Source organism: Salvelinus fontinalis, chromosome 15 (genome assembly GCF_029448725.1).
Source record: "Salvelinus fontinalis isolate EN_2023a chromosome 15, ASM2944872v1, whole genome shotgun sequence".
Classification (NCBI taxonomy): domain Eukaryota; kingdom Metazoa; phylum Chordata; class Actinopteri; order Salmoniformes; family Salmonidae; genus Salvelinus; species Salvelinus fontinalis.
The window spans coordinates 744,162-816,250 of NC_074679.1; the positions used below are offsets into that span (position 1 = coordinate 744,162).

Here is a 72,089-nt window from a genome sequence, read left to right on the forward strand (position 1 = left end):
CATAGAGAGAGACACCACAACACTGCATAGAGACACCACAACACTGCATAGAGAGAGACACCACAACACTACATAGAGAGAGACACCACAACACTGCATAGAGACACCACAACACTGCATAGAGAGAGACACCACAACACTGCATAGAGACACCACAACACTGCATAGAGACACCACAACACTGCATAGAGAGAGACACCACAACACTGCATAGAGACACCACAACACTGCATAGAGAGAGACACCACAACACTGCATAGAGAGAGACACCACAACACTGCATAGAGAGAGACACCACAACACTGCATAGAGAGAGACACCACAACACTGCATAGAGAGAGACACCACAACACTGCATAGAGAGAGACACCACAACACTGCATAGAGAGAGACACCACAACACTGCATAGAGAGAGACACCACAACACTACATAGAGACACCACAACACTGCATAGAGACACCACAACACTGCATAGAGAGAGACACCACAACACTGCATAGAGAGAGACACCACAACACTACATAGAGAGAGACACCACAACACTACATAGAGACACCACAACACTGCATAGAGAGAGACACCACAACACTACATAGAGAGAGACACCACAACACTACATAGAGACACCACAACACTGCATAGAGACACCACAACACTGCATAGAGAGAGACACCACAACACTGCATAGAGAGAGACACCACAACACTGCATAGAGAGAGACACCACAACACTACATAAAGAGAGACACCACAACACTACATAGAGAGAGACACCACAACACTGCATAGAGAGAGACACCACAACACTACATAAAGAGAGACACCACAACACTGCATAAAGAGAGACACCACAACACTGCATAGAGAGAGACACCACAACACTGCATAGAGAGAGACACCACAACACTACATAGAGAGACACCACAACACTACATAAAGAGAGACACCACAACACTGCATAGAGAGAGACACCACAACACTACATAGAGAGACACCACAACACTACATAAAGAGAGACACCACAACACTACATAGAGAGACACCACAACACTACATAAAAGAGAGACACCACAACACTACATGAAGAGAGACAACACTACATAAAGAGAGAGACCACAACACTACATAAAGAGAGAGACACCACAACACTACATAGAGAGACACCACAACACTACATAGAGAGAGACCACAACACTACATAGAGAGAGACCACAACACTACATAAAGAGAGAGACACCACAACACTACATAAAGAGAGAGACACCACAACACTACATAGAGAGACACCACAACACTACATAGAGAGACACCACAACACTACATAGAGAGACACCACAACACTACATAGAGAGACACCACAACACTACATAGAGAGACACCACAACACTACATAAAGAGAGAGACCACAACACTACATAAAGAGAGAGACACCACAACACTACAAAAAGAGAGACACCACAACACTACATAGAGAGAGACCACAACACTACATAAAGAGACACCACAACACTACATAAAGAGAGAGACACCACAACATTACATAGAGAGAGACCACAACACTACATAAAGAGACACCACAACACTACATAGAGAGAGACCACAACACTACATAAAGAGAGACACCACAACACTACGTATAGAGACACCACAACACTACATAAAGAGAGAGACAACACAACACTACATAAAGAGAGAGAGACACCACAACACTACATAGAGAGAGATACACCACAACACTACATAAAGAGAGACACCACAACACTACATAGAGAGAGACCACAACACTACATAAAGAGACACCACAACACTACATAGAGAGAGACCACAACACTACATAAAGAGAGACACCACAACACTACATATAGAGACACCACAACACTACATAAAGAGAGACACCACAACACTACATATAGAGACACCACAACACTACATAAAGAGAGAGACAACACAACACTACATAAAGAGAGAGAGACACCACAACACTACATAAAGAGAGATACACCACAACACTACATGAAGAGAGAAAACACTACATAAAGAGAGACACCACAACACTACATAAAGAGAGACACCACAACACTACATAAAGAGAGACACCACATCACTACATAAAGAGAGACAACACAACACTACATAAAGAGAGACCACAACACTACATAAAGAGAGAGACCACAACACTACATAAAGAGAGACACTACAACACTACATAAAGAGAGACACCACAACACTACATAGAGAGACACCACAACACTACATAAAGAGAGAGACAACACAACACTACATAAAGAGACACCACAACAGTACATAAAGAGACACCACAACACTACATAAAGAGAGAGACAACACAATACTACATAAAGAGAGAGAGACACCACAACACTACATAAAGAGAGAGACACCACAACACTACATAAAGAGAGAGACCACAACACTACATAAAGAGAGACACCACAACACTACATAAAGAGAGATACACCACAACACTACATGAAGAGAGAAAACACTACATAAAGAGAGACACCACAACACTACATAAAGAGAGAGACCACAACACTACATAAAGAGAGACAACACAACACTACATAAAGAGAGACACCACAACACTACATAAAGAGAGACACCACAACACTACATAGAGAGAGAGACACCACAACACTACATAAAGAGAGAGACCACATCACTACATAAAGAGAGAGACACCACAACACTACATAAAGAGAGAGACAACACAACACTACATAAAGAGAGAGACCACAACACTACATAAAGAGAGACACCACAACACTACATAAAGAGAGATACACCACAACACTACATGAAGAGAGAAAACACTACATAAAGAGAGACACCACAACACTACATAAAGAGAGAGACCACAACACTACATAAAGAGAGACAACACAACACTACATAAAGAGAGACACCACAACACTACATAAAGAGAGACACCACAACACTACATAGAGACACCACAACACTACATAAAGAGAGAGAGACACTACAACACTACATAAAGAGAGATACACTACAACACTACATAAAGAGACACAACACAACACTACATAAAGAGAGAGAGACACTACAACACTACATAAAGAGAGACACCACAACACTACATAAAGAGAGATACACTACAACACTACATAAAGAGACACAACACAACACTACATAAAGAGATACACTACAACACTACATAAAGAGACACAACACAACACTACATAAAGAGAGACACCACAACACTACATAAAGAGAGACAACACAACACTACATAAAGAGAGACACCACAACACTACATAAAGAGAGACACCACAACACTACATAAAGAGAGAAAACACAACACTACATAAAGAGAGAAAACACAACACTACATAGAGAGAGACACCACAACACTACATAAAGAGAGAAAACAACACTACATAGAGAGAGACACCACACACTACATAAAGAGAGACACCACAACACTACATAAAGAGAGACAACACAACACTACATAGAGAGAGACACCACAACACTACATAAAGAGAGACACCACAACACTACATAAAGAGAGACAACACAACACTACATAAAGAGAGACACCACTACACTACATAAAGAGAGACACCACTACACTACATAAAGAGAGAGACACCACAACACTACATAAAGAGAGACACCACAACACTACATAAAGAGAGACACCACATCACTACATAAAGAGAGACACCACATCACTACATAAAGAGAGACACCACAACACTACATAGAGAGACACCACAACACTACATAGAGAGACACCACAACACTACATAAAGAGACACAACACAACACTACATAGAGAGAGACCACAACACTACATAAAGAGACACAACACAACACTACATAAAGAGAGACACCACAACACTACATAGAGAGAGACACCACAACACTACATAGAGAGAGACACCACAACACTACATAGAGAGAGAGACACCACAACACTACATAGAGAGAGAGACACCACAACACTACATAAAGAGAGACACCACAACACTACATAGAGAGACAACACAACACTACATAAAGAGAGAGACCACAACACTACATAAAGAGAGACACCACAACACTACATAGAGAGACAACACAACACTACATAAAGAGAGACACCACAACACTACATAAAGAGAGACACCACAACACTACATAAAGAGAGACACCACATCACTACATAAAGAGAGACACCACAACACTACATAAAGAGAGACACCACAACACTACATAAAGAGAGACAACACAACAACATAGCATGGCAGCAACACATGACAACACAGCATGGTAGCAACACATGACAACACAGCATGGTAGCAACATCATCGGGCAGGGACAACAACACAAAGGGAAAGAAGGTAGACAATACATCACGCAATACATCATGTAAATGAGATGTCGATTTAATTTTCAATAAATTAGCAAAAATATTCAACAAAAAAATTCACTTTGTCATTATATGTAGATGGGTGAGAGAAATAATATATTCGATCCATTTTAAATTCAGGCTGTAACACAAAATGTGGAACTAATTAAAGGGTATGAATACTTTCTCAAGGTACTGTATGAAACTTTGATAAACTTGAAACTATAGTTTGTAAACTTGATTCAAACAATCTACAATAGTGCAACTTAATATATACATTTAATTTGAATATTCAATTAAATTGAAATATATATATTTAAACTGAATATAATATTCACTCAATTCAGTGTCAAATCATGAAATACAAGTTCAATTTATGAATTAAATGATTACATTTCTACATTAGAAATTTAAAAAATATTAAATTCAAAGTCCTAGCTAAAACGAATTCAAAATGAAAGAAATCAAATACAATTTATGTTGGTACTGAAATCGCTCCATATTAATGTTGAGACCGAGCGTCGGGACTCAGAAGTCCCCCATACAGAAGAGGACTTCGTCCAGTGACTGATATATAATGGAAGTCGTAGGCAGCGATTCTCACCTGAACCTTCCTCCGCAGTGTTGGCATTGGTCCCCGACCCAACCGGGGCTGCACACACAGTTGCCCGTAGACGTGTTGCATTGCCCATTCATGCACGGTTTGTCGCATTCTTTCGCATCGGTGATAGCGGGCAGTCCAAGGAGAAGCCCGAAAGCGGAGAAAATGAGCAGTGTTTGGAGCATCGAGGCCCGGCCACCAACCTCCACCAGCCCGCTAGTCAGGCTCAGGATGCAGGCCGGCCGCCGTATCGCCCCGTCCATTCTCTAAAAGATGGCTACTGCTCGAAACAGGTCCGTACCACTAGTCCACTTCTGGTCGTATTTGAATGCGACCGGCCTGGTTTTCAAGCTCCGTGGAAATATGAGAGGGACACAGTTGTTGCTAGAACGACTCCTTCCTATCTCCTTGTTGTGCTTGATTATAATCTCATTCTTCCATTACATTTTTCCGGTGGCTATGATACCACCGCTGAACATAGCTGCATATTGACATCCGGAAGTGACGTCAGGAGGCGTTTACAGACACACACGGAAATGCGCAACGATTGCAGATGTCACGAGGACATCAATTTTATTATGGGTTTAAAATTCCAATTAAATTTGTTCCAGTAAATGTATGATCATTTTTTATCTAACACATGATTTAATGCATACTTAAACTTTATACATGTACCCTCAATTACAGATGATTCTGATTGAATTGCATTCAGAGTATTCTTTATAATAAAGGCCATGCAAGCCCATGGAAACACAGCGCTCTTTCATGGTGAGAGGTCAGCCTGCAGAAGACATAAACAGACAACCCTGACATTTAGCAATCAGATTAGAAATAGAGACAAACTGACTGTAAATGTCTCTAAATTGTCTCTGCTGTAATAATCACAGTCTAATGTCTCTATCTATACATTTTGAGAGGGTTTTATGCACACAACAATAAAACAGCATCACCGTGTTGACTGATTAGAATCACCGTGGTAATGAACCCGTTTTGTAGTTCAGAATGTAGGTGAATCACCATGGTAATGAACCCGTTTTGTAGTTCAGAATGTAGGTGAATCACCATGGTAATGGACCCGTTTTGTAGTTCAGAATGTAGGTGAATCACCATGGTAATGGACCCGTTTTGTAGTTCAGAATGTAGGTGAATCACCATGGTCATGGACCCGTTTTGTAGTTCAGAATGTAGGTGAATCACCATGGTAATGAACCCGTTTTGTAGTTCAGAATGTAGGTGAATCACCATGGTAATGAACCCGTTTTGTAGTTCAGAATGTAGGTGAATCACCATGGTAATGGACCCGTTTTGTAGTTCAGAATGTAGGTGAATCACCATGGTAATGAACCCGTTTTGTAGTTCAGAATGTAGGTGAATCACCATGGTAATGAACCCGTTTTGTAGTTCAGAATGTAGGTGAATCACCATTGTAATGAACCCGTTTTGTAGTTCAGAATGTAGGTGAATCACCATGGTAATGAACCCGTTTTGTAGTTCAGAATGTAGGTGAATCACCATGGTAATGAACCCGTTTTGTAGTTCAGAATGTAGGTGAATCACCATGGTAATGGACCCGTTTTGTAGTTCAGAATGTAGGTGAATCACCATGGTAATGAACCCGTTTTGTAGTTCAGAATGTAGGTGAATCACCATGGTAATGAACCCGTTTTGTAGTTCAGAATGTAGGTGAATCACCATGGTAATGGACCCATAACAACCTGCCTCCTCCTGACAGTGCTGTAGGAACAACCCTCACATCACAAATGGCATCCTATTCACTATAGAGTGCACTACTTTGGATTAAAATTGTATTCAGACAGATGACAAACGAGGGGGAGACCGATTAGGAAGAGACCAAGTGGCGTCTGCACAATAGTGCCCTACTGTGGACCAGGAAGCTGCTAGCCAAACCAAACACACTGGTCCAGTTCCTGTCCTACTGTGGACCAGGAAGCTGGAAGCTGGTCTACTAGATGTTGTCAGCCTGTACAGTCTGTGGCTCACAGCTCTTCTCCACGTTGTCAGTCTGGAACACAGCTCTTCCCTACGTTGTCAGTCTGTGGAACACAGCTCTTCTCTATGTTGTCAGTCTGTACAGTCTGGAACACAGCTCTTCTCTACGTTGTCAGTCTCTGGAACACAGCTCTTCTCTACGTTGTCAGTCTGTACAGTCTGGAACACAGCTCTTCTCCACGTTGTCAGTCTGGAACACAGCTCTTCACTACGTTGTCAGTCTGTGGAACACAGCTCTTCTCTACGTTGTCAGTCTGTACAGTCTGTGGCTCACAGCTCTTCTCTACGTTGTCAGTCTGTACAGTCTGGAACACAGCTCTTCTCTACGTTGTCAGTCTGTGGAACACAGCTCTTCTCTACGTTGTCAGCCTGTACAGTCTGTGGCTCACAGCTCTTCTCTACGTTGTCAGTCTGTACAGTCTGTGGCTCACAGCTCTTCTCCACGTTGTCAGTCTGGAACACAGCTCTTCACTACGTTGTCAGTCTGTGGAACACAGCTCTTCTCTACGTTGTCAGTCTGTACAGTCTGTGGCTCACAGCTCTTCTCTACGTTGTCAGTCTGTACAGTCTGTGGAACACAGCTCTTCTCTACGTTGTCAGTCTGTGGAACACAGCTCTTCACTACGTTGTCAGTCTGTGGCTCACAGCTCTTCTCTACGTTGTCAGTCTGTACAGTCTGTGGAACACAACTCTTCACTACGTTGTCAGTCTGTGGAACACAGCTCTTCTCTACGTTGTCAGTCTGTGGAACACAGCTCTTCTCCACGTTGTCAGTCTGTGGAACACAGCTCTTCACTACGTTGTCAGTCTGTGGAACACAGCTCTTCTCTACGTTGTCAGTCTGTACAGTCTGTGGAACACAGCTCTTCTCTACGTTGTCAGTCTCTGGAACACAGCTCTTCTCTACGTTGTCAGTCTGTGGAACACAGCTCTTCTCTACGTTGTCAGTCTGTGGAACACAGCTCTTCTCTACGTTGTCAGTCTGTGGAACACAGCTCTTCTCTACGTTGTCAGTCTGTGGAACACAGCTCTTCTCTACGTTGTCAGTCTGTGGAACACAGCTCTTCACCACGTTGTCAGTCTGTACAGTCTGTGGCTCTTTAGTCATATCCCAGTTTACCTATTTGCTTATGGTCTTGCCTACACCTAGCGACCAGTTTTTTAAATTATATGCACAAACAATATTCAATTGTATTTGGAACGGCAATCCAGACAAAATTAAACAGGCCTATTTATATAATGAGAATGAATTTGGAGCGCTGAAATGATTCAATATTAAAGCATTAGACCTCTCACTAAAGGCATCAGTCATACAAAAGTTATACTTAAATCTGAACTGGTTCTCTAGTAAATTAGTAAGAATGTCTCACCCCATGTTCAAGAATGGCCTTTTCCTCTTTATTCAGATTGCAGCCTCTCACTTTCAGTTATTTGATTACAAAAAAATATAATCCAAAATATAATTCTTTTTTAAAACAAGCCTTAGAAAGTTGGTTGCAATTTCAATTTAATCCACCTGTAAAGACAGAACAAATAATACAACAAATATTGTGGTTAAACTCCAGCTAGTCAAACGTTTGCAACATTTTGACTAGCTGGACCTTGCTACCAATGTGGAAGCTTACGATTTTCTTTCTTTGACAAAATGTTTGATCAAAAGTTGTAAAGATCTTTTAGTTTAGTTGGTTGGCTTACTCTCTCTGCATGAGTATGCTGCTAGGCTAGATAGCCACTTGACTGAAACATGGCTCAAGCATGATGAATTTACTGTGTTAAATGAGGCCTCTTCTCCTGGTTACACTAGTGACCAGAATGAGAATGGCACCGGAGGGGACGGCTGTTGTTTTACGGAGGGGACGGCCGCTGTTTTACGTGCTCCTAACCAATTGTGTGGTGTTTTTTCTCGTTGTTTGTAACTTGTTTTGTACATAATGTTTCTGCCATCGTCTCTTATTGCTGAAAAGAGCTTCTGGATATCAGAACAGCGATTATTCACCTCCAACTGGAAAAAGCTTTTTTTTCTTTTTTTTACGAATTGGAGGCGAAAGATTTACGTCTCCTCCCGGACCAGGGGGCGCAGATCCGGGTGTTTAGGGAGAATTTGTCAGCGAGTTGATAATCCGCCTTCACCATCTGTCCGTTCTATTGGCAAACGTGCAGTCACTGGAGAATAAACTGGATGAGCTCCGTCCGAGACTATGATATACATTTGGCATAAGACAAACGGTTGTGGTCTGTGTCTATTTGTCAACAGCTGGTTTGCGATGTCTAATATTAAAGAAGTCTTGAGGTATAGCTCACCTGAGGTAGAGTACCTCATTAAAAGCTGCAGACCACATCATCTACCAAGAAAGTTCTCATCTATATTCGTAGCTGTCTATTTTCCACCACAAACCGATGCTGGCACTAAGACCGCACTCAACAAGCTGTAAGCAAACAAGGCCATAAGCAAACAAGAAAATGCTCATCCAGAGGCGGCACTCCTAGTGGCCGGGGACTTTAATGCAGGAAAACTTATCAGTTTTACCTCATTTATATCAGCATGTTAAATGTGCAACCAGAGGGTAAAAAATAATAATACATTTAAAAAAAACTCTAGACCACCTTTACTCCACACACAGAGACGCAAACAAAGCTCTCCCTCACCCGTAATTTGGCAAATCTGACCATAATTCTATCCTCCTGATTCCTGCTTACAAGCTAAAATTAAAGCAGGAAGTACCAGTGACTCTGTCAATAAAAAAAGGTGGTCAGATGAAGCAGATGCTAAGCTACAGGACTGTTTTGCACAGACTGGAATATGTTCTGGGATTCTTCCTATGGCATTGAGGAGTATAACTCCTCAGTCACCTGTTTCATTAATAAGTGCATTTGTAGCAGTGTGATGTTGTTCCCCTAGATTACGCACCAAATTGCACACAAGGACCAATTCAAATAGGCCAGGTCAAGAGGGGATGTTAATAATCTGGTAATAATAATAATAATTCAGTGTATTTTTTTATTTAATTACAGCTGCATAGCTAATGTTTTTATTTGGTGTACAAACACTTTTTCATACCAATATTGTACATACAAGTGATTGTAAAAGTTTTGTATATTTTGGTTTGGCCCATCGCGGGTTATCTGTATCCCCATACCACTTTATCGTTCTCTTTTGCCTGACCCTCGGCTAGCAAGGTATGTTGTCCTTGGCTCCGAAACTGTTTAATATGGAACCGTCATAAGGTTATACAATGTACTGTTTTGCAACCATACGTTTGTTATAGTGTGGACAGTGTAGGAATTTATGTTAACAAGTTTCACAGAGCTCACTGACTGGGGTATCTGTTGTAACTTCTAAGTACTTGTGACAGTGGTTGAGTGAGTGTACATGTGCTCGCGCAGGTGCCGGAGAGCTGTGACTGCACCAAGGGTAACGTGTGTGTTGTCTCTTCGTGTGCAGGTATGTCTTTTATTTTGTCAGAATTATGTTCTGTATAGTTTTACTTGTATATGCTGTTGTGCAGCGAGTGTGCACGCAGCACCTGTTAATTCCTTTTGGCGCTCTTTTGCCTGACCCTCGGCTAGCAAGGTGCCGGAGAGCTGTGACTGCACCAAGGGTAACGTGTGTGTTGTCTCTTCGTGTGCAGGGCAAATAAAAAGATTTCAACGAGCAGACCATCAGTTGTGGCAGCGTCTTCATTAAGAATTACACAACGCAGAACGAACCACGCTACACATTGACAACGTACAGACTGACACACAACGTGCATACACATACAAATCAAGCTTTATTTATACAGCACATTTCAGACATGGAATGCAACACAATGCTAAATAAAGTTCAAATAGAAATAAACAAATGTGCTTTACAGGAAGAAAAAAAATGAAAAGGTGAAAAACAGTATATCTCTTAGCATTAAAGGCTTGTAGGGAAACTAACTCCTCTGTGCTTGGAATGGAATCCCTTACACCATTTTAGATGAGTAGCAAACGTTAGCTACTTGTCATCTAAAAAATAAATAAACGTTTGTTTTGTCCTTTCTCAATGTTCAGAATTTTTGTGAAATTGCCAATTCTTATTCCTGAATGTATATAGTTATTTGGCCCTCAAACTCGATATGCCGTTTCGAAAATTAGGTATTTCCCGCAAAACGGAATCCGCATCCTCACACTCCCTCATCTGATTGGTTGAGCCTTCTGACTTTGTGGCTGTGGTAACTAGTGACTACCACCACAAGGGAAAGCCACTGACGTCAGAAACTCTAGTGGTGGCGTGTCCTGTGGTTAAAACAGTCATCGCTGGACCAATACAAATTCTCTGTGAAGCCACAAAAAAAACTATTGGTTGATATGACCGCGAAAGATAGTGAGGTTCCCAGGTGGATATATCCCGTTGTAAATCCCAATCGGTGCTACACGGATTATGCCGCGTTCATATGCTTGTCGGAACTAGGAAATAGTGAAAATGTCCGACTAGCTGCTTCCTTGAACACGGCACATGTATAACTGCAACCAGTTAGCAAATCGGAAATGTCAGAGTTTCCTAGTTCCGACCAGTACGTGAATGCGGCATTAGAATGCAGTGAAGGGGCTGTGAAACAGGGACTAGATGGAAACATCAGTGGCCACTCTGTAGCAATACGTTTCCTTTTCCGTTTCTATCACCAGTTACTGTAGTAGAAGCAGTGGTGGTAAAGGTGGTAAACTGTATCCAGAAAGGACAAATGCTAACAGAATGGTCAAAACACCACAGAAGACAGGCCACTAAAATGTCCACCAATGAATCAAACTCCTCAAATTCAAACGTAATAAAACTGTCAAAAGGTTCTATAAAAGACAAGACATAATAAATCCCATGCACACAGTATATATATATATATATATATATATATATAAACTGGGTGGTTTGACCCCTCAATGTTGAAAGGTTTAATTTCAGCTTCCAGGAATTGTGTACAGATCCTTGTGACACGAGGCCATGCATTATCATGCTGAAACATGAGGTGATGGAGGATAAATGGCAGGACAATGGGCCTCAGGATCTCATCACGGTATCTCTGTGCATTCAAATTGCCATCGATAAAATGCAATTGTGTTTGTTGTCCATAGCTTATGCCTGCCCATACAATAACCCCACCACCAGAAGGCACTCTGTCCACAACATTCTGCAAACCACTCGCCCACACAACGCCATCCACACCATCTGCCCGGTACCAGTTGAAACCAGGATTCATCCGTGAACAGCACACGTCTCCAGGTCATCGAATGTGAGCATTTTCCCACTGAAGTCAGTTACAATGCCAAACTGCAGTCAGGACGCAGGTCAAGGCCCGGGTGAGGGCGATGGGCACACAGATGAACTTCCCTGAGACAGTTTCTGAAGAAATTCTTCGGTTGTGCACACCCAGTTTCATCAGCTGTCCAGGTGGCAAATTTTGTGCACAAATTAGTTTACATCCCTGTTAGTGAGCATTTCTCCTTTGCCTGGACAGCTGATGAAACTGGGTGTGCACAAACATCTGGCTTCTTCACCTGCGGGATCGTCCAGGTCTCAGACCATCCCGCAGGTGAAAAAGCCAGATGTGGTGGTCCTGGGCTGATGTGGTTACACGTGGTCTGCGGTTGTAAGGCCGGTTGGACGTACTGCCAAATTCACTAAAATGAGGTTGGAGGCAGTTTATGGCAGAAAAAAATTACATTAAATTCCCTGACAACAGCTTTGGTGGACATTCCTACAGCCATTATGCCAATTGCGCACTTACTCAAAACCTGAGATCTGCGGCATTGTCTGACAGAACTGCACATTTTTAGATTGGCCTATTATTGTCTGCAGCACAAGGTGCACCTGTGTAATGATCATGCTGCTTAATCAGCTTCTTGATATGCCACACCTGTCAGGTGGATGGATTATCTTGGCAAAGGAGAAATGCTCACTAACAGGGATGTAAACAAATTTGTGCACAAAATTTGAGAGAAATAAGATTTGTGGGTATGGAACATTTCTGGGAACTTTTATTTCAGCTCATGAAACATGGGACCAACACTTCACCTGTGGCGTTTATATTTTTGTTCAGTGTACATCGATTCATAGAAATGTAGTTATAGATCTGTCACTCATTGAATGCAAGTCTAAGAAGTGGTAGATCTATTCTGAGAGCTTTTCTATGCTTCCCGTTATTAAAAATGTTGTTTTCACCAGCTTCAAACATCTGAACGAACAAATGTTTCATTATGGAAAATATATTTCACATCGGTTTAGATGGTACATTATACGTTGTTTGTCGAACTGTTCGAATTTTAGCAACCTTTTAATTATTACATAATCTCGCCTCACAATTAAATTGGTCATACACACACACACTGTCTCTCTAATTATATATATATATATGGTCTGTCTGATAACCTGCAACGACAACGACAGGCAGACGGCAGAATCATCAAGGACCCCACAGCGGTTTCCTTCCTATCGGCCATCAGACTGTATCAGAGCGTGAGGTCTGATACAGTTTCTATCTACAAGCCATCAGACTGTATCAGAGCATGAGGTCTGATACCAACAGGCTCAGAGACAGTTTCTATGTACAGTCATCAGACTGTATCAGAGCATGAGGTCTGATAGAAACTGTCTCTGAACCTGTTGGTATCTACAAGCCATCAGACTGTATCAGAGCGTGAGGTCTGATACAGATATGTGCACGTAGGTAGAGCCAAAGTAACCATACATGGATAATAAACAGAGAAGTAGGAGTGTAAAAATGGGGATGGGGGGGGTGACAATGCAACTAGTCTGGGTAGCCATTTGAATAGCTGTTCAGGAGTCTTATGGCTTGGGGGTAGAAGCTGTTTAGAAGCCTCTTGGACCTAGACTTGGTGCTCCGGTACCGTTTGCCGTGCAGTAGCAGAGAGAACAGTCTATGACTTGTGTGGCTGGAATCTTTGACAATTTTCAGGGCCTTCCTCTGACACCGCCTGGTATAGAGTTCCTGGATGGCAGGAAGCTTGGCCCCAGTGATGTACTGGGCCGTACGCACTACCCTCTGTAGTGCCTTGCGGTCGGAGGTCGAGCAGTTGCCGTACCAGGCAGTGATGCAACCAGTCAGGATGCTCTCGATGGTGAAGCTGTAAAACCTTTTGAGGATCTGAGGACCCATGCCAAATCTTTTCAGTCTCCTGTGGAGGAATAGGTGTTGTCGTGCCATCTTCACGACTGTCTTGGTGTGCTTGGCCGATGTTAGTGTCCACATCACCAACAAACTAAGGAACTTGAAGCTCTCAACCTGCTCCACTGCGGCCCCGTCGCTCTCAACCTGCTCCACTGCAGCCCCGTCGCTCTCAACCTGCTCCACTGCGGCCCCGACGCTCTCAGCCCGCCCCACTGCGGCCCCGACGCTCTCAGCCCGCCCCACTGCGGCCCCGTCGCTCTCAGCCCGCCCCACTGCGGCCCCGTCGCTCTCAGCCCGCCCCACTGCGGCCCCGTCGCTCTCAGCCCGCTCCACTGCGGCCCCGTCGATGAGAATGGGGGCGTGCTCCGTCTTCCTTTTCCTGTAGTCCACAATCTCCTCTGTGTTGATCACGTTAAGGGACAGCTTGTTGCTGCCACCCAACTCATATTATACTGGTCAGTTTATAATAAAATGTTCAACCTGATTCCTGAGAATGGTCAAAATATTTTTCTCCCCAAAAAACTGGGGTAAACAAATAAAAGGAAACAGTAATGTTGATTTAATCTTTAATAAAAACCCGAGTACCTTACAGCTGGAAGACAGCTAACTCATCACAGTCATATAGTCATTGAAAGGTATAGCCAGGGTAGGTACTGACAGTCATATAGCCATGGTAGGTACTGACAGTCATATAGCCATGGTAGGTACTGACAGTCAGGACAGCCAATAGGCTACAGACAGGGGCAGTCATATAGTCATGGTAGGTACAGACAGTCATAGAGCCATGGTAGGTACTGACAGTCATATAGCCATGGTAGGTACTGACAGTCATATAGCCATGTAATACTGACAGTCATATAGCCATGGTAGGTACTGACAGTCATATAGCCATGGTAGGTACTGACAGTCATATAGCCATGGTAGGTACTGACAGTCATATAGCCATGGTAGGTACTGACAGTCATATAGCCATGGTAGGTACTGACAGTCATATAGCCATGTAATACTGACAGTCATATAGCCATGGTAGGTACTGACAGTCATATAGCCATGGTAGGTACTGACAGTCATATAGCCATGGTAGGTACTGACAGTCATAGCCATGGTAGGTACAGACAGTCAGGACAGCCAATAGGCTACAGACAGGGGCAGTCATATAGTCATGGTAGGTACAGACAGTCATATAGCCATGGTAGGTACTGACAGTCATATAGCCATGGTAGGTACTGACAGTCATATAGCCATGGTAGGTACTGACAGTCATATAGCCATGGTAGGTACTGACAGTCATATAGCCATGGTAGGTACTGACAGTCATATAGCCATGGTAGGTACTGACAGTCATATAGCCATGGTAGGTACTGACAGTCATATAGCCATGGTAGGTACTGACAGTCATATAGCCATGGTAGGTACTGACAGTCATAGCTGGTGCTAAACTGCAATATCCTGCTAATTGACCCATAAAGGATCTACTATAGAAGTGATGTTATTGGAGCCAGAAGCAGACAGTCAGGACAGCCAATAGGCTACAGACAGGGACAGTCATATAGTCATGGTAGGTACAGACAGTCAGGACAGCCAATAGGCTACAGACAGGGACAGTCATATAGTCATGGTAGGTACTGACAGTCAGGACAGCCAATAGGCTACAGACAGGGACAGTCATATAGCCATGGTAGGTACAGACAGTCAGGACAGCCAATAGGCTACAGACAGGGACAGTCATATAGCCATGGTAGGTACAGACAGTCAGGACAGCCAATAGGCTACAGACAGGGACAGTCATATAGCCATGGTAGGTACTGACAGTCAGAACAGCCAATAAGCTACAGACAGGGACAGTCATATAGCCATGGTAGGTACAGACAGTCAGGACAGCCAATAGGCTACAGACAGGGACAGTCATATAGCCATGGTAGGTACAGACAGTCAGGACAGCCAATAAGCTACAGACAGGGACAGTCATATAGCCATGGTAGGTACTGACAGTCAGAACAGCCAATAAGCTACAGACAGGGACAGTCATATAGCCATGGTAGGTACTGACAGTCAGAACAGCCAATAGGCTACAGACAGGGACAGTCATATAGCCATGGTAGGTACAGACAGTCAGGACAGCCAATAGGCTACAGACAGGGACAGTCATATAGCCATGGTAGGTACAGACAGTCAGGACAGCCAATAGGCTACAGACAGGGACAGTCATATAGCCATGGTAGGTACAGACAGTCAGGACAGCCAATAGGCTACAGACAGGGACAGTCATATAGCCATGGTAGGTACAGACAGTCAGGACAGCCAATAGGCTACAGACAGGGACAGTCATATAGCCATGGTAGGTACAGACAGTCAGGACAGCCATATAGCCATGGTAGGTACAGACAGTCAGGACAGCCAATAGGTTACAGACAGGGACAGTCATATAGCCATGGTAGGTACTGACAGTCAGAACAGCCAATAAGCTACAGACAGGGACAGTCATATAGTCATGGTAGGTACAGACAGTCAGGACAGCCAATAGGCTACAGACAGGGACAGTCATATAGCCATGGTAGGTACAGACAGTCAGGACAGCCAATAGGCTACAGACAGGGACAGTCATGGTAGGAACCCCCCCCCCCCCCCTTCTGACCCAGTGAGCCATGCATTGAGTACAACTGATTACATTTGGGCCTGGATTTTGAAAACCTTATGAAATGTTTTGTAAATCCAGGCCCTGCAACTTTGGTATTAGGTAAGAGAATGGCACAAGGCTGGCTTGTGCAACGAAACGATGTGCAGCAACTAGACAAACAGAGACATGGCCTGAGAAACAGTGTGTGGGCCATCCTGCCAACTCCGACACACATTGTTAGCTTGACAAACCCGGGACCAGGCCACCAGAAGGCAGACCCGGGACCAGGCCACCAGAAGGCAGACCCGGGACCAGGCCACCAGAAGGCAGACCCGGGACCAGGCCACCAGAAGGCAGACCCGGGACCAGGCCACCAGAAGGCAGACCCGGGACCAGGCCACCAGAAGGCAGTCCCGGGACCAGAGGCAGACCCGGGACCAGGCAACCAGCAGCAGACCCGGGACCAGGCCACCAGAGGCGGACCCGGGACCAGGCCACCAGAAGGCAGACCCGGGACCAGGCATATGATCAACAACATGTTGTAAGACAGTGGAAGGGCAAACAGTCAGATTAGACAGTTCAGTACAAACAGAGGCAGATGTTCAGGCTAGTGGTCAAAATGGCACCCTATTCCCTATTTGAGTGCACTACGTTTGACGAGGGCCCATTGGTTTCAGTGTACTCAAACACCACCAGGGTTCTCTGGTTATCTGAAGAGAATAGAAACAACACAGCGAGTCAATACAGGCGACAAGTTTATAACAGGACCCATAGGGCTCTTTGACCAGGACCCATAGGGCTCTAATAGGGCTCTGTGACCAGGACCCATAGGGCTCTAATAGGGCTCTGTGACCAGGACCCATAGGGCTCTAATAGGGCTCTGTGACCAGGACCCATAGGGCTCTTTGACCAGGACCCATAGGGCTCTAATAGGGCTCTGTGACCAGGACCCATAGGGCTCTAATAGGGCTCTGTGACCAGGACCCATGGGGCTCTAATAGGGCTCTGTGACCAGGACCCATAGGGCTCTAATAGGGCTCTGTGACCAGGACCCATAGGGCTCTAATAGGGCTCTGTGACCAGGACCCATAGGGCTCTAATAGGGCTCTGTGACCAGGACCCATAGGGCTCTAATAGGGCTCTGTGACCAGGACCCATAGGGCTCTAATAGGGCTCTGTGACCAGGACCCATAGGGCTCTTTGACCAGGACCCATAGGGCTCTAATAGGGCTCTGTGACCAGGACCCATAGGGCTCTAATAGGGCTCTGTGACCAGGACCCATAGGGCTCTAATAGGGCTCTGTGACCAGGACCCATAGGGCTCTAATAGGGCTCTGTGACCAGGACCCATAGGGCTCTAATAGGGCTCTGTGACCAGGACCCATAGGGCTCTAATAGGGCTCTGTGACCAGGACCCATAGGGCTCTAATAGGGCTCTGTGACCAGGACCCATAGGGCTCTAATAGGGCTCTGTGACCAGGACCCATAGGGCTCTAATAGGGCTCTGTGACCAGGACCCATAGGGCTCTAATAGGGCTCTGTGACCAGGACCCATAGGGCTCTAATAGGGCTCTGTGACCAGGACCCATAGGGCTCTAATAGGGCTCTGTGACCAGGACCCATAGGGCTCTAATAGGGCTCTGTGACCAGGACCCATAGGGCTCTAATAGGGCTCTGTGACCAGGACCCATAGGGCTCTAATAGGGCTCTGTGACCAGGACCCATAGGGCTCTAATAGGGCTCTGTGACCAGGACCCATAGGGCTCTAATAGGGCTCTGTGACCAGGACCCATAGGGCTCTAATAGGGCTCTGTGACCAGGACCCATAGGGCTCTAATAGGGCTCTGTGACCAGGACCCATAGGGCTCTAATAGGGCTCTTTGACCAGGACCCATAGGGCTCTAATAGGGCTCTGTGACCAGGACCCATAGGGCTCTAATAGGGCTCTGTGACCAGGACCCATAGGGCTCTAATAGGGCTCTTTGACCAGGACCCATAGGGCTCTAATAGGGCTCTGTGACCAGGACCCATAGGGCTCTAATAGGGCTCTGTGACCAGGACCCATAGGGCTCTAATAGGGCTCTGTGACCAGGACCCATAGGGCTCTAATAGGGCTCTGTGACCAGGACCCATAGGGCTCTAATAGGGCTCTAATAGGGCTCTGTGACCAGGACCCATAGGGCTCTAATAGGGCTCTGTGACCAGGACCCATAGGGCTCTAATAGGGCTCTAATAGGGCTCTGTGACCAGGACCCATAGGGCTCTAATAGGGCTCTGTGACCAGGACCCATAGGGCTCTAATAGGGCTCTAATAGGGCTCTTTGACCAGGACCCATAGGGCTCTAATAGGGCTCTGTGACCAGGACCCATAGGGCTCTAATAGGGCTCTAATAGGGCTCTGTGACCAGGACCTATAGGGCTCTAATAGGGCACGGTGACCAGGACCTATAGGGCTCTAATAGGGCTCTTTGACCAGGACCCATAGGGCTCTAATAGGGCTCTTTGACCAGGACCCATAGGGCTCTAATAGGGCTCTGTGACCAGGACCCATCGGGCTCTAATAGGGCTCTGTGACCAGGACCCATAGGGCTCTAATAGGGCTCTTTGACCAGGACCCATAGGGCTCTAATAGGGCTCTGTGACCAGGACCCATAGGGCTCTAATAGGGCTCTTTGACCAGGACCCATAGGGCTCTAATAGGGCACTGTGACCAGGACCCATAGGGCTCTAATAGGGCTCTGTGACCAGGACCCATAGGGCTCTAATAGGGCTCTGTGACCAGGACCCATAGGGCTCTAATAGGGCTCTGTGACCAGGACCCATAGGGCTCTAATAGGGCTCTGTGACCAGGACCCATAGGGCTCTAATAGGGCTCTTTGACCAGGACCCATAGGGCTCTTTGACCAGGACCCATAGGGCTCTAATAGGGCTCTGTGACCAGGACCCATAGGGCTCTAATAGGGCTCTGTGACCAGGACCCATAGGGCTCTAATAGGGCTCTGTGACCAGGACCCATAGGGCTCTAATAGGGCTCTGTGACCAGGACCCATAGGGCTCTAATAGGGCTCTTTGACCAGGACCCATAGGGCTCTAATAGGGATCTGTGACCAGGACCCATAGGGCTCTAATAGGGATCTGTGACCAGGACCCATAGGGCTCTAATAGGGATCTGTGACCAGGACCCATAGGGCTCTAATAGGGCTCTTTGACCAGGACCCATAGGGCTCTAATGGGGATCTTTGACCAGGACCCATAGGGCTCTAATAGGGATCTAATAGGGCTCTAATAGGGCTCTTTGACCAGGACCCATAGGGCTCTAATAGGGCTCTGTGACCAGGACCCATAGGGCTCTAATAGGGCTCTGTGACCAGGACCCATAGGGCTCTAATAGGGCTCTGTGACCAGGACCCATAGGGCTCTAATAGGGCTCTGTGACCAGGACCCATAGGGCTCTGTGACCAGGACCCATAGGGCTATAATAGGGCTCTGTGACCAGGACCCATAGGGCTCTAATAGGGCACTGTGACCAGGACCCATAGGGCTCTAATAGGGCTCTGTGACCAGGACCCATAGGGCTCTGTGACCAGAACCCATAGGGCTCTAATAGGGCTCTGTGACCAGGACCCATAGGGCTCTAATAGGGCTCTGTGACCATCACCCATAGGGCTATAATAGGGCTCTTTGACCAGGACCCACAGGGCTCTAATAGGGCTCTGTGACCAGGACCCACAGGGCTCTAATAGGGCTCTAATAGGGCTCTGTGACCAGGACCCATAGGGCTCTAATAGGGCTCTTTGACCAGGACCCATCGGGCTCTAATAGGGCTCTGTGACCAGGGCTCTAATAGGGCTCTTTGACCAGGACCCATCGGGCTCTAATAGGGCTCTGTGACCAGGACCCATAGGGCTCTTTGACCAGGACCCATAGGGCTCTGTGACCAGGACCCATAGGGCTCTAATAGGGCTCTGTGACCAGGACCCATAGGGCTCTGTGACCAGGACCCATAGGGCTCTGTGACCAGGACCCATAGGGCTCTGTGACCAGGACCCATAGGGCTCTGTGACCAGGACCCATAGGGCTCTGTGACCAGGACCCATAGGGCTCTGTGACCAGGACCCATAGGGCTCTGTGACCAGGACCCATAGGGCTCTGTGACCAGGACCCATAGGGCTCTGTGACCAGGACCCATAGGGCTCTGTGACCAGGACCCATAGGGCTCTGTGACCAGGACCCATAGGGCTCTTTGACCAGGACCCATAGGGCTCTAATAGGGCTCTTTGACCAGGACCCATAGGGCTCTAATAGGGCTCTGTGACCAGGACCCATAGGGCTCTGTGACCAGGACCCATAGGGCTCTGTGACCAGGACCCATAGGGCTCTGTGACCAGGACCCATAGGGCTCTGTGACCAGGACCCATAGGGCTCTGTGACCAGGACCCATAGGGCTCTGTGACCAGGACCCATAGGGCTCTGTGACCAGGACCCATAGGGCTCTGTGACCAGGACCCATAGGGCTCTGTGACCAGGACCCATAGGGCTCTGTGACCAGGACCCATAGGGCTCTGTGACCAGGACCCATAGGGCTCTGTGACCAGGACCCATAGGGCTCTGTGACCAGGACCCATAGGGCTCTGTGACCAGGACCCATAGGGCTCTGTGACCAGGACCCATAGGGCTCTTTGACCAGGACCCATAGGGCTCTAATAGGGCTCTTTGACCAGGACCCATAGGGCTCTAATAGGGCTCTTTGACCAGGACCCATAGGGCTCTAATAGGGCTCTTTGACCAGGACCCATAGGGCTCTAATAGGGCTCTTTGACCAGGACCCATAGGGCTCTAATAGGGCTCTAATAGGGCTCTTTGACCAGGACCCATAGGGCTCTGTGACCAGGACCCATAGGGCTCTAATAGGGCTCTGTGACCAGGACCCATAGGGCTCTAATAGGGCTCCGTGACCAGGACCCATAGGGCTCTAATAGGGCTCCGTGACCAGGACCCATAGGGCTCTAATAGGGCTCTTGTCTAAAGTAGTGCACTACATAGAGAATAGGGGGCCATTTGGAATGCATCCATAATAAAATAGGGCACTTGTGGTTGATGCTGGTTGGCTCCAGGTGGAGGGGGGGTGCTGGTTGGTTCCAGGTGGGGGGGGGGGGGGGGTGCTGGTTGGTTCCAGGTGGAGGGGGGTGCTGGAGAAGGGCTCAGGTCAGTTGACTGGAGGGTCTCTGACACCAACATTACCATCCTCCATCCCAAAGTACACCCTCTCTGCCATTCCCACAAACAGACCTGTCTCTACCACACCTAGAGGGGAGGGAGAGATATGAGGTAGGAGGTAGAGGCAAGGTGAGGTAGAGGGGAGGGAGAGAGGCGAGGTGAGGTGGGGGGGAGGGAGAGAGGCGAGGTAGGAGGTAGAGGCAAGGTGAGGTAGGGGGGAGAGGCAAGGTGAGGTAGGAGGTAGAGGCAAGGTGAGGTAGGGGGGAGAGGCAAGGTGAGGTAGGAGGTAGAGGCAAGGTGAGGTAGGGGGGAGGTAGAGGCGAGGTGAGGTAGGGGGGAGAGGCAAGGTGAGGTAGGGGGGAGGGAAACAGACTAACATTCATGTCCCAGAACAAGTCACTGTAGGAGGGGGAACAGCAGCAGCAATTCCAGTGTGTGTGTGTGTGTGTGTGTGTGTGTGTGTGTGTGTGTGTGTGTGTGTGTGTGTGTGTGTGTATATATATATACCTGGTATCATCTTGATAGCGATATTGACCTCCTTCCAGTTGTGAGTGTGTTCAAACTTCCAGTCCAGAATGAAGTTACTGTTGTCTGTTACCACCGGACCCTGAACAATCAAAATACTGGATCTCACTCACATATAAATGACCAACGAGAATGCTTTCCTCTCAGAAGAGGACCAATGAAAACTCTTCCTGTAGGACATGTCATGTGCTCTACACTGAAAGCTTTGACTTTCCGCTCCAATAATAATCGTCTCTTCTTGTGATTTATACAACTGTTAATTTACACTTTTATATTCACTATAATACACAACAAAATTACCTGAATGAACCACAATGCATTTGGAAAGTATTCAGACTCCTTGACTTTTTCCACATTGTTATATTACAGATATTACAGCCTTATTCTAAAAATGATTCAATTTTTTTTCACCCTCAATCTACACACAATAATGACAAAGCAAAAACAGGTTTAGATTTTTGTAAATTTATTACAAATAAAAAGCTGAAATATCACATTTATGTAAGTATTCAGACCCTTTACTCAGTACCTTGTTGAAGTACCTCTGGCAGCGAGTACAGCCTCCAGTCTTCTTGGGTATGACGCTACAAACTTGGCACACCTGTATTTGTGGAGTTTCTCTCATTCTTCTCTGCAGATCCTCTCAAGCTCTGTCAGGTTAGATGGGGATGGTCTCTGCTCAGCTATTTTCAGGTCTCCAGAGATGTTCGATCGGGTTCAAGTCCGGGCTCTGGCTGGGCCACTCAAGGACATTGAGGCTTGTCCCGAGATCGCTCCTGCTTTGTCTTGGCTGTGTGCTTAGGGTCGTTGTCCTGTTGGAAGGTGAACCTTCACCCCAGTCTGAGGTCCTGAGCACTCTGGAGCAGGTTTTCAGCAAGGATCTCTCTGTACTTTTCTCTGTTCATCTTTCCCTCGATCCTAACTAGTCTCCCAGTCCCTGCCGCTGAAAAACATCCCCACAGCATGATGCTGCCACCACCATGCTTCACCGTAGGGATGGTGCCATGTTTCCTCCAGACGTGACCCTTGGCATTCCGTACAAAGAGTACAATCTTGCTTTCATCAGACCAGAGAATCTTGTTTCTCATGGTCTGAGTGTCCTTTAGGTGCCTTTTACTGAGGAGAGGCTTCCGTCTGGCCACTCTACCACAAAATGCCTGATTGGTGGAGTGCTGCAGAGATGGTTGTCCTTCTGGAAGGTTCTCCCATCTCCACAGAGGAACTCTGGAGCTCTGTCAGAGTGACCATCGGGTTATTGGTCATCTCGCTGACCAAGGCCCTTCTCCCCCGATTGCTCAGTTTGGCCGGGCGGCCAGCTCTAGGAAGAGTCTTGGTGGTTCCAAACTTCTTCCATTTAAGAATGATGGAGGCCACTGTGTTCTTGGGGACCTTCAATGCTGCAGAAATGTGTTGGTACCCTTCCCCAGATCTGTGCCTCGACACAATCCTGTCTCGGAGCTCTAAGGACAATTCCTTCGACCTCATGGCTTGGTTTTTGCTCTGACATGCACTGTCAACTGTGGGACCTTATATAGACAGGTGTGTGTCTTTCCAAATCATGTCTAATCAATTGAATTTACCACAGGTGGACTCCAATCAAGTTGTAGAAACATCTCAATGATGATCAATGGAAACAGGATGCACCTGAGCTCAATTTAGAGTCTCACATCAAAGGGCCTTAATACTTACGTAAATAAGGAATCTGTTTTTGATTTTTCATTCATTTGTAAACGATTCTAAAAACCTGTTTTCGCTTTGTCATTATGAGGTATTATTGTGTGTAAATTGATGAGAAATGTTTTTTTCAATCCATTTTAGAATAAGGCTGTAAAGTAACAAAAATGTGGAAAAAGTCAAGGGGTCTGAATACTTCCTGAAGGCGATGTATCGTGTTAGTTCCCCCATTGACTCACAGCTTTACAACAGGAAGAGTTGTATATATGGCGACTCACAGCTTTACTGAAGGCCATACGGAGTACTGCCTCCCCTCCGAAGCGCTTGGCTATAGTCCTGGAGACGGGGACGTAGGCCATAGGGATCACCTCAATAGGAACACCCTTCTTCCACTGCTGGCCCAGGACCGAGGAGTCCTTCCTGAGGGGGGGGGGGGACACACCCAGTCATTCAGGGCTCAACATTCAGGCACATTTTCCAGTGGAACACAGAGGTCAAGATCTGACAGGAAAGTGGATGAACAGCAGATATAACTCTACTTCGTGGCCTGAGCAAGTAGCCTACACAGGGCTCATACAGACATCGTCAAGTCAAATTCTAGGGCTTTTTCAAGCACTTCACTGTAATTTTTTTTAGATTTTCTAGATTTGTTTTTATTTGTTGTAATAATCTATAAAAAAAGCTCCCTCCAAAATGTATCCATTACCACATTAAGAATTATTATTATTTTTTATCGGTCTACACAATGGCATTATGTAATAATGCCCAAAGAGTTCGAACTTCTAATTTTAAAAATTAATCTCTCCAGAAATAAGTCTCTCACTGTTGCCGCCTGCTACCGACCCCCCTCAGCTCCCAGCTGTGCCCTGGACACCATCTGTGAATTGATCGCTCCCCATCTAGCTTCAGAGTTTGTTCTGTTAGGTGACCTAAACTGGGATATGCTTAACACCCCGGGCCATCCTACAATCTAAGCTTGATGCCCTCAATCTCACACAGATCATCAAGGAACCCATCAGGTACAACCCTAAATCTGTAAACATGGGCACCCTAATAGACATTATCCTGACCAACTTGCCCTCCAAATACACCTCTGCTGTCTTCAACCAGGATCTCAGCGATCACTGCCTCATTGCCTGTATCCGCGGTCATACGACCACCCCTCACCACTGTCAAACGCTCCCTAAAACCCTTCTGCGAGCAGGCCTTTCTAATCGACCTGGCCCGGGTACCCTGGAAGGATATTGACCTCATCCCGTCAGTTGAGGATGCCTGGTCATTCTTTAAAAGTTACTTCCTCACCATATTAGACAAGCATGCTCCGTTCAAAAAATGCAGAACCAAGAACAGATATAGCCCTTGGTTCACTCCAGACCTGACTGCCCTCGACCAGCACAAAAACATCCTGTGGCGAACTGCAATAGCATCGAAGAGCCCCCGCGATATGCAACTGTTCAGGGATGTCAGGAACCAATACACGCAGTCAGTCAGGAAAGCAAAGGACAGCTTTTTCAAGCAGAAGTTTGCATCCTGTAGCTCTAACTCCAAAAAGTTCTGGGATACTGTAAAGTCCATTGAAAACAAGAGCACCTCCTCCCAGCTGCCCACTGCACTGAGGCTAGGTAACACGGTCACCACCGATAAATCTGTGATAATCGAAAACTTCAACAAGCATTTCTCAATGGCTGGCCATGCCTTCCTCCTGGCGACTCCAACCTTGGCCAACAGCCCCGCCCCCCCCCGCTGCTACTCGCCCAAGCCTCCCCAGCTTCTCCTTTACCCAAATCCAGATAGCAGATGTTCTGAAAGAGCTGGAAAACCTGGACCCATACAAATCAGCTGGGCTTGACAATCTGGACCCCCTATTTCTGAAACTGTCCGCCGCCATTGTCGCACCCCCTATTACCAGCCTGTTCAACTTCTCCTCCGTATCATCTGAGATCCCCAAGGATTGGAAAGCTGCCGCGGTCATCCCCCTCTTCAAAGGGGGAGACACCCTGGACCCAAACTGTTACAGACCTATATCCATCCTGCCCTGCCTATCTAAGGTCTTCGAAAGCCAAGTCAACAAACAGATCACTGACCATCTCGAATCCCACCGTACCTTCTCCGCTGTGCAATCCGGTTTCCGAGCCGGTCACGGGTGCACCTCAGCCACGCTCAAGGTCCTAAACGATATCATAACCTCCATCGATAAATGACAGTACTGTGCAGCCGTCTTCATCGACCTGGCCAAGGCTTTCTACTCTGTCAATCACCGTATTCTTATTGGCAGACTCAACAGCCTTGGTTTCTCTAATGACTGCCTCGCCTGGTTCACCAACTACTTTGCAGACAGAGTTCAGTGTGTCAAATCGGAGGGCATGTTGTCCGGTCCTCTGGCAGTCTCTATGGGGGTACCACAGGGTTCAATTCTCGGGCCGACTCTTTTCTCTGTATATCAATGATGTTGCTCTTGCTGCGGGCGATTCCCTGATCCACCTCTACGCAGACGACACCATTCTGTATACTTCTGGCCCTTCCTTGGACACTGTGTTAACTAACCTCCAGACGAGCTTCAATGCCATACAACTCTCCTCCCGTGGCCGGCAACTGCTCTTAAACGCTAGTAAAACCAAATGCATGCTTTTCAACCGTTCGCTGCCTGCACCCGCACGCCCGACTAGCATCACCACCCTGGACGGTTCCGACCTAGAATATGTGGACATCTATAAGTACCTAGGTGTCTGGCTAGACTGCAAACTCTCCTTCCAGACTCATATCAAACATCTCCAATCCAAAATTAAATCTAGAGTCGGCTTTCTATTTTGCAACAAAGCCTCCTTCACTCACGCCGCCAAACTTACCCTAGTAAAACTGACTATCCTACCGATCCTCGACTTCGGCGATGTCATCTACAAAATAGCTTCCAATACTCTACTCAGCAAACTGGATGCAGTTTATCACAGTGCCATCCGTTTTGTTACTAAAGCACCTTATACGACCCACCACTGCGACCTGTATGCCCTAGTCGGCTGGCCCTCGCTACATGTTCGTCGTCAGACCCACTGGCTTCAGGTCATCTACAAGGCTATGCTAGGTAAAGTGCCGCCTTATCTCAGTTCACTGGTCACGATGGCTACACCCACCCGTAGCACGCGCTCCAGCAGGTGTATCTCACTGATCATCCCTAAAGCCAAAACCTCATTTGGACGCCTTTCCTTCCAGTTCTCTGCTGCCTGCGACTGGAACGAATTGCAAAAATCTCTGAAGTTGGAGACTTTTATCTCCCTCAACAACTTTAAACATCTGCTATCTGAGCAGCTAACCGATCGCTGCAGCTGTACATAGTCTATCGGTATATAGCCCACCCAATCTACCTACCTCATCCCCATACTGTTTTCATTTATTTACTTTTCTGCTCTTTTGCACACCAGTATCTCTTCTTGCACATGATCATCTGATGATTTATCACTCCAGTGTTAATCTGCTAAATTGTAATTATTCGATTTATTGCCTACCTCATGCCTTTTGCACACATTGTATATAGATTCTCTTTTTCCTACCATGTTATTGACTTGTCTATTGTTTACTCCATGTGTAACTCTGTGTTGTTGTCTGTTCACACTGCTATGCTTTATCTTGGCCAGGTCGCAGTTGCAAATGAGAACTTGTTCTCAACTAGCCTACCTGGTTAAATAAAGGTGAAATAAAAAAATAAAAATAAAAAAATCTGTAGGCTGATCCACTCAGCAACCAGCTGTCTCAGCCCGACGGGTCATGGTGTAGGCTGATCCGCTCAACAACCAGCTGTCTCAGCCCGACGGGTCATGGTGTAGGCTGATCCGCTCAACAACCAGCTGTCTCAGCCCGACAGGTCATGGTGTAGGCTGATCCACTCAACCAGCTGTCTCAGTCCGACAGGTCATGGCGTAGGCCGATCCGCTCAACAACCAGCTGTCTCAGTCCGACAGATCGTCTGTAGGCTGATCCACTCAACAACCAGCTGTCTCAGCCCGACGGGTCATGGTGTAGACTGATCCACTCAACCAGCTGTCTCAGCCCGACGGGTCATGGTGTAGGCTGATCCGCCCAACAACCAGCTCTCAGCCCGACAGGTCATGGTGTAGGCCGATCCGCTCAACAACCAGCTGTCTCAGCCCGACGGGTCATGGTGTAGGCCGATCCGCTCAACAACCAGCTGTCTCAGCCCGACGGGTCATGGTGTAGGCTGATCCGCTCAACAACCAGCTGTCTCAGCCCGACGGGTCATGGTGTAGGCTGATCCGCTCAACAACCAGCTGTCTCAGCCCGACGGGTCATGGTGTAGGCTGATCCACTCAACCAGCTGTCTCAGCCCGACAGGTCATGGTGTAGGCTGATCCACTCAACAACCAGCTGTCTCAGTCCGACAGATCATCTGTAGGCTGATCCACTCAACCAGCTGTCTCAGCCCGACAGGTCATGGTGTAGGCTGATCCACTCAACCAGCTGTCTCAGCCCGACAGGTCATGGTGTAGGCTGATCCACTCAACCAGCTGTCTCAGCCCGACAGGTCATGGTGTAGGCTGATCCGCTCAACAACCAGCTGTCTCAGCCCGACAGGTCATGGTGTAGGCTGATCCGCTCAACAACCAGCTCTCAGCCCGACAGGTCATGGTGTAGGCTGATCCGCTCAACAACCAGCTGTCTCAGCCCGACGGGTCATGGTGTAGGCTGATCCGCTCAACAACCAGCTGTCTCAGCCCGACAGGTCATGGTGTAGGCTGATCCACTCAACCAGCTGTCTCAGCCCGACAGGTCATGGTGTAGGCTGATCCGCTCAACAACCAGCTGTCTCAGCCCGACAGGTCATGGTGTAGGCTGATCCGCTCAACAACCAGCTGTCTCAGCCCGACAGGTCATGGTGTAGGCTGATCCGCTCAACAACCAGCTCTCAGCCCGACAGGTCATGGTGTAGGCTGATCCGCTCAACAACCAGCTGTCTCAGCCCGACGGGTCATGGTGTAGGCTGATCCGCTCAACAACCAGCTGTCTCAGCCCGACAGGTCATGGTGTAGGCTGATCCACTCAACCAGCGGTCTCAGCCCGACGGGTCATGGTGTAGGCTGATCCACTCAACCAGCGGTCTCAGCCCGACAGGTCATGGTGTAGGCTGATCCACTCAACCAGCGGTCTCAGCCCGACAGGTCATGGTGTAGGCTGATCCACTCAACCAGCTGTCTCAGCCCGACAGGTCATGGTGTAGGCTGATCCACTCAACCAGCTGTCTCAGCCCGACGGGTCATGGTGTAGGCTGATCCACTCAACAACCAGCTGTCTCAGCCCGACAGATCATGGTGTAGGCTGATCCACTCAACCAGCGGTCTCAGCCCGACAGGTCATGGTGTAGGCTGATCCACTCAACCAGCGGTCTCAGCCCGACAGGTCATGGTGTAGGCTGATCCACTCAACCAGCGGTCTCAGCCCGACGGGTCATGGTGTAGGCTGATCCACTCAACAACCAGCGGTCTCAGCCCGACAGGTCATGGTGTAGGCTGATCCACTCAACAACCAGCGGTCTCAGCCCGACGGGTCATGGTGTAGGCTGATCCACTCAACCAGCTGTCTCAGCCCGACGGGTCATGGTGTAGGCTGATCCACTCAACCAGCTGTCTCAGCCCGACGGGTCATGGTGTAGGCTGATCCACTCAACCAGCTGTCTCAGCCCGACAGGTCATGGTGTAGGCTGATCCGCTCAACAACCAGCTGTCTCAGCCCGACGGGTCATGGTGTAGGCTGATCCACTCAACCAGCTGTCTCAGCCCGACAGGTCATGGTGTAGGCTGATCCACTCAACCAGCGGTCTCAGCCCGACGGGTCATGGTGTAGGCTGATCCACTCAACCAGCTGTCTCAGCCCGACGGGTCATGGTGTAGGCTGATCCACTCAACCAGCTGTCTCAGCCCGACGGGTCATGGTGTAGGCTGATCCACTCAACCAGCGGTCTCAGCCCGACGGGTCATGGTGTAGGCTGATCCACTCAACCAGCGGTCTCAGCCCGACGGGTCATGGTGTAGGCTGATCCACTCAACAACCAGCGGTCTCAGCCCGACGGGTCATGGTGTAGGCTGATCCACTCAACCAGCTGTCTCAGCCCGACGGGTCATGGTGTAGGCTGATCCACTCAACCAGCTGTCTCAGCCCGACGGGTCATGGTGTAGGCTGATCCACTCAACCAGCTGTCTCAGCCCGACAGGTCATGGTGTAGGCTGATCCGCTCAACAACCAGCTGTCTCAGCCCGACGGGTCATGGTGTAGGCTGATCCACTCAACCAGCTGTCTCAGCCCGACAGGTCATGGTGTAGGCTGATCCACTCAACCAGCGGTCTCAGCCCGACGGGTCATGGTGTAGGCTGATCCACTCAACCAGCTGTCTCAGCCCGACGGGTCATGGTGTAGGCTGATCCACTCAACCAGCTGTCTCAGCCCGACGGGTCATGGTGTAGGCTGATCCACTCAACCAGCGGTCTCAGCCCGACGGGTCATGGTGTAGGCTGATCCACTCAACCAGCGGTCTCAGCCCGACAGGTCATGGTGTAGGCTGATCCGCTCAACAACCAGCTGTCTCAGTCCGACAGGTCATGGTGTAGGCTGATCCACTCAACCAGCGGTCTCAGCCCGACGGGTCATGGTGTAGGCTGATCCACTCAACCAGCGGTCTCAGCCCGACGGGTCATGGTGTAGGCTGATCCACTCAACCAGCGGTCTCAGCCCGACGGGTCATGGTGTAGGCTGATCCACTCAACCAGCGGTCTCAGTCCGACGGGTCATGGTGTAGGCTGATCCACTCAACCAGCGGTCTCAGCCCGACGGGTCATGGTGTAGGCTGATCCACTCAACCAGCGGTCTCAGCCCGACGGGTCATGGTGTAGGCTGATCCACTCAACCAGCTGTCTCAGCCCGACGGGTCATGGTGTAGGCTGATCCACTCAACCAGCTGTCTCAGCCCGACGGGTCATGGTGTAGGCTGATCCACTCAACCAGCTGTCTCAGCCCGACGGGTCATGGTGTAGGCTGATCCACTCAACCAGCTGTCTCAGCCCGACGGGTCATGGTGTAGGCTGATCCACTCAACCAGCGGTCTCAGCCCGACGGGTCATGGTGTAGGCTGATCCACTCAACCAGCGGTCTCAGCCCGACGGGTCATGGTGTAGGCTGATCCACTCAACCAGCTGTCTCAGCCCGACGGGTCATGGTGTAGGCTGATCCACTCAACCAGCTGTCTCAGCCCGACGGGTCATGGTGTAGACTGATCCACTCAACCAGCTGTCTCAGCCCGACAGGTCATGGTGTAGGCTGATCCGCTCAACAACCAGCTGTCTCAGCCCGACGGGTCATGGTGTAGGCTGATCCACTCAACCAGCTGTCTCAGCCCGACGGGTCATGGTGTAGACTGATCCACTCAACCAGCTGTCTCAGCCCGACGGGTCATGGTGTAGGCTGATCCACTCAACCAGCTGTCTCAGCCCGACGGGTCATGGTGTAGGCTGATCCACTCAACCAGCTGTCTCAGCCCGACGGGTCATGGTGTAGACTGATCCACTCAACCAGCTGTCTCAGCCCGACGGGTCATGGTGTAGGCTGATCCACTCAACCAGCGGTCTCAGCCCGACAGGTCATGGTGTAGGCTGATCCACTCAACCAGCGGTCTCAGTCCGACGGGTCATGGTGTAGGCTGATCCACTCAACCAGCTGTCTCAGCCCGACGGGTCATGGTGTAGGCTGATCCACTCAACCAGCGGTCTCAGCCCGACGGGTCATGGTGTAGGCTGATCCACTCAACCAGCGGTCTCAGCCCGACAGGTCATGGTGTAGGCTGATCCACTCAACCAGCGGTCTCAGCCCGACAGGTCATGGTGTAGGCTGATCCACTCAACCAGCGGTCTCAGCCCGACAGGTCATGGTGTAGGCTGATCCACTCAACCAGCGGTCTCAGCCCGACAGGTCATGGTGTAGGCTGATCCACTCAACCAGCGGTCTCAGCCCGACAGGTCATGGTGTAGGCTGATCCACTCAACCAGCGGTCTCAGCCCGACAGGTCATGGTGTAGGCTGATCCACTCAACCAGCTGTCTCAGCCCGACAGGTCATGGTGTAGGCTGATCCACTCAACCAGCGGTCTCAGCCCGACAGGTCATGGTGTAGGCTGATCCACTCAACCAGCGGTCTCAGCCCGACAGGTCATGGTGTAGGCTGATCCACTCAACCAGCGGTCTCAGCCCGACAGGTCATGGTGTAGGCTGATCCACTCAACCAGCGGTCTCAGCCCGACAGGTCATGGTGTAGGCTGATCCACTCAACCAGCGGTCTCAGCCCGACAGGTCATGGTGTAGGCTGATCCACTCAACCAGCGGTCTCAGCCCGACAGGTCATGGTGTAGGCTGATCCACTCAACCAGCTGTCTCAGCCCGACGGGTCATGGTGTAGGCTGATCCACTCAACCAGCTGTCTCAGCCCGACGGGTCATGGTGTAGGCTGTGTGTGTGCAGCGTGTCATAAAACAGAACTGTGATGAGGCATATATCTGGGGAAGCATCTAACATGTCTCGTGTTGAAATAATAATAATGTCAATAATGGTTTTAGAAATAATGGAATTGTTTTTAGAAATGAATAAAGCTGAAATATCTTGAGTCATTAAGTAGTCAACCCTTTGTTATGACAAACTTAAATAACACGTAGTAAGTTGCATGGACTCACTCTGTGTGCAATAATAGTGTTGAACATTATTTTTTAAAGACTACCTCATCTCTGTACCTCACACATACAATTATCTCTAAGGTTCCTCTGTCGAGCAGTGAATTTAAACCACAGTTTCAACCAGAAAGACCAGGGAGGTTTTCCAATGCCTCGCAAAGGGCACCGATTGATAGATGGGTAAAATAAAGAAGCAGACAGACATTGAATATCCCTTTGAGTATGGTGAAGTTATTAATTACACTTTAGATGGTGTATCAATACACCCAGTCACTACAAAGATACAGGCGTCCTTCCTAACTCAGTTGCCGGAGAGGAAGGAAACCACTCAGGGATTTCACCATGAGGCCAATGGTGACTTTAAAACAGTTACAGAGTTGAATGGCTGTGATCGGAGGAAACTGAGGATGGATCAACAACATTGTAGTTACTCCACAATACTAACCTAATTGACAGAGTGAAAAGAAGGAAGCCTGTACAGAATACAAATATTCCAAAACATGCATCCTGTTTACAACAGGGCACTAAAGTAATACTGCAAAAAATGTGGCAAAGAAATTTACTTTTTGCCCTGAATACAAAGGGTTATGTTTGGGGCAAAACCAATACAACACATTACCGAGTACCACTCTCCATATTTTCAAGCATAGTGGTGACTGCATCATGTTATGGGTATGCTTGTCATTGTTAAGGACTAGGGAGTTTTTCATTAAAAAGAAATAGAGTTAAGCACAGGCAAAATCCTAGAAGAAAACCTGGGTCAGTATGCTTTCCACCAGACACTGGGAGATGAATTCACCTTTCAACAGGACAATAACCTAAAACACAAGGCCAAATCTACTCTGGAGTTGCTTACCAATAAGACAGTGAATCTACTTAAATCTATGGCAAGACCTGAAAATAGTTGTCTAGCAATGATCAATACCCAATTTGACAGCACTTAAAGAATTTCGACTCCCATCTGTAGTCGCTGCCAAAGACGCCTCTACGAAGCATTGCCTCGGGGGTGTGAATGCTTCTGCATTTCATGTTCAATACATTTGCTAAAATCCCCTTGTCATTAAGGGGTATTGTGTGTAGATCGGTGAGAAAACATATGAATCCATTTGAAATTCAGGCTGTAACAAAATGTGGAATAAGTCAAGGGGTATGAATACTTTAAGGCACTGGCCGAGATTAAAAATAGCATTACTACAATATTATTTTCACTGGCCACTGACGGGGATGATGGACCTGGCCTGGAGGGTTTCCAGGTCTGCAGTAGAGTCCTCCGGGACCTGGAGGGTGTCCAGGTCTGCAGTAGAGTCCTCCGGGGCCTGGAGGGTTTCCAGGCCTGCAGTAGAGTCCTCCGGGGCCTGGAGGGTTTCCAGGCCTGCAGTAGAGTCCTCCGGGGCCTGGAGGGTTTCCAGGCCTGCAGTAGAGTCCTCCGGGGCCTAGAGGGTTTCCAGGCCTGCAGTAGAGTCCTCCGGGGTTTCTTTCTATTTTTAACCTCTATAATACTTTAGCCAATCAAAGACCTTACCATGTCTAGGCACTATGCAAATACAGGAGAACACACCCACCTGAAGTCAGCGATGACGATGAAGTGTTTGGCACAGCCAGCTACGATCTTCTCCTGAGTCAGACAGCCTCTAGGAGAGTGAGTGAAAGGAAGTGAGGGAGAGGAAGGGGGTGAGAGAGAGGGGAAACAGAGAGACAAAGATAACTGGTGAGATGGTGATGTATGGAGCCTGGCATGGAGAGTAACAGGCCAGCCTAGAACGGGACTGGAGTCAGGGACGGCAACGGGACTGGAGTCAGGGACGGCAACGGGACTGGAGTCAGGGACGGCAACGGGACTGGAGTCAGGGACGGCAACGGGACTGGAGTCAGGGACGGCAACGGGACTGGAGTCAGGGACGGCAACGGGACTGGAGTCAGGGACGGCAACGGGACTGGAGTCGGGGACGGCAACGGGACTGGAGTCGGGGACGGCGACGGGACTGGAGTCGGGGACGGCGACGGGACTGGAGTCGGGGACGGCGACGGGACTGGAGTCGGGGACGGCGACGGGACTGGAGTCGGGGACGGCGACGGGACTGGAGTCGGGGACGGCGACGGGACTGGAGTCGGGGACGGCGACGGGACTGGAGTCGGGGACGGCGACGGGACTGGAGTCGGGGACGGCGACGGGACTGGAGTCGGGGACGGCGACGGGACTGGAGTCGGGGACGGCGACGGGACTGTAGTCGGGGACGGCGACAGGACTGTAGTCGGGGATGGCAACGGGACTGTAGTCAGGGATAGCAACGGGACTGTAGTCAGGGATGGCAACGGGACTGTAGTCAGGGATAGCAACGGGACTGTAGTCAGGGATGGCAACGGGACTGTAGTCAGGGATGGCAACGGGACTGTAGTCAGGGATGGCAACGGGACTGGAGTCGGGGATAGCAACGGGACTGGAGTCGGGGATAGCAACGGGACTGGAGTCGGGGATAGCAACGGGACTGGAGTCGGGGATAGCAACGGGACTGGAGTCGGGGATAGCAACGGGACTGGAGTCGGGGATAGCAACGGGACTGGAGTCGGGGATAGCAACGGGACTGGAGTCAGGGATAGTAACAGGCCAGCCTACAGCATGACTGTAGTCAGGGATGGCAACGGGACTGTAGTCAGGGATAGCAACGGGACTGTAGTCAGGGATAGCAACGGGACTGGAGTCAGGGATAGTAACAGGCCAGCCTAGAACTGTAATCCGGTAAATACAGTCTTACCCTCCTCAGGCCAGCCTAGAACTGTAATCCGGTAAATAGACAGTCTTACCCTCCTCAGGCCAGCCTAGAACTGTAATCCGGTAAATAGACAGTCTTACCCTCCTCAGGCCAGCCTAGAACTGTAATCCGGTAAATAGACAGTCTTACCCTCCTCAGGCCAGCCTAGAACTGTAATCCGGTAAATAGACAGTCTTACCCTCCTCAGGCCAGCCTAGAACTGTAATCCGGTAAATAGACAGTCTTACCCTCCTCAGGCCAGCCTAGAACTGTAATCCGGTAAATAGACAGTCTTACCCTCCTCAGGCCAGCCTAGAACTGTAATCCGGTAAATAGACAGTCTTACCCTCCTCAGGCCAGCCTAGAACTGTAATCCGGTAAATAGACAGTCTTACCCTCCTCAGGCCAGCCTAGAACTGTAATCCGGTAAATAGACAGTCTTACCCTCCTCAGGCCAGCCTAGAACTGTAATCCGGTAAATAGACAGTCTTACCCTCCTCAGGCCAGCCTAGAACTGTAATCCGGTAAATAGACAGTCTTACCCTCCTCAGGCCAGCCTAGAACTGTAATCCGGTAAATAGACAGTCTTACCCTCCTCAGGCCAGCCTAGAACTGTAATCCGGTAAATAGACAGTCTTACCCTCCTCAGGCCAGCCTAGAACTGTAATCCGGTAAATAGACAGTCTTACCCTCCTCAGGCCAGCCTAGAACTGTAATCCGGTAAATAGACAGTCTTACCCTCCTCAGGCCAGCCTAGAACTGTAATCCGGTAAATAGACAGTCTTACCCTCCTCAGGCCAGCCTAGAACTGTAATCCGGTAAATAGACAGTCTTACCCTCCTCAGGCCAGCCTAGAACTGTAATCCGGTAAATAGACAGTCTTACCCTCCTCAGGCCAGCCTAGAACTGTAATCCGGTAAATAGACAGTCTTACCCTCCTCAGGCCAGCCTAGAACTGTAATCCGGTAAATAGACAGTCTTACCCTCCTCAGGCCAGCCTAGAACTGTAATCCGGTAAATAGACAGTCTTACCCTCCTCAGGCCAGCCTAGAACTGTAATCCGGTAAATAGACAGTCTTACCCTCCTCCTTTGATGAGTGTGAGAGAAGCATCCACCTCGTCTGCCCCATCGATGGCCACGTCCAGCTGGGAGGAGGTTAGAGGTCAGAGAGGTAGACCACAATACTGCTGACAATAACACATTCTACAGGACAAACTTCTGATTGAACACATACTAACTCTACACGTTTCCTAAAGAATGTATCAAACTTGAGGACGTGTAAACGCATCGTTTTCAAAAGGGTTGCTAACCAACAGTACCTCTGGGTGTCTATCCAGATCAGACAGGGTTAGACCATGCTGCAGAATCAACTGACGAGCCTGGAGGACAAGATCAAATGTTTAGGGCCATCTGCCAGATTAGAGATCTCTGTAGAATACATGATACACAGCCATTGTACCTCTCAAATCTCTACGCTTCTGGATATCTCCCGAATTTTGGTCATTGTCTTAAAAAGGCATTTTTCTTATCGATGCTATAGTAAAGTTCACCACTTAACCCAACCTAAGGACCCACAGGGCCCTCCTTCCACCATATGATACTTCAGGCCAGCGTTGGTCCCTTTCGCTCAGGGCTCTTACTTCGCCTCCGGCCACAAATACATTTGCACATAAATCATTCAATCTAACCCATTAAATTGCACCACTTATATAGTTAAACATACTAAAAACTTGCTGAAGTCATTTTTTGTAACTAACTAATTATTTTTTTAAAAACACTCGCCTGGAAGGAGGTGGGGACACACACGATGTTGAGTTTCTCCTGACGAACTCTCTCCGCTGGAACACGTAAGAGCACGTCATCAGAGAGGCTCATCAATCAGCCCTTTGTGGATTAATAAAGTACTACATTCTCTTGTTCTACAATCAACCGGTAGGCTAGTATTATGGTCTCCTCACCTAGTCTGTCAACAGCGTACACAATGGTGGATCCACTGCCCACTCCGACCACCTGGTTGTCCTGTGATGGAATGAAAGACACGTAAAACAGCCCCTTCACATGATCATATAGCCAGAAGATACCGACCCACCGTTACGCTTGTTTACATTGAGCTGCACTGGGGTCAGAACGCAAATCATGGTTACATTAAGACACCGTGGAACCGGCGAGAGATATGGGTTGGTAAACGTACCTCAATGCAGGGATGGGATATGGAACTGTACTCCAAATGTTACCTTTATCCACACCGATACAGCGAAAAGATTGGAAAACCTGCGGTGTCTCACAAAAACTGCCCCCGAAAGATGTAGCAGAGGGAGAAGAGGCTCCAGCTTAACGGCCGACGAGGGACAAGGAGAGTTTGGAAGCATTGAGCGATTCTGTTGGCGGGAGTAAAGTTGGTGAGAATGAATGGACGACGGTGAAGAACAGTAGAATGAAAAGGGTTAAAGTAGGACATGAACAGCAGTTTATGGTTGGAGTGGGATTCACCAGCTACGATGTTTATTGGGTGACCCGTTCGCAGTCTCGACGACGGTGAAAGACGAATGGTTCGAGTGACAAAGAGTCATATTCTGATTTAGTGAGTTAACAAGATACAAGATATCAACGAAGGCTATGACTTTCAGAGTACGGCACCGGTTAAACGGGGTCATCTCTGGGTGTCTCGGACATAGAGGCCGTGTGGTTTTGGGATTACACGGCAGGAGTAGTGGACGCACATCGCTTGGCCCGAATGATAGACAGACAGGAAGTATGCCTATTGGTTTTAGTGTGGCTTGATGAAGTGGTTCTCCTGAATCATGGAGAAAACTTGGGTATGTGAGATACGAGGGTAATACTGTATGTACAGAAGCCGCTGCAGTGTTACAAATTGTAAAAGGTGACACGTGGCAAGTGTTTAACAAAAGGAATAAATATGTATTAGCTGACAAAGTCAGATGAAGCATGTTGCTGTAATTGTGATGGGAATCACATTCCCGAGTTCTCGGAGTGCCCTGTACCGATGAAGGAGGTCGCAGTGGCTCGGATCAGGGATATCCAGCAGGTCTCCTATGTGGAGGCAGTGGAAATAGCAGGAGAGTAGATGGTAGTGGACGTCCCACAGTCTGCAGTGCAGCCAAGCAGGAGAAGGATCCCAACACACTAGCAGTGACGAAGGTGGACTTTGTTGCGTTCATACAGCAACTGATAAATTGCACAGAAAAAAAATCTGAAGAAACTACACATCAATGTGATGGAGGCAAAAAGGTTTCTGGAGCTCTTTAGAGCCCGAAATGTTTCAAAGAACACTGAATGAAGAGGTTTATCCCCTCCCAGGTTCCTGTGCAATGGTCTGAATAGACATTTAAATCTGACTGAAGGAGTATACTTTTTTGTTTACTTTGTAATAGTATATTTGTTCACATTTCCCTAATCCATATTGTTTTGCGTTAAAGCTGATCAGTTTTCCCCCCATCCAATAGGTGGCAGCATGCACCTCTAACGCTGTTTGCGGACTACCATAGAAGACAGAAAACTACCCTTTTCGTCCTCATGCTAGCTAGCAGTAGCCACCTCAGCCATTTTGGAATGCCAGTGTCAGCCAATCAGCTCCTTTGTTGTTCAAGGCGACGTGCCATTCCAAAATGGCTGCTGTGGCTACTGCTAGCTAGCATGAGGATGAAAATGGCAGTTTCACAGGAAAACTAGCATTATTTCTGTCTTCGATGGAGCAGTGTGGATAGGAGGTCAAACCCGGTGTACAGTGGCATATCCCATCCCTGCATCGAGCTACGTTCTTCAACCCATGCCGTGCGCCAAACCCGGGGCAGCTCAGTGTAAGCGAGCATAACGGTCAGTATCTTCTGGCAATATGATAATACCACCATTTCCCATGATCACGGCACTATGAAATAACTAGAATCCAAGCAGTACATCTCTCCATAATAATGTCAAATCTTTAGAAATGTGTTCAATTCTAAATCTACTGATGTCTTGCCACAAATTCCTTACATGAATACAATGCCAAAACAGATGCAACACTGTTTCTGGGTGGTCATTACAAAAGATACAATTAGAATTTATGTTTTTATTTAAACTTCTTCATATAGGTGGTTGGCAGGATAACATTTAGGAATAATATAAAGAAGAAACTTCCTTAATTTTTGTTAATAAGTAGTTATGCGTGTGGCAACATCCAAACTTTTCCCCAACAGATATGATCAATAAAACCATTCCAATAGGGCATGACATAAGGTATAGACACAAGTGATCAGAATTCCTTTTAAGTAAAAGACCCTCTGTATTTACAAAATTGGCTCACCAGTAGGATATTATTTCTAAAAACAAATATTTTTTATACAATATGTCCCGATTATTCCATATATAATATCTGTGTGGAGAAACATGATGATTATAAATGAAGGACCATGACAAGAAAACTCTGCTGTTCACTGGAACTTTGTCAATATTATAATTGCAAACCAACATGAAGTTAATGAATTAAAGCCAACAAAAGTAGAAAAGACATGAGGAATAAAGTTCCACATAGAAGTGAGTCATCTTAGGAATCATTTTATACAATTGATCTTTAAAATATTATTTAGAAGCCCAGAAAAAACTCAGCCCACCAAGTGTTCAGTTTTCCTAATGTAATTGGTACGGTTTCTCCACAGAAAGTTTAAAATCATCTGGTTACTCTTCACTTATTTTACAGGCAAGATATAAAGATATGCTGCCCTATGTTAGTGTAGATTAGAGATGCCCTCAGGTTATTAGACCTCTTCCTTTTAAAGATACGCCCCTCTGTGGCTATAGATTTAGCTTCTTATGGGTTTTTTATTTTTAATACGAGGGTTCAAATGTAGACTGCTGATCCTTAGTGATGGTTCGGCCTAAATATGTCAGTTCTTTCACTGGACTACCGTAACATGAAGGTCTCACACAATCTGAGACACGAGTTCACATTTATTAATGTTTAGACAGAGAATACTTTTCCAAAGCAGTCTATCTCATAGATCGATATGAGAATCTGACTAGTGTCTTTCAGGAAAAGTGTCGTAAATCAGTCAGCTGGCTTATATATTTTTTCCAGCCATGGAAATACCTTGTACAGGACTATTCTTTAAAGAATTTGTAAGAAGTTGGGTGATTAATAAAAATAGATACAGCAAGATAGGACAACCTTGCCTAATTCCTCTCTTTAAATCACAAATCTAGGTGAGGTGCCATGTTTCAGTTTGATAGTGCTGTTACCATTCGTAGCGTCTAAATAACCTTACAGAAACAAAATCCCAGAAAAGACAAAATTTCTCAAGGGAGTGGAAGAGGAACCGACAGTCTGTGTCGAATGCTTTATAAAAAAGTCCCCCATAATCATATGAAGCCATCCTCTGTTATCAGGTCTGAGTAGTCAAGTATGTACTAGTCTGACATTGTTAGAAATGTCTGTTCCTCATGAAGCCAGACTGTGTTTCATCAATAATTGCATCCAGGACTTCTTTAATTATTTTTGAAAGTAGTAAGACTAATATCTTATAGTCATTATTAAGAAGACAAAATGGTCGCCAATTATGGGTGAGCAGCACTTCTTTTTTAGGCTTAGGTATTATTAACCCGAGTCATTGTAGAGGGAGAACATTGTTTTAATACTCTGACTTAATTCCATCAAATACCTGGGGATTTATTGTTCTTTAGATGTTTTGATAGACTCAATAATCTCTTCAACTCTGATCAGTGAAGAGAATCTAAACAGTGTGATGAACTTATTGAAAAGAGTGAGTGCACAACTATATTAGTGTCTAGTTTGAGAAACAGACACCTCACAAGTCCTCAACTGGCAGCTTCATTAAATAGTACCCGCAAAACACCAGTCTCAACGTCAACAGTAAAGAGGCGACTCCTGGATGCTGGCCTTCTTGGCAGAGTTCCTCTGTCCAGTCTCAACGTCAACAGTAAAGAGGCGACTCCTGGATGCTGGCCTTCTTGGCAGAGTTCCTCTGTCCAGTCTCAACGTCAACAGTGAAGAGGCGACTCCGGGATGCTGGCCTTCTAGTCAGAGTTCCTCTGTCCAGTCTCAACGTCAACAGTGAAGAGGCGACTCCGGGATGCTGGCCTTCTAGTCAGAGTTCCTCTGTCCAGTCTCAACGTCAACAGTGACAAGACGACTCCGGGATGCTGGCCTTCTTGGCAGAGTTCCTCTGTCCAGTCTCAACGTCAACAGTGAAGAGGCGACTCCGGGATGCTGGCCTTCTAGGCAGAGTTCCTCTGTCCAGTCTCAACGTCAACAGTGAAGAGGCGACTCCGGGATGCTGGCCTTCTAGGCAGAGTTCCTCTGTCCAGTCTCAACGTCAACAGTAAAGAGGCGACTTCGGGATGCTGGCCTTCTAGGCAGAGTTGCAAACACAAAGCCATATCTCAGACTGGCCAATGAAAAATAAAAAGATTAAGACGGACAAAAGAACAGCGACACTGGACAGAGGAACTCTAACTCAATCAGTTCCATCTTCTCCTCCCCAGAGAGGCCGGCTAGGGACCTCTGAGAAGTTCTCTCTGCTCTTAGCCAGTTTACTACCACATAACGTATTTGACCACCTCCAATTTAAGAGCTCACAGTTATTGCAATATGATTTTTCTTCACAAGCCATTTCCAAAAGTGTGAGAGAAGATCTTTAACCCCAAATGTCAGCTATTTAGCTTCCTGTAAGATGATCTACCAAGGTTAGTATCAGGGGTAAATATTTTGATATCAATGTAAAATGGCCCTATGGTCTGTGAGGTAAGTAGTACACATGTTTTTAGTAACACACTCACTATCAATACATTTGGATACAAGCCAAAAATCTATTCTGAACTGTCTGGAACCTGTTTTGTTACTCCAAGTGAATGATCTGTCGGTCGGAAACCTCTCTCTCTCCATATATCAGTAAGATCAAACTTTTCCATAAAAAGTATTAAACCCAAATTCTGATCAGTTGACCTACCTGGGGGCCATCTATCAGTTGAATTATTTATTGTCATGTTAAAGTCCCCTCCTATCAATAATAACGAATTGGGAAATTTAAATAATGATGTATACGTTTCTCTACTGATTCAAGCAACTCATCATTCTCATGTTCGGTGTTTACAGTAATGAGCGTAATGTCATTGTAACTAATCACAAGACAAATAAACTGACCAAAGGGGTCACAGTCCAACTGGACTGGGATGTTGCAATCACCCACGTGGGTATATGTTCCTAAAAACCAATGAGGAGATGGGAGAGGCGGGACTTGCAGCAAGTCAAGTGGCACAAAAATCCACATGCGGACACACGCTCACCAGCGGTCTGGTCAGCAGGTTACAGATGCTCCTGAGCAGTGTGGGTGCAATGATTGAATAATTGTACACGTACGCGTTATTCAATCATTGCGTCAACGAGCATCTGCGTAGCCAGGTGCTAAAATAGAACTTGGTTCCATTTGTGACGCTTGACGCGCTGCAAGTCCCGCCTCTCCCATCTCCTCATTGGTTCTTTAGGAACATATACGCACGTGGGTGATTGAAACAGGAACTGAGGTCCACACTCCAGTCGGTGGTGGTAATGCACCTTAAAGCTTGTTGCCAACCGCCATATAAAAGTCCAAAGAAGAAGAAGCCTGAAGGAGGAGAGATTACTAGAAATGAACTCAATTCACCCTTTTATGTGTGGATTAATTGTCGGAGTAGAGGACCTTGTGCATTTCAGGTAAAATAACAACCCAATGTCTATATCCCAGGACAAATTACCTAGCAACAGCAAGCTAGCTAAATAGGACAAATTACCTAGCAACAGCAAGGTGGTAGCGAGCTAAATGGCCATAAATGTTTAATGATTTTAGACCTGTCCCCAAATTAATATAGTTAGTTCAGAGTTCGTCTTGATAATTAAATTGTGCGCCGATCACGGCCTGGTGTGATACAGCCCGGGATCGAACCAGGGTCTGTTGTGACGCAGTACATTAGACCGCTGCGCCACTCGGCAGCGCATTCACTAGATCGTAAGTTAGTTGTGCAGCTTTGTTTTGGTCATGTTCACTTTCTGTTCTCAACGCTGCTGTTTGTAATGAAGTTTTATAACCAGAGATTCTTATAGATATTTCCATATTTGTATTAATTGTAGCATTAGCGACCGTAGCTATAAGTCACCCACATGGCTTACTACACACGTACAGTAAGCAAGATCTTCACAACTAAACGTTACCATAGTTGTGTAAAGTTTGTTAAGAATAGAACTAAAGTTGAACATGGGGTCAACATAGCAACAGTAGACATGTACCTGTGTAGCCTACAGTCTACCTGGCTGGCACACATCATATCTGCGCCAACTAGCTAGCTAACTGGACTGGTACACGGTATGGCTACTGCCTAGCTACTTCCTAACCTTTTAGTAGCACATTACGTGTTGTTGTACCAGCCAGTCAACTAGCTAGCTAACTGGACTGGTACACGGTATGGCTACTGCCTAGCTACTTCCTAACCTTTTAGTAGCACATTACATGTTGTTGTACTAGCCAGTCAACTAGCTAACTGGACTGGTACACGGTATGGCTACTGCCTAGCTACTTCCTAACCTTTTAGTAGCACATTACATGTTGTTGTACCAGCCAGTCAACTAGCTAGCTAACTGGACTGGTACACGGTATGGCTACTGCCTAGCTACTTCCTAACCTTTTAGTAGCACATTACATGTTGTTGTACCAGCCAGTCAACTAGCTAGCTAACTGGACTGGTACACGGTATGGCTACTGCCTAGCTACTTCCTAACCTTTTAGTATCACATTACATGTTGTTGTACTAGCCAGTCAACTAGCTAACTGGACTGGTACACGGTATGGCTACTGCCTAACTACTTCCTAACCTTTTAGTAGCCAGTCAACTAGCTAGCTAACTGGACTGGTACACGGTATGGCTACTGCCTAGCTACTTCCTAACCTTTTACTAGCCAGTCAACTAGCTAACTGGACTGGTACACGGTATGGCTACTGCCTAGCTACTTCCTAACCTTTTAGTATCACATTACATGTTGTTGTACTAGCCAGTCAACTAGCTAACTGGACTGGTACACGGTATGGCTACTGCCTAGCTACTTCCTAACCTTTTAGTAGCCAGTCAACTAGCTAGCTAACTGGACTGGTACACGGTATGGCTACTGCCTAGCTACTTCCTAACCTTTTAGTAGCCAGTCAACTAGCTAGCTAACTGGACTGGTACACGGTATGGCTACTGCCTAGCTACTTCCTAACCTTTTAGTAGCCAGTCAACTAGCTAACTGGACTGGTACACGGTATAGCTACTGCCTAACTACTTCCTAACCTTTTAGTAGCCAGTCAACTAGCTAGCTAACTGGACTGGTACACGGTATGGCTACTGCCTAGCTACTTCCTAACCTTTTAGTAACACATTACATGTTGTTGTACCAGCCAGTCAACTAGCTAACTGGACTGGTACACGGTATGGCTACTGCCTAACTACTTCCTAACCTTTTAGTAGCCAGTCAACTAGCTAGCTAACTGGACTGGTACACGGTATGGCTACTGCCTAGCTACTTCCTAACCTTTTAGTAGCCAGTCAACTAGCTAGCTAACTGGACTGGTACACGGTATGGCTACTGCCTAGCTACTTCCTAACCTTTTAGTAGCCAGTCAACTAGCTAGCTAACTGGACTGGTACACGGTATGGCTACTGCCTAGCTACTTCCTAACCTTTTAGTATCACATTACATGTTGTTGTACTAGCCAGTCAACTAGCTAACTGGACTGGTACACGGTATGGCTACTGCCTAGCTACTTCCTAACCTTTTAGTAGCCAGTCAACTAGCTAGCTAACTGGACTGGTACACGGTATGGCTACTGCCTAGCTACTTCCTAACCTTTTAGTATCACATTACATGTTGTTGTACTAGCCAGTCAACTAGCTAACTGGACTGGTACACGGTATGGCTACTGCCTAGCTACTTCCTAACCTTTTAGTAGCCAGTCAACTAGCTAACTGGACTGGTACACGGTATGGCTACTGCCTAGCTACTGCCTAACCTTTTAGTAGCCAGTCAACTAGCTAACTGGACTGGTACACGGTATGGCTACTGCCTAGCTACTGCCTAACCTTTTAGTAGCCAGTCAACTAGCTAACTGGACTGGTACACGGTATGGCTACTGCCTAGCTACTTCCTAACCTTTTAGTAGCCAGTCAACTAGCTGACTGGACTGGTACACGGTATGGCTACTGCCTAGCTACTTCCTAACCTTTTAGTAGCACATTACATGTTGTTGTACCAGCCAGTCAACTAGCTAACTAACTGGACTGGTACACGGTATGGCTACTGCCTAGCTACTTCCTAACCTTTTAGTAGCCAGTCAACTAGCTAACTGGACTGGTACACGGTATGGCTACTGCCTAGCTACTTCCTAACCTTTTAGTAGCCAGTCAACTAGCTAACTGGACTGGTACACGGTATGGCTACTGCCTAGCTACTTCCTAACCTTTTAGTAGCACATTACATGTTGTACCAGCCAGTCAACTAGCTAACTGGACTGGTACACGGTATGGCTACTGCCTAGCTACTTCCTAACCTTTTAGTAGCCAGTCAACTAGCTAACTGGACTGGTACACGGTATGGCTACTGCCTAGCTACTTCCTAACCTTTTAGTAGCCAGTCAACTAGCTAACTGGACTGGTACACGGTATGGCTACTGCCTAGCTACTTCCTAACCTTTTAGTAGCACATTACATGTTGTTGTACTAGCCAGTCAACTAGCTAACTAACTGGACTGGTACACGGTATGGCTACTGCCTAGCTACTTCCTAACCTTTTAGTAGCCAGTCAACTAGCTAGCTAACTGGACTGGTACACGGTATGGCTACTGCCTAGCTACTTCCTAACCTTTTAGTAGCCAGTCAACTAGCTGACTGGACTGGTACACGGTATGGCTACTGCCTAGCTACTTCCTAACCTTTTAGTAGCACATTACATGTTGTTGTACTAGCCAGTCAACTAGCTAACTGGACTGGTACACGGTATGGCTACTGCCTAGCTACTTCCTAACCTTTTAGTAGCCAGTCAACTAGCTGACTGGACTGGTACACGGTATGGCTACTGCCTAGCTACTTCCTAACCTTTTAGTAGCCAGTCAACTAGCTAACTGGACTGGTACACGGTATGGCTACTGCCTAGCTACTTCCTAACCTTTTAGTAGCCAGTCAACTAGCTAGCTAACTGGACTGGTACACGGTATGGCTACTGCCTAGCTACTTCCTAACCTTTTAGTAGCACATTACATGTTGTTGTACTAGCCAGTCAACTAGCTAACTGGACTGGTACACGGTATGGCTACTGCCTAGCTACTTCCTAACCTTTTAGTAGCCAGTCAACTAGCTAGCTAACTGGACTGGTACACGGTATGGCTACTGCCTAGCTACTTCCTAACCTTTTAGTAGCCAGTCAACTAGCTGACTGGACTGGTACACGGTATGGCTACTGCCTAACTACTGCCTAACCTTTTAGTAGCACATTACATGTTGTTGTACCAGCCAGTCAACTAGCTAACTAACTGGACTGGTACACGGTATGGCTACTGCCTAGCTACTTCCTAACCTTTTAGTAGCCAGTCAACTAGCTAACTGGACTGGTACACGGTATGGCTACTGCCTAGCTACTTCCTAACCTTTTAGTAGCCAGTCAACTAGCTAGCTAACTGGACTGGTACACGGTATGGCTACTGCCTAGCTACTGCCTAACCTTTTAGTAGCACATTACATGTTGTTGTACTAGCCAGTCAACTAGCTAACTGGACTGGTACACGGTATGGCTACTGCCTAGCTACTTCCTAACCTTTTAGTAGCCAGTCAACTAGCTAGCTAACTGGACTGGTACACGGTATGGCTACTGCCTAGCTACTTCCTAACCTTTTAGTAGCACATTACATGTTGTTGTACTAGCCAGTCAACTAGCTAACTGGACTGGTACACGGTATGGCTACTGCCTAGCTACTTCCTAACCTTTTAGTAGCCAGTCAACTAGCTGACTGGACTGGTACACGGTATGGCTACTGCCTAGCTACTTCCTAACCTTTTAGTAGCACATTACATGTTGTTGTACTAGCCAGTCAACTAGCTAACTGGACTGGTACACGGTATGGCTACTGCCTAACTACTTCCTAACCTTTTAGTAGCCAGTCAACTAGCTAGCTAACTGGACTGGTACACGGTATGGCTACTGCCTAGCTACTTCCTAACCTTTTAGTATCACATTACATGTTGTTGTACTAGCCAGTCAACTAGCTAACTGGACTGGTACACGGTATGGCTACTGCCTAGCTACTTCCTAACCTTTTAGTATCACATTACATGTTGTTGTACCAGCCAGTCAACTAGCTAGCTAACTGGACTGGTACACGGTATGGCTACTGCCTAGCTACTTCCTAACCTTTTAGTAGCACATTACGTGTTGTTGTACCAGCCAGTCAACTAGCTGTTTAGCATCAGCATGGCCCCCACATATAAAAAAGCATACCAAACTGAGCACGACAGCTAACTTCGCTATCTGCTAAACCAAAAAAACGAACTGTTAACTATATTCATTTGTCAACACAATGTCAGTTCTCTTACCTGAACGTGATTATCCACCGCAGCATAGCCTGCTAGTTTCTTCGCTTCTTCTGCCATGCCGTGTCTGTTGCTGGGACTCGTAAAGAGACGCATGTGGGTGAACGGAGTCTCTTTCTTCACTACTGCAGAACGGTGGCCAGCTGAGAGGAGGGTGGGACAGATCCACCTCTGGAGTAGCATAGCCCTGCCCATCAACAAGACACAACCTCCTCCAAGGACTGACAAATTCACGATCTGCTGCAAAATAAACCTAGTATGTTGTTGTTGCTGAGTCCGTTGTCCTTACGCCGCTCGACCAACGCGGTAAACCCACGGAACTGTTGACATGTATATCTGTGTACAGGTAGCTTCCTCGACTAGTGCTGCGTTCAACGTCCCAACATCCCTGAACGGTTTAAAACTGTTCATCAATTAAAGGGACAGTCTGTACGTTTTCCAGTCATTTCAATCAATGATAAATGCCCCTTGATTTTGGCGTTTTGTTGATATAGGTTAAAGGTGCACTATGCAGAAATCACTCCACCATTTCCTGGGTGCTAAAACTCGAATAGTTTGTCTAATTTCAGTTTATGGGACAAAATAAGCAAGTATAGTGTAGATAATTATTATATCATCTAAACCGCTGTGAAATATATTTTCCATAACTCAAAATATTGTTGTTTCACCTGTTTGAAGTTGGTGTACAAAACAGAAAGTAAAAGTTGATCAAACAAAAAACGTAAGAAGCATAGATATAGCACACATGTAACAGAACCACCGCTTCTTAGACTTGCTTTCGAGTAGAATGATAGATCTATAGCTTACATTTCTATGTGAATTTGGTGGCGTTGCCCAAAAAGTTACATACAGAGCCCCACAGTAGAGGTGTCATAATACCCATAAAACCTAACGGTTAATAAGGTTCCAATCGTTTTTCCACCATTCCTTTTTCCCATAGTGGATTTTAGAAATACTTCAAATAAGGGCTATGTTTAGTGACATCTATCCACAGGGGTGCAACTTTGGTTTTAGAAGTGGGGGGGACATAACCTGGCGGTGGATCTGGGGGTCCTTCCTCAGAATTTGTTGGGGCATCTAAAGCTAATTTCTACTAGGGCTGTCCCCGAGTAGTCTTTTCTACATTGATTGACATTTTTAATTGTGTATTTTTTCATATATATGTAACAGTAGTAACTTTACGTCGTCCCCTCGCCCCGACACGGGCGCGAACCAGGGACCCTCTGCACACATCAACAGTCACCCATGAAGCGTCGTTACCCATCGCTCCACAAAAGCCGCGGCCCTTGCAAAGCAAGGGGCAACACTACTTAAGTCTCAGAGCAAGTGACGTAACTGATTGAAATGCTACTAGCGCGCACCCGCTAACTAGCTAGCCATTTCACATCCGTTACATATAGACACACCCTATGTGTTTGAATAAAATCAACTAGGCTATATGTAATGAACTTGTCTGATGCTTTAAGCATGCTGTTTTGATTAAATAATCAAGACACACAAATGACTCAAGGGAGCCAGAGATCACGATAGCCTAACCAGAAGGAAAACCCCCCGCTCCCGACCTTCCTCTTGCGGCTGCTGGACTTTGCGGATTCTGCCCTTAAGCTCTGGAAGTTGCCGGTAATATGCTACACCAGCGGTCGGCAACCTTTTCCATTTGGAGTGCCAAGTTATCTTACCATTTCTACCAATCTGCTTTCCAGTTATGATTTTCATATATACATTTTCGTGGAACAGTTTCATTTAATTTATAATAGTAATTGTATCTCAAAATCATTGTCTGTGGTTAATCTACATTCTATCTAAATCTAAATGAAAATTATACAAATCTAAAAGTAACTTTTATTGCCATTGTCAACTATGTAAAAATAGCCTACATAAAGCCAACACATAAAAACATTGCAGCCTGCAGGTAGAAAATATCCTGAAATAAATATACTATAAATCATCACATTGGCTATGCATGGCCTGTCTCCAACCAACTGGAAACATTGTATCAACTGGGTCACCCTAAACTCTCACTAGCAAACTGGAAACATTGTATCAACTGGGTCACCCTAAACTCTCACTAGCAAACTGGAAACATTGTATCAACTGGGTCACCCTAAACTCTCACTAGCAAACTGGAAACATTGTATCAACTATCAACTGGGTCACCCTAAACTCTCACTAGCAAACTGGAAACATTGTATCAACTGGGTCACCCTAAACTCTCACTAGCAAACTGGAAACATTGTATCAACTATCAACTGGGTCACCCTAAACTCTCGCTAGCAAACTGGAAACATTGTATCAACTATCAACTGGGTCACCCTAAACTCTCACTAGCAAACTGGAAACATTGTATCAACTGGGTCACCCTAAACTCTCACTAGCAAACTGGAAACATTGTATCAACTGGGTCACCCTAAACTCTCACTAGCAAACTGGAAACATTGTATCAACTATCAACTGGGTCACCCTAAACTCTCACTAGCAAACTGGAAACATTGTATCAACTGGGTCACCCTAAACTCTCACTAGCAAACTGGAAACATTGTATCAACTGGGTCACCCTAAACTCTCACTAGCAAACTGGAAACATTGTATCAACTATCAACTGGGTCACCCTAAACTCTCACTAGCAAACTGGAAACATTGTATCAACTGGGTCACCCTAAACTCTCACTAGCAAACTGGAAACATTGTATCAACTGGGTCACCCTAAACTCTCACTAGCAAACTGTTAAGGCGTTCCTCCTCCTCTCCATTTTCGGAAAAGGAGGAGTATTGAGGGAACCAAGGCGCAGCGAAGTTTGAACACATAATGATTTATTAAATAAACAAAATAGACAAAGACGAAAACGAACTATACTGGATATAACTAACAAAATAACAAAACGATGTAGACAGACCTGAACAACCGAACTTACATATACACGAAGCACGCTGACCCAGGAACAGACTACATAAACCGAAAACGAAACGAACAACCGAAACAATCCCGTATGGTGTAAGACATAACACAGACACAGGAGACAATCACCCACAAACACACAGTGATAATGCCCTACCTAAATATGACTCTTGATTAGAGGAAAATGCAAACCACCTGCCTCTAATCAAGAGCCATACCAGGCAAACCGAAACCAACATAGAAACAGGTAACATAGACTGCCCACCCAAAACACATGCCCTGACCATAACCACATAAAAACTAACATAAAATAGGTCAGGACTGTTACAGTACCCCCCCCCCAAGGTGCGAACGCCGGGCGCACCAGCACAAAGTCCAGGGGGGGTCCGGGTGGGCAGTTGACCACGGTGGTGGTTCCGGTTCAGGACGCTGTCCCCGTACCACCATAGTCACTCCCCTCTTCTTTCTACCCCTTCTAATGCCCACCCTAACACTACCTTCCCCTAAATAAACAGCTAGCACCAGGACAAGGGGCAGCACCGGGACAAGGGGTAGCACCGGGACAAGGGGCAGCACCAGAACAAGGGGCAGCACCAGGATAAGGACCATCACTGGAATAAGGGGCAGCACCGGGACAAGGGGCAGCACCGGGACAAGGGGCAGCACCGGGACAAGGGGCAGCACCGGGACAAGGGGCAGCACCGGGACAAGGGGCAGCACCGGGACAAGGGGCAACACCGGGACAAGGGGCAGATCCCGGCTGAAGGACTCTGGCAGGTCCTGTTTGGACGGCTCTGGCAGGTCCATGCTGGCTGACGGCTCTCGACGCTCATGGCAGACTGACGGCTCTCTACGCTCATGGCAGGCTGACGGCTCTTGACGCTCATGGCAGGCTGACGGCTCTCGACGCTCATGGCAGGCTGACGGCTCTCGACGCTCATGGCAGGCTGACGGCTCTCGACGCTCATGGCAGGCTGACGGCTCTCGACGCTCATGGCAGGCTGACGGCTCTCGACGCTCATGGCGCTCTGACGGCTCTGGCTGCTCATGGCTCTCTGACGGCTCTGGCTGCTCATGGCTCACTGACGGCTCTGGCTGCTCATGGCTCTTTGACGGCTCTGGCTGCTCATGGCTCTCTGACGGCTCTGGCTGCTCATGGCTCTCTGACGGCTCTGGCTGCTCATGGCTCTCTGACGGCTCTGGCTGCTCATGGCTCTCTGGTACTGCCTCTTACCCTGGTACTGCCCCTTAGTCTGGAACTGCCCCTGAATGCAATGGGGTTAATGTGGAGGGGGGTCGTTTGGAGGAGGCCTAGGAGGTGGTTAGGTACTGTGGTGATGTGGGGACTACGACCAGAGCCGGAGCCGCCACCGTGGAGGGGAGCCCACCCAGACCCTCCCCTAGACTGTGTATGGTGCGCCCGGAGTTCGCGCCTCAAGGGGGGGGTTATGTCACGCCCTGGCCTTATTATTCTTTGTTTTCTTGATTATTTTAGTTAGGTCAGGGTGTGACATGGGTAATGTTTATGTTTTGTTGGTTTTGGATGTTTATTTGGTAAAGGGGTTATGGGGTGTAAAATATGGTTTTGTGTTTTAGTGTAGATGTCTAGCGTTGTCTATGTTGGTGAGTGATCTAGAAGAGTCTATGGTTACCTGAATGAGTTCCCAATTAGAGACAGCTGATGTCGGTTGTCTCTGATTGGGAGCCTTATTTAGGGTAGCCATAGGCTCTCATTAATTGTGGGTAATTGTCTATGTAAAACGTTTGTAGCCTGTGTGTGTATGTGCACAACGTTATTTAGCTTCACGATCGTTTTCTTGTTTTGTTTAGTGTTTAAGTGTTTTTGTGTCGTGTTCATCTTCGTGTTAAAATAAAAAGGAGATGGCTTATTTTCCAAGTGCTGCGTATTGGTCCGTCAATCCTCCACACGATCGTGACACAAACTGGAAACATTGTATCAACTGGGTCACCCTAAACTCTCACTAGCAAACTGGAAACATTGTATCAACTATCAACTGGGTCACCCTAAACTCTCGCTAGCAAACTGGAAACATTGTATCAACTATCAACTGGGTCACCCTAAACTCTCACTAGCAAACTGGAAACATTGTATCAACTGGGTCACCCTAAACTCTCACTAGCAAACTGGAAACATTGTATCAACTGGGTCACCCTAAACTCTCACTAGCAAACTGGAAACATTGTATCAACTATCAACTGGGTCACCCTAAACTCTCACTAGCAAACTGGAAACATTGTATCAACTGGGTCACCCTAAACTCTCACTAGCAAACTGGAAACATTGTATCAACTGGGTCACCCTAAACTCTCACTAGCAAACTGGAAACATTGTATCAACTATCAACTGGGTCATCCTAAACTCTCACTAGCAAACTGGAAACATTGTATCAACTATCAACTGGGTCATCCTAAACTCTCACGAGCAAACCTTGACTTTTCCACATTTTGTTACGTTACAGCCTTATTCTAAAATATATTAAAAACATGTTTTTCCTCATCAATCCCCATAATGAAAAGTGAAAACAGTTTTTTTCAACATTTTTGCAAATGTATTACAAAGAAAATAATTTAAAGACCTTATTTACATAAGTATTCAGACCCTTTACTATGAGACTCGAAATTGAGCTCAGGTGCATCCTGTTTCCATTGATCATCCTTGAGATGTTTCTACAACTTGATTGGAGTCCACCTGTGGTAAATTCAATTGATTGGACATGATTTGGAAAGGCACACACCTGTCTATATAAGGTCCCACAGTTGACAGGTCATGTCAGAGCAAAAACCAGACATGAGGTTGAAGGAACTGTCCGTAGAGCTCCGAGACAGGATTGTGTCGAGGCACAGATCTGGGGAAGGGGACCAAAACATTTCTGCAGTACTGAAGGTCCCCAAGAACACAGTGGCCTCCATCATTCTTAAATGGAAGAAGTTTGGAACCACCAAGACTCTTCCTAGAGCTGGCCACCCGGCCAAACTCAGCAATCGGGGGAGAAGGGCCTTGGTCAGGGAGATGACCAAGAATCCAATGGTCACTCTGACAGAGCTCTAGAGTTCCTCTGTGAAGATGGGAGAAGCTTCCAGAAGGACAACCATCTCTGCAGCACTCCACCAATCAGGCCTTTATGGTTAGAGTGGCCAGACGAAACCTACTCCTCAGTAAAAGGCACATGACATCCCGCTTGGAGTTTGCCAAAAGGCACCTAAAGGACTTAGACCATGAGAAGCAAGATTCTCTGGTCTGATGAAATCAAGATTGAACTCTTTGGCCTTAATGCCTTTGGCCTTAAATTCAATTGAAGAATTTGTCTTGTCCAGTGTTTGCTGCAATGAGAGAATAAAGTGTTGCATCTGTAAAAGTTCACTCACAGACTGGTCTCCCTCACAGACTGGTCTTCCCTGACTGCCTGACTTCAGCACCATCACAGACTGGTCTTCCCTGACTGTCTGACCTCAGCACCGTCACAGACTGGTCTCCCTCACAGACTGGTCTTCCCTGACTGTCTGACCTCAGCACCGTCACAGACTGGTCTCCCTCACAGACTGGTCTTCCCTGACTGTCTGACCTCAGCACCGTCACAGACTGGTCTCCCTCACAGACTGGTCTTCCCTGACTGTCTGACCTCAGCACCGTCACAGACTGGTCTTCCCTGGCTGTCTGACCTCAGCACCATCACAGACTGGTCTTCCCTGACTGTCTGACCTCAGCACCGTCACAGACTGGTCTCCCTCACAGACTGGTCTTCCCTGACTGTCTGACCTCAGCACCGTCACAGACTGGTCTTCCCTGACTGGCTGACCTCAGCACCGTCACAGACTGGTCTTCCCTGACTGGCTGACCTCAGCACCGTCACAGACTGGTCTCCCTCACAGACTGGTCTTCCCTGACTGTCTGACCTCAGCACCGTCACAGACTGGTCTTCCCTGACTGTCTGACCTCAGCACCGTCACAGACTGGTCTCCCTCACAGACTGGTCTTCCCTGACTGTCTGACCTCAGCACCATCACAGACTGGTCTTCCCTGACTGTCTGACCTCAGCACCGTCACAGACTGGTCTTCCCTGGCTGACCTCAGCACCGTCACAGACTGGTCTCCCTCACAGACTGGTCTTCCCTGACTGTCTGACTTCAGCACCGTCACAGACTGGTCTTCCCTGACTGGCTGACCTCAGCACCGTCACAGACTGGTCTTCCCTGACTAGCTGACCTCAGCACCGTTACAGACTGGTCTCCCCCTGACTGGTCTTCCCTGACTGGCTGACCTCAGCACCGTCACAGACTGGTCTTCCCTGACTAGCTGACCTCAGCACCGTCACAGACTGGTCTCCCTCACAGACTGGTCTCCCCTGACTGGCTGACCTCAGCACCGTCACAGACTGGTCTCCCTCACAGACTGGTCTTCCCTGACTGTCTGACTTCAGCACCGTTACAGACTGGTCTTCCCTGACTGGCTGACCTCAGCACCGTCACAGACTGGTCTCCCCTGACTAGCTGACCTCAGCACCATCACAGACTGGTCTCCCTCACAGACTGGTCTTCCCTGACTGTCTGACCTCAGCACCCTCACAGACTGGTCTCCCTCACAGACTGGTCTCCCCTGACTGGTCTCCCTCACAGACTGGTCTCCCTCACAGACTGGTCTCCCCTGACTGGTCTTCCCTGACTGGCTGACCTCAGCACCATCACAGACTGGTCTCCCTCACAGACTGGTCTTCCCTGACTAGCTGACTTCAGCACCGTTACAGACTGGTCTTCCCTGACTGGCTGACCTCAGCACCATCACAGACTGGTCTTCCCTGGCTGACCTCAGCACCGTCACAGACTGGTCTCCCCTGACTGGTCTTCCCTGACTGGCTGACCTCAGCACCATCACAGACTGGTCTCCCTCACAGACTGGTCTTCCCTGACTGGCTGACCTCAGCACCGTCACAGACTGGTCTTCCCTGACTGGCTGACCTCAGCACCATCACAGACTGGTCTCCCTCACAGACTGGTCTTCCCTGACTGGCTGACCTCAGCACCATCACAGACTGGTCTTCCCTGACTGGCTGACCTCAGCACCATCACAGACTGGTCTTCCCTGACTGGCTGACCTCAGCACCGTCACAGACTGGTCTTCCCTGACTGGCTGACCTCAGCACCATCACAGACTGGTCTCCCTCACAGACTGGTCTCCCTCACAGACTGGTCTTCCCTGACTGGCTGACCTCAGCACCGTCACAGACTGGTCTTCCCTGACTGGCTGACCTCAGCACCATCACAGACTGGTCTCCCTCACAGACTGGTCTTCCCTGACTGGTCTTCCCTGACTGGCTGACCTCAGCACCATCACAGACTGGTCTTCCCTGACTGGCTGACCTCAGCACCGTCACAGACTGGTCTTCCCTGACTGGCTGACCTCAGCACCATCACACACTGGTCTCCCTCACAGACTGGTCTCCCTCACAGACTGGTCTTCCCTGACTGGTCTTCCCTGACTGGCTGACCTCAGCACCATCACAGACTGGTCTTCCCTGACTGGCTGACCTCAGCACCATCACAGACTGGTCTCCCTCACAGACTGGTCTCCCTCACAGACTGGTCTTCCCTGACTGGTCTTCCCTGACTGGCTGACCTCAGCACCGTTACAGACTGGTCTCCACCACAGACTGGTCTCCCTCACAGACTGGTCTCCCTCACAGACTGGTCTCCCTCACAGACTGGTCTCCCTCACAGACTGGTCTCCCCTGGCTGCCTGACCTCAGCACCGTCACAGACTGGTCTTCCCTGACTGACCCTGCTGGGACACCTGTCACCATCTGATCCTGCTAGGACTTGATGGGCATAGTATTGTGTACTGACTGTGCACCAAAACAGGGTAGCCTGTATAACTGTTTATACCATGTCAGTGTGTAAAGTAGGGAATTAACTAGGGAAACTGACAAATAAATGCTATACTGACTATAATAAAAACTCACATTGCGCTGTCAAAAAACGTCAGAATATCAGTCTTCAATCGCTTGGCCCCTGGTTTCAGGTGTGATTGAGGCACAAATAATAATATCTAAAGTTAGTGAGCTAGCTAGCTCTTTTGGCTCAGCTTTAGTTCTACATCAACTGACAAACTAACCAAGTGGAACTGTACTTACTGTACAGTACTTCTGTTGAAACGGGACAAAGAGGCTACAAAACATTTTCATACATGCAACAGCTGTTAGATACAGCTACCTGACAGATAGCTAGAAACTAGAGCTGAACTGGTAGCTTCTAGCTAGCTAGTTCCTTCTCTTCAGACAGAACTTCAGTCGAGAGGAGATGAAACGTTACCATAGCTAACATTAGAGCTGAAATGTCTGTGGTAGCTTCTAGCTAGCTAGTTCCTTCTCTTCAGACAGAACTTCAGTCGAGAGGAGATTAAACGTTACCATAGCTAACATTAGAGCTGAAATGTCTGTGGTAGCTTCTAGCTAGCTAGTTCATTCTCTTCAAACAGAACTCCAGTCGAGAGGAGATTAAACTGTAGCTAACATTACATGTCAGTTACACAACTTTTTTTTTTTTTCTCTCTCTCTTTTCTTGGGGGTGGATCAGCTTAATATTGCGGAAAGAATGTTGCTTCCAATGTAATTGTCTGCATCATTTCCATTCCCCCATATTTTTTGGGGTAAATATATATATCCATTCACGTATGCATACATATACACATATATACATACACATACCTACATAGACATACATACTTTTTTTAAAGAGTATACCTTTATTATTATTCCCCGCAAACCCTACTACCGATCCCCCAATTGGAGTAAACTGATAAACATTTCTGTTTTTACCTTCAATTTATACATCTTATACACATTTTACAGACACAGTCTACTTTATAATAGTTCTCTCTTGTTTGTTCTTAGTCCTTCCTCTATTTCTGTTGTCCATCCAGTTTGATTTCCACTTGTAACTGTGCTATTTCACAATAGCTCCGCACCTATACACATTTCACAGATCCCGTATGCCCTACATTGTTTATCTTGTTATTAGTCCCACCCTTCAGCTCCACTCAACCTTTCCCATCTATCTTCCAACATCATCCATTTCGGATTTTTATTTGCCATATATTTTTCAACTGTGCTGTGATGCTTCACAAAAGATTTGAATCTTCCTATTCTCATAGCTTCCACGGATTGTAAATTAAAAATAAAATTTTTTGCTAAAATAATTATTATATTATTGATTGATTGACTATGGCTTTTCAAATCCCCCAGTATTGCTATCTGTAGCGTTAGTTCTACGCAAATGTTGCAATTCTTCAACCATTCCTGGACCTGTGACCAAAAACGAGCTACATGCAGACAATACCAAAATAAATGATCTAATGACTCTGCCTCCTCACAGCAGAATCTACAGAGCTGGGAAGATTGTATCCCCCATATATATAACATTCTATTAGTTGCAAGAATTTTGTACAATAATTTAAATTGGAAAATTCGAAGTTTTGAATCCGGCATTGTTTTGCGTATCAATTCATAAACCATGTGCCATGGAATGGGTACATCGAAAATCTCTTCCCAACTATTTTGCAATTTATATGGCACAGCTGTAAGTTTTTTGGTCCTTAAATGAAATTGGTATATGTTTTTATTTATCACACTTTTCTTTAACCATTTATGTTCTTTAATATAAGGCCGACATACAAGTTCCTTACTTTTATCCCCTTCCACCTGCCTCTTCCATTTTTGTGGTAATGCTGCAATTAATTGGTTGTAATTTTGGGTAGAGCAGACATTTCCATATGTCTGTGTTAGCTGCATGTGTGACATAACTCCACCAGTCCTATTTATGATATCATTCACAAAAATTATACCTTTTTTAAACATTTCTTCGATAAATACAGTTTTTTTATCAATTACTATATTTGAATTTAACCACAAGATTTGTTGTACTATTTGTTCCGTCCTTTCAGGTGGATTAAACTGAAATTGCAACCAACTTTCTAAGGCTTGTTTAAAAAATAAAGATATTTTGGAAATTATTTCCTTTTCAAGCAACCGAAAGTGAGCAGGTGTAATCTGAATAAAGGGAAAAAGGCCCTTTTTGAACATAGGATGAGACATTCGTACCAATCTACTAGAGAACCAGTTTGGATTTAAGTATAACTTTTGTATGACTGATGCCTTTAGTGAGAGGTCTAATGCTTTAATATTTAATAATTTCTGCCCTCCGAATTCATATTCGTTATATAAATAGGCCCTTTTAATTTTATCTGGCTTGCCGTTCCAAATAAAATTGAATATTTTTTGTTCATATAATTTAAAAAGCAGGTCACTAGGTGTAGGCAAAACCATAAGCAAATAGGTAAACTGTGATATGATTAAAGAGTTAATCAGGGTGATTTTCCCACAAATAGACAGGTATTTTCCTTTCCATGGTAGCAAGATCTTATCTATTTTTGCTAACTATCTATAAAAATTTATTGGAGTGAGATCATTTCTTTCTTTTGGGATTTGTATACCGAGTATGTCCACATCACCGTCAGACCATTTAATTGGTAAACTACATGGCAATGTAAAATGTGTATTTTTTTGTGATCCAATACGTAATATGGTACATTTATCATAATTTGGTTTTAATCCAGAGAGGATAGCAAATGTATCTAGATCCTCTAAGAGGCCGTGGAGAGATTCTAGTTGTGGTTTTAAAAGAAAACATGAATCATCAGCGTACAATGACACCTTCGTTTTTAGGCCCTGGATTTCTAATCCCTTAATATTAATGTTTGATCTAATTTTAACAGCTAACATTTCGATGGCAATAATAAATAGATATGCCGATAGTGGACAACCTTGTTTTACTCCTCTAGATAGTTTAAAACTTTCTGAGATGTAGCCATTATTTACTATTTTACACCTAGGGTAGTAACATTTTAATATAATTTTTACCCCTTTTATAAGAGATTCCCCAAAATTGAAATATTCTAGGCATTTATATATAAACTCCAGTCGTACTTTATCAAAAGCCTTTTAAAAATCAGCTATGAAAACCAGGCCTGGTGTCCCCGATATTTCATAGTGTTCCATTGTTTCCAGTACTTGCCTTATATTATCTCCAATGTATCGTCCATGTAAAAAACCTGTCTGATTAGGATGAATAATATCTGACAAAACTTTTTTTATTCTATGCGCCAAGCATTTTGCTAGGATTTTTGCATCACAACACTGAAGTGTAAGAGGTCTCCAATTTTTTAAATGGACTGGATCTTTATATATACCACTTGGGTCCTGTTTCAGTAATAATGATATCACACCTTCTTGTTGCGTGTCTGATAATCTATCATTTATATAGGAGTGGTTAAAACAAGCTAATAATGGTCCTTTGAGTATATCAACAAAATGTTTGTATACTTCCACTGGTATGCCATCCAGTCCTGGAGTTTTCCCATCCTGTCAGTTACAGTACTAGTTCATGAATAAATACTTGATTCTGTTAAGTCAAACAGCAGTTACATTGCCAGCTATATCAGTAAAATAAAGATCAAGCCTCTGCTTGCTTTTACAACTCGGAGAAAAAGCGCAACACACACACAGACAGCAGTTGCAGACAGCAGCACCGTGACTTCCAGAAGTTTTGCCTTCACACAGCCTGTCCTCGTGATGTTTCCTAATCGCACAACAAGGAGAAATGTAGATATTGTATTCACAGGAGACATTACACAACCATTTCTGTACAATGAGCCAAAACCACATTTTAATGTTGTGTATGGTAAACTGGGACAGCAGGTTAGATAAACTGGGACATCATAACTGTTCACGCTCTCCGTAGCCGACGTGAGTAAGACCTTTAAACAGGTCAACATTTACAAGACCGCAGGGCCAGACGGATTATCAGGACAGTGTACTGCGAGCAAGCGCTGACCAACTAGCAAGTGTCTTCACTGACATTTTCAACCTCTCCCTGTCCGAGTCTGTAATACCAACATGTTTTAAGCAGACCACCATAGTCCCTGTGCCCCAGAACACTAAGGTAACCTGCCTAAATGACTACCGACCCGTAGCACTCACGTCTGTAGCCATGAAGTGTTTGAAAGGCTGGTCATGGCTCACATCAACACCATTATTCCAGAAACCCTAGACCCACTCCAATTTGCATACCACCTCAACAGATCCACAGATGATGCAATCTCTATTGCACTTCACACTGCCCTTTCCCACCTGGACAAAAGGAACACCTATGTGAGAATGCTATTCATTGACTACAGCTCAGCGTTCAAAACCATAGTGCCCTCAAAGCTCATCACTAAGTTAAGGACCCTGGGACAACACACATCCCTCTGCAACTGGATCCTGGACTTCCTGACGGTCCGCCCCCAGGTGGTAAGGGTAGGTAACAACACATCCACCACGCTGATCCTCAACACAGGGGGTCCTCAGGGGTGCGTGCTCAGTCCCCTCCTGTACTCCCTGTTCACTCATGAGTGCATGGCCAGGCATGACTCCAACACCATCATTAAATGTGCTGATGACACAACAGTGGTTGGCCTGATCAGCGTCAACGATGAGACAGCCTATAGGGAGGAGGTCAGAGACCTGGCAGTGTGGTGCCAGGACAACAACCTCTCCCTCAACGTGATCAAGACAAAGGAGATGATTGTGGACTACAGAAAAAAGAAGACTGAGCACGCCCCCATTCTCATCGATGGGGCTGCAGTGGAGCAGGTTGAGAGCTTCAAGTTCCTTGGTGTCCACATCACCAACAAACTAACATGGACCAAGCACACCAAGACAGTCGTGAAGAGATTTGGCATGTATTTAAGTTTGCCTGCATCAAAGGTCCCGGCCACTACAAGCGCCGCTTCTGGATGAGCATTTTCTTGTTTGCTTATGGACTTATACAGCTTGTTGACTGTGGTCTTAGTGCCAGCATCGGTTTGTGCCAGCATCGGTTTGTGGTGGTAAATAGAAGGCTACGAATAATATAGATGAGAACTCTATTGGTAGATAGTGTGGTTCACAGCTTATCTCGAGAAACACCTCAAGACTTCTTTAATATTAGACATTGCGCACCAGCAGTTATTGACCAAATAGACACACCCCCACCCCTCGTCTTACCAGACGTAGCTGCTTTGTCCTGCCGATGCACGGTGAAGCCAGCCAGCTCTATATGATCTGTGTCGTCCTTCAGCAAGGTCTCAGTGAAACATAAGATATTACAGTTTTTATGTCCCGTTGGTAGTATAGTCTTAATTATAGATCGTCCAGTTTGTTTTCCAATGATTGCACGTTGGCCAATAATACGGAGGGTAGTGGTGGTTTACCTCCTCGTCTGCAAATTCTTACAAGGCACCCCGCCCTCCATCTTTTTGTCCATCTTTTCTTCACACGGATGACAGGGATTTGGGCCTTGTCTTGACAAAGCAGTATATCCTTTGCTTCAGACTCATTAAAGAAAACATCTTGGTCCAGTTGGAGGTGAGTAATCGCTGTTCCGATGTACAGAAGCTATTTTTGGGTCATTAGAGACGGTAGCAGCAACATTATTTACGAAATGAGTTACAAACAATGTGGAAAAACAAACAAAATAACTTGTTGGTAAATGAAAAGTTGGTTAGGAGCCCATAAAATGGCAATGGCAGTAGTTCATGAACAATATTGTGCTCATCACCCTCACGGCAGTCAAGCAATGCATTCTGCCAAGAGTCAGCTGTTCACAATCTAGACAGGTTGGGCCATACCTATCAATCATTGATCTTATTTGTATGCCTAGCAATCAATATATGTACATTTATTTAAACCACACTTTTACAAGTCTCAGTCACTCAGTTACAATAAGCCCACTATAGTTATCACGTTTCAGGTAAGACCCAGATGCAGACAATGACGAAGTAACAACAGTTTATTAATCAAACAGGGGCAGGCAAAAAGCAGGTCCAGGGCAGGCAGAGGTCGGTAATCCAGAAAGGGCAAAGGTACAGGACCACAGGCAGGCTCAGGGTCAGGGCAGGGCAGGGTCAGGCTCAGGCTCAGGCTCAGGGTCAGGGTCAGGCTCAGGCTCAGGGTCAGGCTCAGGGTCAGGCTCAGGCTCAGGGTCAGGCTCAGGCTCAGGCTCAGGCTCAGGGTCAGGCTCAGGGTCAGGGTCAGGCTCAGGGTCAGGGTCAGGGTTAGGGTCAGGGTCAGGGTCAGGGTCAGGGTCAGGGTTAGGGGCAGGCTCAGGGTCAGGGTCAGGGTCAGGGCAGGCAGAATGGTCAACACTGGGAAAACTAGAAAACAGGAACAATCGAGAGACAGGAGCAGAGGGAAAAACGCTGGTAGGCTTGATGAAACAAAACGAACTGGCAACAGACAAACAGAGAACACAGGTATAAATACACAGGGGATAATGGGGAAGTTGGGCGACACCTGGAGGGGGGTGGAGACAATCACAAGGACAGGTGAAACAGATCAGGGTGTGACAAGAAATGTGATAAGTCTGATGAGTTTGCTGTTTATGAAGAGAATAAAATAGTTTATTCTATCAAGACACGAGCAGCACCTGGTTGGTAGGGCTACTATTCTATCAAGACACGAGGAGCACCTGATTGGTAGGGCTAATATTCCATCAAGACACGAGGAGCACCTGATTGGTAGGGCTAATATTCCATCAAGACACGAGGAGCACCTGATTGGTAGGGCTAATATTCCATCAAGACACGAGGAGCACATGATTGGTAGGGCTAATATTCCATCAAGACACGAGGAGCACATGACAAGGACAGCTGGAGCACTTGATTGGCTAAGCATGAATAGTCATTGAAAATGGTGAGAAAGATATTCTACCACAGTGCCATTTTAAGAGAGATGAAAATTATGGTCAATATAGCTATTATGTCATCCACTGTAGTCACATTAAGATTGTAAGGCAAAATGTAGTTGTTACACAGCATTGTGATGTTGACGCATGGTTCATTTTCATACATTTCAAACCTATAGCGTTAACTATTCAAATCGACATAACATGAAATGGTGTCTGACATTTGAAAGTAACGAGCATTACAAACCAGAAACATGGAGATAAGACAGATATTGTAAACTTCTCGCCACCTGTTACTTCCGTCCCAGGACTGTGTTACTTCCGTCCCAGGGCTGTGTTACTTCCGTCCCAAGGCCGTGTTACTTCCGTCCCAGGACTGTGTTACTTCCGTCCCAAGGCTGTGTTACTTCCGTCCCAAGGCTGTGTTACTTCCGTCCCAAGGCTGTGCTACTTCCGTCCCAAGGCTGTGTTACTTCCGTCCCAGGGCTGTGTTACTTCCGTCCCAAGGATGTGTTACTTCCGTCCCAAGGCTGTGTTACTTCCGTCCCAAGGCTGTGTTACTTCCGTCCCAAAGCTGTGTTACTTCCGTCCCAGGGCTGTGTTACTTCCGTCCCAAGGCTGTGTTACTTCCGTCCCAAGGCTGTGTTACTTCCGTCCCAAGGCTGTGTTACTTCCGTCCCGAAGCTGTGTTACTTCCGTCCCAGGGCTGTGTTACTTCCGTCCCAAGGCCGTGTTACTTCCGTCCCAGGGCTGTGTTACTTCCGTCCCATGGCTGTGTTACTTCTGTCCCAAGGCTGTGTTACTTCTGTCCCAGGGCTGTGTTACTTCCGTCCCATGGCTGTGTTACTTCTGTCCCAAGGCTGTGTTACTTCCGTCCCAAGGCTGTGTTACTTCCGTCCCGAAGCTGTGTTACTTCCGTCCCAGGGCTGTGTTACTTCCGTCCCAAGGCCGTGTTACTTCCGTCCCAGGGCTGTGTTACTTCCGTCCCATGGCTGTGTTACTTCTGTCCCAAGGCTGTGTTACTTCTGTCCCAGGGCTGTGTTACTTCCGTCCCATGGCTGTGTTACTTCTGTCCCAAGGCTGTGTTACTTCTGTCCCAGGGCTGTGTTACTTCCGTCCCAAGGCTGTGTTACTTCCGTCCCAAGGCTGTGTTACTTCCGTCCCAAGGCTGTGTTACTTCCGTCCCAAGGCTGTGTTACTTCCGTCCCAAGGCTGTGTTACTTCCGTCCCAAGGCTGTGTTACATCCGTCCCAAGGCTGTGTTACTCCAGCTCCGCCAGAAGGTACAAAAGTAACATTGCGGAAGTTCTGTTCTCTGTCAATTAATTCCAAGACATGATCACTAGCAAACCAATGCCAGTCTACCCTGCAATTAGGAATGTCACATGTAAAATCTAAAATTACAGTAAGTTATCAGAGAACTGTATTGTTAACCTTTTGGTTACTGGCCCAATGCTCTAACCGCTAGGCTACCTGCCACCCCAATTACAGTAAGTTATTAGAGAACTGTTTTCCATGGTCTTGCTGGTCTTGTAAACACAGATGCAATATGTAAGAAGGAATGGTAAGCAGATATTGAAAAACATTTTGTAAAAAAATATATATTTGTAAAACATCAAGACTGGCTCATATTGCTCCTTCCGAGTCAGGAACAAATGAGCACATACATTAATATTGATGAGGTCCACATCGGTATTATTTATCCAAATTAACCTTTCTTAAAACATCTAAAATATGTGTATACTGCTATGATATACTGTATTCACAATCAAATCAATGTTAAACTATAATTTTGGTCTGTGGTGTCATCTTACATAATTATTACTTATCTTAAGGGAGGGGGAGGGGGGGGGAGAGAGACAAGGGGGGGAGAGAGAGAGAGAGAGGGGTAGAGAGAGAGAAAAGGAGAGAGAGAGAGAGACAGGGCGAGAGAGATAGAAGGAGAGCGAGACAGGGTGAGAGAGAGAGACAGGGCGAGAGAGAGAGACAGGGCGAGAGAGAGAGACAGGGTGAGAGAGGGAGAGGGAGAGTGAGAGACAGGGAGAGAGAGAGACACAGGGCGAGAGAGGGAGAGAGAGATTTGGAGAGGTTGTGTCTGTGTGAAGGCATGCAAATTGTTGCATTCACACTCAGTAATATGTTTTTCTAAATGTTGGCACCGTATCAGAGTCACTGAGAGATCAGCACCAGACGGAGAGTGTGACAAATCTCTGAGGTCCTACATGTTGCCAAGCCAACCATGGCACAACCTTACATAAACAAACCAGACCAACAACAGAGAATAATACAAATGCAGGAACGGCGTTTCGTGGCACTGGACTGGAGTTCTAAGAAGCTGTGGGGAGAAGAGGTGGAACAGAGTTCAGGTCGGTCCTGGATTTTGATCACCTGGCGCTGGTCCAGACCTGTTCCTGCTGATAGAGAGAGGAGACACCTGGTCTGTCTGTTCATACAGGTCCTGATGTGCACCTCTCTCTCACTCTCTCGCTCTGCCTCTCTTCACCTCTCCCTCCATCCCTTTGTTCCAGTGCTTCACCTGTATGGAGAGATAGATGGATGCTATTATCTACTACACAATCTGACAGTTTCTATGTCTCTCTTGTCCTCTGTTCCGTTTTGTACTCGAAGAAAAACAAATCACAGAGTCCATCTATCCAGGAGCTGGTCCGTGTCTGTCGTTATATATGTTGGTCCGTGTCTGTCGTTATATATGTTGGTCTGTGTCTGTCGTTATATATGTTGGTCCGTGTCTGTCGTTATATATGTTGGTCCGTGTCTGTCGTTATATATGTTGGTCCGTGTCTGTCGTTATATATGTTGGTCCGTGTCTGTCGTTATATATGTTGGTCCGTGTCTGTCGTTATATATGTTGGTCCGTGTCTGTCGTTATATATGTTGGTCCGTGTCTGTCGTTATATATGTTGGTCCGTGTCTGTCGTTATATATGTTGGTCCGTGTCTGTCGTTATATATGTTGGTCCGTGTCTGTCGTTATATATGTTGGTCCGTGTCTGTCGTTATATATGTTGGTCCGTGTCTGTAGTTATATATGTTGGTCCGTGTCTGTCGTTATATATGTTGGTCCGTGTCTGTCGTTATATATGTTGGTCCGTGTCTGTCGTTATATATGTTGGTCCGTGTCTGTAGTTATATGTGTTGGTCCGTGTCTGTCGTTATATATGTTGGTCCGTGTCTGTAGTTATATATGTTGGTCCGTGTCTGTCGTTATATATGTTGGTCCGTGTCTGTCGTTATATATGTTGGTCCGTGTCTGTAGTTATATATGTTGGTCCGTGTCTGTCGTTATATATGTTGGTCCGTGTCTGTCGTTATATATGTTGGTCCGTGTCTGTCGTTATATATGTTGGTCCGTGTCTGTCGTTATATATGTTGGTCCGTGTCTGTCGTTATATATGTTGGTCCGTGTCTGTCGTTATATATGTTGGTCCGTGTCTGTCGTTATATATGTTGGTCCGTGTCTGTCGTTATATATGTTGGTCTGTGTCTGTCGTTATATATGTTGGTCCGTGTCTGTCGTTATATATGTTGGTCTGTGTCTGTAGTTATATATGTTGGTCCGTGTCTGTCGTTATATATGTTGGTCCGTGTCTGTCGTTATATATGTTGGTCCGTGTCTGTCGTTATATATGTTGGTCTGTGTCTGTCGTTATATATGTTGGTCCGTGTCTGTAGTTATATATGTTGGTCTGTGTCTGTAGTTATATATGTTGGTCCGTGTCTGTCGTTATATATGTTGGTCTGTGTCTGTCGTTATATATGTTGGTCCGTGTCTGTAGTTATATATGTTGGTCTGTGTCTGTCGTTATATATGTTGGTCTGTGTCTGTAGTTATATATGTTGGTCTGTGTCTGTAGTTATATATGTTGGTCTGTGTCTGTAGTTATATATGTTGGTCCGTGTCTGTCGTTATATATGTTGGTCCGTGTCTGTAGTTATATATGTTGGTCCGTGTCTGTAGTTATTTATGTTTTTCTGTGTCTGTAGTTATATATGTTGGTCCGTGTCTGTCGTTATATATGTTGGTCCGTGTCTGTCGTTATATATGTTGGTCCGTGTCTGTAGTTATATATGTTGGTCCGTGTCTGTAGTTATATATGTTGGTCCGTGTCTGTAGTTATATATGTTTGTCCGTGTCTGTAGTTATATATGTTGGTCCGTGTCTGTAGTTATATATGTTGGTCCGTGTCTGTAGTTATATATGTTGGTCCGTGTCTGTCGTTATATATGCTGGTCCGTGTCTGTCGTTATATATGTTGGTCCGTGTCTGTCGTTATCTATGTTGGTCCGTGTCTGTCGTTATATATGTTGGTCCGTGTCTGTCGTTATATATCCTGGTCCGTGTCTGTAGTTATATATGTTGGCCCGTGTCTGTCGTTATATATGTTGGTCCGTGTCTGTAGTTATATATGTTGGTCCGTGTCTGTAGTTATATATGCTGGTCCGTGTCTGTAGTTATATATGTTGGTCCGTGTCTGTAGTTATATATGTTGGTCCGTGTCTGTCGTTATATATGTTGGTCCGTGTCTGTAGTTATACATGTTGGTCCGTGTCTGTAGTTATACATGTTGGTCCGTGTCTGTCGTTATATATGTTGGTCCGTGTCTGTCGTTATATATGTTGGTCCGTGTCTGTAGTTATATATGTTGGTCCGTGTCTGTAGTTATATATGTTGGTCCGTGTCTGTCGTTATATATGTTGGTCCGTGTCTGTAGTTATATATGTTGGTCCGTGTCTGTAGTTATATATTGTTGGTCCGTGTCTGTAGTTATACATGTTGGTCCGTGTCTGTAGTTATATATGTTGGTCCGTGTCTGTAGTTATATATGTTGGTCCGTGTCTGTAGTTATATATGTTGGTCCGTGTCTGTAGTTATATATGTTGGTCCGTGTCTGTAGTTATATATGTTGGTCCGTGTCTGTAGTTATATATGTTGGTCCGTGTCTGTAGTTATATATGTTGGTCCGTGTCTGTAGTTATATATGTTGGTCCGTGTCTGTAGTTATATATGTTGGTCCGTGTCTGTCGTTATATATGTTGCTCCGTGTCTGTCGTTATATATGTCGGTCCGTGTCTGTCGTTATATATGTCGGTCCGTGTCTGTCGTTATATATGTCGGTCCGTGTCTGTAGTTATATATGTCGGTCCGTGTCTGTCGTTATATATGTCGGTCCGTGTCTGTCGTTATATATGTTGGTCCGTGTCTGTAGTTATATATGTTGGTCCGTGTCTGTCGTTATATATGTTGGTCCGTGTCTGTAGTTATATATGTTGCTCCGTGTCTGTAGTTATATATGTCGCTCCGTGTCTGTAGTTATATGTGTCGGTCCGTGTCTGTCGTTATATATGTCGGTCCGTGTCTGTAGTTATATATGTCGGTCCGTGTCTGTCGTTATATATGTCGGTCCGTGTCTGTAGTTATATATGTTGGTCCGTGTCTGTAGTTATATATGTTGGTCCGTGTCTGTAGTTATATATGTTGGTCCGTGTCTGTCGTTATATATGTTGGTCCGTGTCTGTCGTTATATATGTTGGTCCGTGTCTGTCGTTAGATATGTTGGTCCGTGTCTGTCGTTATATATGTTGGTCCGTGTCTGTAGTTATATATGTTGGTCCGTGTCTGTCGTTATATATGTTGGTCCGTGTCTGTCGTTATATATGTTGGTCCGTGTCTGTAGTTATATATGTTGCTCCGTGTCTGTCGTTATATATGTTGGTCCGTGTCTGTCGTTATATATGTTGGTCCGTGTCTGTCGTTATATATGTTGGTCCGTGTCTGTAGTTATATATGTTGGTCCGTGTCTGTAGTTATATATGTTGGTCTGTGTCTGTCGTTATATATGTTGGTCCTTGTCTGTAGTTATATATGTTGGTCCGTGTCTGTAGTTATATATGTTGGTCCGTGTCTGTAGTTATATATGTTGGTCCGTGTCTGTCGTTATATATGTTGGTCCGTGTCTGTCGTTATATATGTTGGTCCGTGTCTGTCGTTATATATGTTGGTCCGTGTCTGTCGTTATATATGTTGGTCCGTGTCTGTCGTTATATATGTTGGTCCGTGTCTGTCGTTATATATGTTGGTCCGTGTCTGTCGTTATATATGTTGGTCCGTGTCTGTCGTTATATATGTTGGTCCGTGTCTGTCGTTATATATGTTGGTCCGTGTCTGTCGTTATATATGTTGGTCCGTGTCTGTCGTTATATATGTTGGTCCGTGTCTGTCGTTATATATGTTGGTCCGTGTCTGTCGTTATATATGTTGGTCCGTGTCTGTCGTTATATATGTTGGTCCGTGTCTGTCGTTATATATGTTGGTCCGTGTCTGTAGTTATATATGTTGGTCCGTGTCTGTCGTTATATATGTTGGTCCGTGTCTGTCGTTATATATGTTGGTCCGTGTCTGTCGTTATATATGTTGGTCCGTGTCTGTCGTTATATATGTTGGTCCGTGTCTGTCGTTATATATGTTGGTCCGTGTCTGTCGTTATATATGTTGGTCCGTGTCTGTCGTTATATATGTTGGTCCGTGTCTGTCGTTATATATGTTGGTCCGTGTCTGTCGTTATATATGTTGGTCCGTGTCTGTCGTTATATATGTTGGTCCGTGTCTGTCGTTATATATGTTGGTCCGTGTCTGTCGTTATATATGTTGGTCCGTGTCTGTCGTTATATATGTTGGTCCGTGTCTGTCGTTATATATGTTGGTCCGTGTCTGTCGTTATATATGTTGGTCCGTGTCTGTCGTTATATATGTTGGTCCTTGTCTGTCGTTATATATGTTGGTCCGTGTCTGTCGTTATATATGTTGGTCCGTGTCTGTCGTTATATATGTTGGTCCGTGTCTGTAGTTATATATGTTGGTCCGTGTCTGTCGTTATATATGTTGGTCCGTGTCTGTAGTTATATATGTTGGTCCGTGTCTGTCGTTATATATGTTGGTCCGTGTCTGTCGTTATATATGTTGGTCCGTGTCTGTCGTTATATATGTTGGTCCGTGTCTGTAGTTATATATGTTGGTCCGTGTCTGTAGTTATATATGTTGGTCCGTGTCTGTAGTTATATATGTTGGTCCGTGTCTGTCGTTATATATGTTGGTCCGTGTCTGTAGTTATATATGTTGGTCCATGTCTGTCGTTATATATGTTGGTCCGTGTCTGTAGTTATATATGTTGGTCCGTGTCTGTCGTTATATATGTTGGTCCGTGTCTGTAGTTATATATGTTGGTCCGTGTCTGTCGTTATATATGTCGGTCCGTGTCTGTAGTTATATATGTCGGTCCGTGTCTGTAGTTATATATGTCGGTCCGTGTCTGTAATTATATATGTCGGTCCGTGTCTGTCGTTATATATGTCGGTCCGTGTCTGTAGTTATATATGTCGGTCCGTGTCTGTAGTTATATATGTCGGTCCGTGTCTGTAGTTATATATGTCGGTCCGTGTCTGTCGTTATATATGTCGGTCCGTGTCTGTAGTTATATATGTCGGTCCGTGTCTGTAGTTATATGTGTTGGTCTGTGTCTGTCGCTACATGTGTTGGTCTGTGTCTGTCGCTACATGTGTTGTTATGTGTCTGTCGCTACATGTGTTGGTCTGTGTCTGTCGCTACATGTGTTGGTCTGTGTCTGTCGCTACATGTGTTGGTCTGTGTCTGTCGCTACATGTGTTGGTCTGTGTCTGTCGCTACATGTGTTGGTCTGTGTCTGTCGCTACATGTGTTATGTGTCTGTCGCTACATGTGTTGTTATGTGTCTGTAGTTACATGTGTTGTTATGTGTCTGTCGCTACATGTGTTGTTATGTGTCTGTAGCTACATGTGTTGTTATGTGTCTGTAGCTACATGTGTTGTTATGTGTCTGTAGTTATATGTGTTGTTATGTGTCTGTAGCTACATGTGTTGTTATGTGTCTGTAGCTACATGTGTTGTTATGTGTCTGTAGTTATATATGTTGTTATGTGTCTGTAGTTATATATGTTGGTCTGTGTCTGTTGCTACATGTGTTGTTATGTGTCTGTAGTTATATGTGTTGGTCTGTGTCTGTTGCTACATGTGTTGTTATGTGTCTGTAGTTACATGTGTTATGTGTCTGTAGCTACATGTGTTGGTCCGTGTCTGTCGCTACATGTGTTGTTATGTGTCTGTTGCTACATGTGTTGTTATGTGTCTGTAGCTACATG

The 72,089-nt window shown here is 46.4% G+C and overlaps 3 protein-coding genes across 10 annotated transcripts in view; all 3 read right to left on the reverse strand.

The window, feature by feature from the left end:
* The window catches only part of LOC129811250 (attractin-like), a 242,380-nt gene extending 236,912 nt beyond the window's left edge, over positions 1–5,468 (reverse strand). For 5 of the 7 annotated variants that reach the window (XM_055862410.1, XM_055862406.1, XM_055862405.1 and 2 more), the window contains exon 1: positions 4,978–5,467. In XM_055862410.1, coding sequence (XP_055718385.1) covers positions 4,978–5,237 — 260 coding nt within the window. In that variant the 5' untranslated portion in view covers positions 5,238–5,467. Of the gene's footprint in view, positions 1–4,977 lie in introns of all 7 variants that reach the window. The other 2 variants (XM_055862407.1, XM_055862408.1) reach the window with 2 other exon arrangements.
* A 9,213-nt stretch (positions 5,469–14,681) lies between these two features.
* LOC129811251 (ribose-5-phosphate isomerase-like) lies at positions 14,682–48,609 on the reverse strand. The gene is made up of 9 exons (XM_055862412.1): positions 48,232–48,609; positions 37,587–37,647; positions 37,411–37,466; positions 36,948–37,007; positions 36,709–36,773; positions 34,440–34,508; positions 24,441–24,582; positions 22,471–22,570; positions 14,682–22,050 (listed from the first exon to the last, which is right to left on the reverse strand). Exons 1-9 carry the CDS (start codon positions 48,421–48,423, stop codon positions 21,953–21,955), a joined length of 843 nt encoding a protein of 280 aa, XP_055718387.1. The 5' UTR covers positions 48,424–48,609; the 3' UTR covers positions 14,682–21,952.
* A 13,504-nt stretch (positions 48,610–62,113) lies between these two features.
* The window catches only part of slc4a11 (solute carrier family 4 member 11), a 195,683-nt gene continuing 185,707 nt past the window's right edge, over positions 62,114–72,089 (reverse strand). For both annotated transcript variants that reach the window (XM_055862413.1, XM_055862414.1), the window contains exon 19: positions 62,114–66,433. In XM_055862413.1, coding sequence (XP_055718388.1) covers positions 66,374–66,433 — 60 coding nt within the window. In that variant the 3' untranslated portion in view covers positions 62,114–66,373. The remainder of the gene's footprint in view (positions 66,434–72,089) is intronic.

Excerpts from the sequence above, each read along its gene's own strand:
- LOC129811251 (XM_055862412.1), bottom strand. The coding sequence starts at position 48,423 with ATGGGCAGGGCTATGCTACTCCAGAGGTGGATCTGTCCCACCCTCCTC. Across the intron at positions 36,774-36,947 it reads ATCTGGATAGACACCCAGAG|CTGGACGTGGCCATCGATGG; the intron begins GTACTGTTGGTT and ends ACCTCCTCCCAG. Across the intron at positions 34,509-36,708 it reads ACACTCATCAAAGGAGGAGG|AGGCTGTCTGACTCAGGAGA; the intron begins GTAAGACTGTCT and ends TCACTCTCCTAG.